General features: G+C 51.5%; 1 protein-coding gene across 2 annotated transcripts; it reads left to right on the top strand.

Annotated features, from left to right (window-relative positions):
- Nucleotides 1-9,870: 9,870 nt before the first annotated feature.
- On the top strand, nt 9,871-37,474 carry LOC139266964 (netrin-G1-like). Of its 2 annotated transcripts, XM_070884604.1 has the most exons (8): nt 9,871-10,569; nt 23,919-24,562; nt 27,570-27,746; nt 28,311-28,322; nt 28,934-28,947; nt 33,166-33,333; nt 35,317-35,451; nt 37,245-37,474. In XM_070884604.1, the coding sequence occupies exons 1-8, from the start codon at nt 10,327-10,329 to the stop codon at nt 37,472-37,474; spliced, it is 1,623 nt and encodes a 540-aa protein (XP_070740705.1). In that variant the 5' UTR covers nt 9,871-10,326. The 2 variants fall into 2 exon arrangements, with proteins under 2 accessions (XP_070740705.1, XP_070740704.1); XM_070884603.1 differs by lacking the exons at nt 28,311-28,322; nt 28,934-28,947 and adding an exon at nt 28,840-28,859.
- Nucleotides 37,475-71,595: the final 34,121 nt, after the last annotated feature.

Consider the following 71,595-nt stretch of genomic DNA (forward strand, 5'->3'; position numbering starts at 1 on the left):
CCGTGCCTTTCAGTTCCGCGCGGAGGGGTTTCCTGTACGGGCTGCTCCTGCACACCCTCAACTTTGCCATCCTCGCCAGCCGTCCGGACACGCCATGGCGTACCATCTTGCCGTCCGGAGGAGGCGGGGGTCCCCGATGGAGGGCACTCTACGCAGGGGTCCTCCCACTATTCATCGGGGACTTGGCCTGGAGGGTGGTGCACGGAGCAGTGCCGTGCAACAAATTTTTAAGCCGGTTCACGGACTCCCAGGCCGCCTGCAATTTCTGCGGTCTGGAGGAGTCCGTGTTCCATGTTTTTATGGAATGCACGAGGTTGCAGCCCCTGTTTTATTATTTGAAGGGGCTGCTCCTGAAATTCTGGCTGCACTTCAGTCCCACTCTCCTGATCTTTGGGCACCCTGTGCGGAGGGGAGCGGGTAGGTCCGAGGGCCTCCTCGTAGGACTGCTCCTGGGCACGGCCAAGGGTGCCATCAGCCGGTCCAGGCAGCGGGCGGTCGAGGGGGTCGTTCAACCTGACTGCCTGCCTCTCTTCCGCTCTTACATCCGGTCCAGGGTGTCCTTGGAGATGGAGCACGCGGTGTCCACCGGTACGCTCGCGGCCTTCCGCGAGAGGTGGGCACCGGAGGGACTGGAGTGCATCATCACGCCCGGCAACCAAATTTTAATTTGATTTTACGTTTTAAAGTTAATTTGTTTTAATTGCCGGTGCTTTTAGTGTCCCCTTCCCTTTTATAGGGGGCACTGGAAAAATTTGATTTTAGCGCCCCAAAAAAAAACCAAAAACCAAAAAAAAAAAGGGGCTTGAAAATGTCTGCTGTGTCACCCAGGTCGGGTGGCACAGTTTAATGTTGTTTATGTTTTGCAGGTAGACTCCTAAAAGAGTTTCATGCACAAGGGACCAATCGTGAAGCAGTAGAGGCGTGTCCTGGTCAGTTGGAGCTGTGAGCAGTGAGGGAAGCTGCTAGCAACTTGAGCTCCTGCCTGGAGAGCCCTGAGACCAGCCCAGGAGGAGAAGGAAGGAAGGGGCTTCAACACCAACTTTACCCAGAGGGAGAGGAGGAGAACAGAAAACTTTGCAACAACTTCATCATTCTGCAAGGAGTTGGAGAGAGGGGGAAAAGACAAACAACATCCAGTGTGGAAGGAGGGAGACTCTACTATCTCTACAGGTGGGTGTGGGTGCATTTCCCCAAACAGACTTTGTTGTATCGGTGGGGGGAGGAAAGAAGACCACTGAGGGCCGGAACATCGCGGGGGGTGTGTGTGTGTGTGGTAGTGTGTGTGGGGGCCTTGCTTACAACTAGGCCCCCCCCCCACAATTGGAACCCCCCCCACCCCCCCCACATTTGCCTAGCCTGGGATAGCTGGAGCTACCAGGCTGAAGATTGTTATTAATCACCCAATTAAAGATCGTTAGGAGTGCCTGGTGGCTCCAGCTACCCCAGGTGAAGACATCTTCTCCCCCCACCTGAAGACCACCTCAAAGACTTTTGTGTTTTGCCATCTGGGGAGTGCACCCACCCACAGCTGCGAGGAGAGACCTGCCCTCGCAGCCCCCCCCCCTTCCCACCCCCCTCTCTCTTTTCTCTGTTACTCTGTTTCTCCCCTCTCTCTCTGAGAGCCCTTCCTTCCAAATTTAATTTAAAAAAAAAAAAAAACAATTTAAGACAACTGAGCAGAGGGAGCAAGGCCCCTCCCCAATTGCCAACTAGGGGAGAGGTGTGCCTCATTAAGGGCTCCTCTGCTCAGTCATTATACAAGAGGCCATTAAAGACCATTAAGGCCTGTGACTTTGGGGTGGGTGTAGCCCTTAAAGGGACCCCGTGATGGCGACCCCATCCACGCCGGTGGCAGGGCCAGCAAGGACGTATGCGCAGGTGGCAACCGCTTCCACAGCACCTCCTGCGCCACCCGCTGCCCTGCCACCATTTACACTTATAACAAGAAAACACGGGGTCAAGAGCTACACTCACCCCACAATGAGCATCGAGGAGTGCGTGCGGGCGATGGCTGGGGTAGTCGGCCCCTCGGCCATTGTCGCAGCCTCCAAGATGTCTGGGAAGGCTGTTTTCTTCCTGGGGTCGGAGCGGGCGGTGTCCCTGGCCCTCGAAAAGGGGCTCACGGTGGGCGGGACGTTCCTGCCGGTGGATCCTCTCGAGGCCACCGCGCAGAGGGTCATCGTGTCGAACGTCCCGCCCTTTGTTCCCGCTGGGCTCCTCCTCCCTCACCTACAACAACTGGGGGAGGTAAGGTCAGGGATCAACCCCATACCGCTCGGCCTCAGGGAGAACAGCCTGCGCCACGTGTTCTCCTTCCGCCGCCAGCTCTTTGTCCGGCTGGCGCGGGAGGACGTGACAGAAGGGCACTTTAATGTGGTGCACGAGGGGACTGCCTACCGCGTCTTCTGGACGTCGGACGGCGTGCGGTGCCATGCCTGCAGGGAGGTGGGGCATGTTCGTAAGAACTGCCCCGCCTCCAAGGCCGCCAAACCACCGAAGGCGGCCAAGGCTGGCGCTGCCGCCACCCCTCCCCCTAGTTGCGTCCGCGTGCCGGGAGCCATGGGTGCGCGGGCATCGTCGGAGGCCTTTGTTTTCAGGGCCTCCGGCGGGGGGGAGGGAGAGCGTCCGAGCGGAAAGAAGGCGCGGAAGAAGGAGAAACATCTAGAGGCGGGTCCCCTCGGTGCGCCGGAAAGTCTGACCACCGCGCTCAGCCCAACCCAGTCACCGGCGAGCGCGGGGTGCCCCGAGCCCGTGCCCGGGCCCTTGAATACCACCACAGAGGGGCCCAGGCGCGGGCAAGAAAAGGAAAAGGGGGGGGCGGAGCGGGAGGCCTCGGCAGACATGGAGGTCTCCCTGACTCCGCGCGCCCCCAGGAACAAAAAGAGGCACCGCCCCAATGAGGCGGAGGGGGAACAACATCCCTCCGCGGAGGAGGCGGTGCCCGCCGCGTGTCCCGCGTCCCCCACCAGCGCCCCCAAATTGCGCTGCAGGCGCGAGGAGTCTTTCCCCGGGGAGGGTGAGACAGTTGAGGCTGCCCAGCCTCTGCCTCCCGGGGATGGAGTGGAAGATCTGCCTGTCGTGGGGGGCGTGGGGACCGCGGAGGAATGCGTAGCCGCCGGGTCGAGCGTCCCGGGGACTGAGGCGGGCGGGGCCGAAAAGGCCGAACCTGAGCCCGCCCAGCTATTACCCAACTTCCCCCGGGAGTTGCTCGACCCGGCAGAAACAAAATATATTGATTTTAATGAAACTGTAGTCGCTGGGCCGGGGGGTGGCAGCGGGGAGGGGGAGGAACACCCACCCTCGCCCCTTACTTTGGAGCTGGAGCACTTGGAAGGCCTGGGGATTTCCTATGGCCGGGTCTCTCCTTGTTCTCCGGTTCCTGGGGCGGAGGGGGAACCCCTTCCGCTGTCATTTCCCGACCCAGCACCATTTTTAAAAGAGCCCAGTGGGGACTCCTCTGCCGACGATCCTGGGGGTGGGATCGGGGCAGTGCCAGGGCCGGTTGGAGCGGCCGGTTCATTTGCCGTACCTTGTGCGGTCGATGGGCCGGCTGCTGGCGGCCACCTCCCGGAGGAGGACGGGGACTCGGTGGGGGACGCGGGTGAAGACCTAGAGACCACCGCCAGTGAGGCGGTGGATCTGCTCGCGGCCGCCGCTGAGGCCCTCCTCGTTCCTGCAAAGGAACTCCGGGACTTTTTGGCCCAGAGCCGGGGTCGCCGCGACCAAGCCCGACTGGCCCTGGAAAAATGGTCCGAGCCGGAGCTGATCAAGGGGTCCGTCCGCGCCGCCGTTAAAACCTTGGCCGCGGGCGGGCCCTTGACAAAGGAGCAGCACCTTGAGCTGCGCGAGCTCGAGGGACTCCTCGCTGGGCTGCGGAGGGAGCGGAGTTCAACAAAAGACTCCGCTCCCTCCCCCACAATAGGTTAAGGTAGAGGTTGCACTATGCTTTTGCCATGAAGATAACCATAGCCAGCCTCAACATCAACGGCGGCAGAGGGGCACGCCGTAGATTTGACAATTTTTCGCTCCTGCGGGAGGGGAAATATGCGGTGTGCTTCCTGCAAGAAACCCACACCGTTCCGGGAGACGAAGCCACGTGGCTCCTGGAATGGCAAGGAGAGGTCCGCATGAGCCACCTCACCGCCATTTCTAGTGGGGTGGCCATCTTGCTGGGCCCGCATTTTCAGCCGGAGATCTTGGGGGTCGAGGAGCCCGTGCCAGGCCGCTTGCTGCACGTAACGGTTCGCCTGGGGGACGTGCCGCTCCATCTCGTGAACGTGTACGCCCCTCATCCCGGCCCGCAGCAAACGCGCTTCTTTGAAGAGGTGTCCGCTCTTCTTGGCTCCGTCGACGTCGGCGACTGCATTGTCCTCGGGGGGGATTTTAACTGCACCCTCGAGGCGAGGGACCGCTCCGGTGCCCCGCAGTGCATGACGGCGATGGAGAAGTTGAGGGACCTGGTCGGGTCCTTCGACTTGGTGGACGTCTGGCGAAATCTCCACCCCGACTCCAGCGCCTTTACTTGGGTGAGGCCTGGAGTTGGATGGTCTAGAGTCGACCGCCTTTACGTGTCTCGGGCGTACGTTTCCTGCGTCCCGGCGGCCTCCATGCGGCCGGTGCCGTGTTCGGACCACCACCTGGTGTGGGCGGAGCTCGCTTCGCTCCGCGCGAGGACGGGGTCCGCGTACTGGCACTTTAACAACCGGCTGCTGGAGGACGTGCGGTTCCAGGACTCGTTCCGTCGATTCTGGTCCGACTGGAGAAGGAAGCAGGGGGGCTTCCCCTCCTTGAGGCTATGGTGGGACGTGGGCAAGGCTCACGTCCGCGTCTTCTGTCAAGAGTACGCGAGGGGGTCGACCAAGAGGCGGGCGGCCAGAGTCGGGCGCCTAGAAAAAGAGGTGCTCGACCTGGAAGCCCGTCTCGGTCAAGTCGTCCAGGACCCGGCCCTGCGGACGGTGTACGAAGCGAAGAAGGCCGCGCTGAAGGACCTGCAGCTCGTCGGGTCCCGAGGCGCGTTCGTGAGGTCGCGGATCCGGTTCCTGCGGGATCTGGACCGCGGCTCCCCCTTCTTCTACTCGCTGGAAAAAAGGCAGAGTGTCCGTAAGCAGCTCTTGACGCTGCTGGCCGACGACGGCTCTCTCGTCTCGGATCCGGAGGGCGTCAACAACAGGGTCCGTGAATATTACGGGGCTCTGTTCTCTCCGGATCCGTCCAGCGAGGAAGCGCGTAGAGTTTTGTGGGAGGACCTGCCGAAGGTCGGCCCGGAGGGCGCCGAAAATCTGGAAGCTCCGCTAAGCCTGGCGGAGCTGACCGGTGCCCTCGCCCGGCTCTCGAGGGGAAAATCCCCGGGGCTGGACGGGCTGACCGTGGAGTTCCACAGGGCGTTCTGGGACGTCCTGGGGAGCGACTACGCGCGGGTCCTGGGGGAAAGTCTGGCGACCGGGGAGATGCCCCTCTCTTGGCGCAGGGCAGTCATCGTCCTGCTGCCTAAGAAGGGCGATCTCCGCCTCCTTAAGAACTGGCGCCCGGTCTCCCTCCTCAGCACGGACTACAAAATTTTCGCCAGGGCGATGTCTGCTCGCCTTGGTGCCGTGCTGGACCACATGATCCACCCCGACCAGTCATACACGGTCCCGGGCCGGACGATCCACGACAACATCCATCTGGTCCGGGACCTCATCCATTGCTCCCAGGAGGCTGGTCTGTCGGTCGCCTTCCTATCCCTCGACCAAGAGAAGGCGTTCGACAGGGTGGATCACGACTATCTGCTCGGAACTCTGCGCGCTTTCGGGTTCGGGACGCATTTCGTCGCCCGGATCCGACTTTTGTACGCCGCCGCGGAGTGTCTGATTAAGGTTAACGGGTCCTTGACGGCGCCCCTTCGCTTTAGGAGAGGGGTGCGCCAGGGATGCCCCATGTCCGGCCAGTTATACGCCGTTTGCGTGGAGCCTTTCCTGCGCCTCTTGCGGACGAGGTTGACGGGACTGGCTCTGCAAGGGCCGGGCGTGGAGGTCGTCCTCTCGGCTTACGCCGATGACGTGCTCCTCGCGGTAGAGGATCCCGCTGACCTGCGGAGGATGCGTGAGTGCCAGGAGATTTACTCGGCCGCGTCCTCCGCCAGGATCAACTGGGAGAAATGTTCCGGACTCCTGGTGGGTCAGTGGCGGGTGGACTCCCTGCCGGAGGAGCTCAGGCCTTTTGCCTGGAGCACGACCCATCTCCTCTATCTGGGAGTCTACCTTAGCCCCGACGAGGGAACCTGGCCGGCGAACTGGCAGGAGCTGGAGGCCAAGGTCGCCGCTCGCCTAGGGCGCTGGACAGGACTGCTCCGAGTGCTGTCCTACAGGGGTCGAGCGCTAGTCATAAACCAGCTGGTGGCCGCAATGCTGTGGTACCGGCTGGTCACTTTGACCCCTCCCCCTGCGTTTGTCGCCAAGATACAGAAGAAGCTGGTGGACTTCTTCTGGAACAACAGGAAGCACTGGGTCTCTGCCGCGGTTTTGAGTCTCCCGCTTGAGGAGGGCGGTCAGTCGTTGGTGTGCGTCAGCGCCCAGCTCGCGACTTTCCGTCTTCAGACCCTGCAGAGATACCTTTACGTCGAGCCCCCTCCTAGGTGGTGCGCTCTGGCGAGGTATTTCTTCCGCCAGCAGCTCGACCTCAATTATGACACGCAGCTCCTGTTTGTGAACTTGGGGGGTGCCAGGACCGCCCTCCGGGAGCTGCCTGTCTTTTACAGGGAACTCATCAGGGTCTGGAACAAAGTCTCCACCAAGCGCAGCTCTCCACCGGCTGGAGTGGCGGCCGTCCTGCAGGAGCCGCTGCTCGGGAATCCGTACCTCCACGGCCGAGGCTTCATGTGGCGGTCGGAAGAGAGGGCTGTGGCTGGTGAGGTGACCAGGGTCAGGGACCTGCTCGATGGCGGAGGAGCGGGCTGGATGGCGCCAGTCACGCTGGCGCGGCGCCTAAATTCTGCCAACGTCCGCCACGCGGCCGATGCCATCGAGTCGCTAAAAACAGCTCTGGGCCCTGACTCGGTTAGGTGTATCGAGGAGGCTCAAGCACGTGGGGAGATCCCGTCCGAACTGACCCCCGTCCGGACGGAATTCCTCATCGGCGCCAAACCCCGGAACCTCCCTCGGGGGCCGGCGCCTCACAACTTGAGCCGCCTCGGGGAAATCCCCTCCGTGCCTTTCAGTTCCGCGCGGAGGGGTTTCCTGTACGGGCTGCTCCTGCACACCCTCAACTTTGCCATCCTCGCCGGCCGTCCGGACACGCCATGGCGTACCATCTTGCCGTCCGGAGGAGGCGGGGGTCCCCGATGGAGGGCACTCTACGCAGGGGTCCTCCCACTATTCATCGGGGACTTGGCCTGGAGGGTGGTGCACGGAGCAGTGCCGTGCAATAAATTTTTAAGCCGGTTCACGGACTCCCAGGCCGCCTGCAATTTCTGCGGTCTGGAGGAGTCCGTGTTCCATGTTTTTATTGAGTGTACGAGGTTGCAGCCCCTGTTCCATTATTTGAAGGGGCTGCTCCTGAAATTCTGGCTGCACTTCAGTCCCACACTCCTGATCTTTGGGCACCCTGAGCGGAGGGGAGCGGGTAGGTCCGAGGGCCTCCTCGTAGGACTGCTCCTGGGCACGGCCAAGGGTGCCATCAGCCGGTCCAGGCAGCGGGCGGTCGAGGGGGTCGTTCAACCTGACTGCCTGCCTCTCTTCCGCTCTTACATCCGGTCCAGGGTGTCCTTGGAGGTGGAGCACGCGGTGTCCACCGGTACGCTCGCGGCCTTCCGCGAGAGGTGGGCACCGGAGGGACTGGAGTGCATCATCACGCCCGGCAACCAAATTTTAATTTGATTTTACGTTTTAAGTTTAATTTGTTTTAATTGCCGGTGCTTTTAGTGTCCCCCTCTCCTTTTATAGGGGGCACAGGAAAAAAGGAAAAATTTGATTTTAGTGCCCAAAAAAAAACCACAAAAAAAAAAAAGGTCCTTGTAAATGTCTTGTGTGTGTCATCCAGGTCGGGTGGCACGGATACATGTTTTATGTTTTCGCAGGTAAACTCAAAAGAGTTTCATGCACAAGGACCCCCAGGTCCCTCTGCACCGCAGCATATTGTCATTTCTCCCCATTCAAATAATATTCCCTTATACTGTTTTTTTTCCCAAGGTGGATGACCTCACACTTTCCGACATTGTATTCCATCTGCCAAACCTTAGCCCATTTGCTTAACCTATCTAAATCTCTTTGCAACCTCTCTGTGTCCTCTACACAGCCCACTTTCCCACTAATCTTAGTGCCATCTGCAAATTTTGTTACACTACACTCTGTCCCCTCTTCCAGGTCATCTATGTATATTTTAAACAGTTGTGGTCCCAACACCGATCCCTGTGGCACACCACTAACCACCGATTTCCAACCCGAAAAGGACCCATTTATCCCGACTCTCTGCTTTCTGTTAGCCAGCCAATTCTCTATCCATGCTAATACATTTCCTCTGACTCCGCGTACCTTTATCTTCTGCAGTAATCTTTTGTGTGGCACCTTATCGAATGCCTTTTGAAAATCTAAATACACCACATCCATCGGTACACCTCTATCCACCATGCTCTTCATATCCTCAAAGAATTCTGGTAAATTAGTTAAACATGATTTCCCCTTCATGAATCCATGCTGCGTCTGCTTGATTGCACTAAGAAGTAGAATAATTTTGCTTTTCCAGTGAGAGCTCTGAGATTGAGGTGCGATAATGGAGGAAGGAGAATAGATTTTGCTGAAGGAGCTGACTCAATCCCACTCCAGAGACTCGAGCCCAGCATCCAGGTTGACACTCCCAGTGCAGTACTGAGAGAGCACTGCACTATCGAAGGGGCAGTACTGAGGGAGTGCTGCACTGTCGGAGGGGCAGTACTGAGAGAGCGCTGCACAATCGAAGGGGCAGTACTGAGGGAGTGCTGCACTGTTGGAGGGGCAGTACTGAGGGAGCGCTGCAATGTCGGAGGGGCAGTACAGAGGGAGTGCACCACTGTTGGAGGGGCAGTACTGAGGGAGTGCACCACTGTTGGAGGGGCAGTACTGAGGGAGTGCTGCACTGTCGGAGGGGCTGTACTGAGGGAGTGCTGCACTGTCGGAGGGGCAGTACTGAGGGAGTGCTGCACTGTCGGAGGGGCAGTACTGAGGGAGTGCACCACTGTTGGAGGGGCAGTACTGAGGGAGTGCTGCAGTATCGGAGGGGCAGTACTGAAGGACTGAAGCAATGTTACAGAGGCAGTACTGAGAGAGTGCTGAACCCTTGGAGGGGCAGTACTGAGGGAGTGTTGCACTTTCGGAGGGACAGTACTGAGGGAATGCTGCACTTTCTGAGGGCAGTCTTGAGGGAGCACTGCACTGTCGAACAAGGCGGTAAATCGAGGCCCCGTCTGCCCTCTCAGCTTCACATCAAAGATCCCCTGGCTTTATTTCAAAGAAGAACAGGGGAGTTCTCCCCAGTATCCTGAGCAATATTTATCCCTCAACCAACATCACTAAAATAGGATAATTGTTCATTTGTCTCATTTGGTATATTAACAAAAGTTAGCCACCTCCTATTTGCTGCAGTGATTCCCAACTGGTGATTATTTCTGTGTAACGCTGCAGCTAATGGGAGGCGGTGTTGGAGGGTGGGGGTCGAAGGTCAGGAGCAGCACCTGTTCCAAAATGCATTGATTTTATTTCTCTCCTCACAGGGAACTGATGGCAGAAGGAAGAGATGATCGATGGGAAACAGACTCTGGTCACGAGACAATCATCACATTGGGTCCCAATACTGACTGACCAGCCTATCAGAGCATCTGTCTGATACAGCGGGCAGCTGGGGGGAAAACAGTTGGGATCCCAACACCTGGAACATCTGTACCAACACTGGGAAAACAGCTGTAATCCCAACACCCAGAACATCTGTACCAGCACTGGGAAAACAGCTGGAATCCCAACACATGGAACATCTGTACCGACACTGGGAAACAGCTGGGATCCCAACACCTGGAACATCTGTACAACACTGGGAAAACAGTTGGAATCCTGACACCTGGAACATCTGCATCAACACCGGGAAAATAGCTGAAAGCTCAACACCTAAAAGATCTTCACCAACACTGGGAAAACAGCTGGAATCCCGATACCTGGAACACCGGCACCAACACTGGGAAAACATCCGCAATCCCAACACCTGTAACATTTGCACGCACCGAGATCGCCCCTCTGTGAGCACGTCCAGTCGGAGCGGGGACTCACTGAATCATCCACAGACGGACCGAGATGGCCCCTCTCTGAGCGTGGTCCAGTCGGAGCAATGCGTCTGTCCGGTTTGTTGCCCCTTCAGGCCCTTTGGGCAGCCCTGTCTCTCGCCGCGCAGCACTTCCCGTCCTGGGGTCACTACGACCTGTGTAAGGCCCAGCTTCACTGGGACCAGGCCATGAGTTGGGATTACATGGCCTGCCAGCCCGAGGTCACCCTGCTCACCAGGTCACTGAAGGTCAGCTTGGATCCCTCCGACAGTACGTGTGGAGAGACCCCCGAGATGTACTGCACGCTGGTGAGTAGAAGCCTTTCTGAAACAGCCTCTGTTGTGTGTCGCGCTGTGAATGGACGCTCACTGAACGGCCTTTATCAAAGTGAATTCCATCCAAACTCCTACATTTGCTTCATTAACAGAGGCATCGAGTGCAAAAGCAAGGGAGTCATGGTGAACCTTTATATATCATTGGTTAGGCCCCAGCTGGAGTATTGTGTCCAATTCTGGGCACCACACTTTAGGAAGGATGACAAGGCCTTGGAGAGGGTGCAGAGGAGATTTACTGGAATGTTTCCAGGGATGAGGGACTTCAGTTATGTGAAGAGACTGGAGAAGCTGGGATTGTTCTCCTCAGAGCAGAGAAGGTTAAGGGGAGATTTGATGAGGTGTTTAAAATCATGAAGGGTTTTGAAAGAGTAAATAAGGAGACACTGTTTCATGTGGCAGGAGAGCCAGTAACCAGAGGACACAGATTTCAGATAATTGGCAAAAAAGCCAAGGAGGGAGATGAGGAGAATGTTTTAATGCAGCGAGTTTTTATGATCAGGAATGTGCTGCCTGAAAGGGAGGTGGAAGGAGATTCAAGAATAACATTCAAAAGGGAATTGGATAAATACTGGGAAAGGAGAAATGTACAGGGCTATGGGGAAGGAGTAGGAGAGTGGGACTAACTGGACAGCTCTGAGCCAGTGGCAGAGACAGACGATATCACGGAGGTGAAAGTAGGCGGGCTTGGTGAAGGAGGAGATATGGGGATGGAATAACAATCTGATAAGTTGCATTTCGTGGAACTGTGAGGAGATGTAAAACTGCTGGGCTGAACAGGAAAGGTCAGGACACGAAAACCACAAAACTCGCTGCTTCCCAGTGACTCACCATAAGGGGTGGCAGTGTTTGTAAAATTAGACACATAATAGATGTGAGGAGGGAGTTCGAATGTTTATAAACACTCCCTGGAGCTCCTGACCCCTGTGTCTGACCCCTGCCCAATATCCCCAGTGGGGAATATGTCCCATTTTGTCTGAGCCCTGCCCAATATCCCCAGTGGGGAATATGTCCCATTGTGTCTGAGCCCTGCCCAATATCCCCAGTGTGGAATATGTCCCATTGTGTCTGAGCCCTGCCCAATATCTCCAGTGTGGAATATGTCCCATTGTGTCTGAGCCCTGCCCAATATCCCCAGTGAGGAATATGTCCTTGAGATGTAAATTCAAGCCTGTTTCTAAATATTAATGATGCTCTTGTTGAGTGAATCATCTCCTCAGGATAATTGGTTCCTACATCATTGTTCGAGGGGAAACGCCTGGTTTAATAATCAGCCGTACGTTTCAGCAATAATTGAAAATGTATAATTTATTGCAGAACATGCAGTTCATCAGAGGGCATTATTCTCCAGCTCAATTAGTAATCTGTTGTAAAAATATTACGAGTCTTTGAGGTAAATCTTCCATCTGTCCCATATCCCACTGTGGGAGCTGTGTGTGAAACAGGGCCCGGACCCAGTGAGACCACACTAGATGTTACTGTCTCAGTTTCACACCTCAGGACGTCCCAAAGTGCTTCACAGACAATGAAGGACTTTTTGAAATCGCAATCATTTTTCTTTCACCGATAAAAACGCGGCTGAATTTATCGGCCGTTATCTCATAGTTTGCATTTTTTAATATGTAACAGTTTTTGACAGGTGTACTCGCTCCTTCTTTCCCGATGTGTCCCGACTCCTGAACTTGTGTTCCCTGATTGTGTGTTGACTGTGAGTGAGACGGAAAGACTCCAGGGTGAGAATGTATTCAGACTGTGGCTGTAACCTTGGTGCAAAGACACGAATTCCTGGTCATAAACTGCTGTGATCGAATGTACCGGGGCACGGTGGTGCAGGGCTTCTGTGATTGGACCAGTAATCCACAGAACCGCACTTCCAATCCCTCCATGGGCTTTGAGACTGGGCAGAGGGAGATACTGCCGGTCCTGCTGGGAGACTCAGTCCCAGGCACATCCTTCAGTTTTTTATTTGTTCCTGGGATGTGGGCGTCGCTGGCAAGGCCGGCATTTATTGCCCATCCCTAATTGCCCTTGCGAAGGTGGTGATGAGCCATCTTCTTGAACCGCTGCAGTCCGTGTGGTGAAGGTACTCCCACAGTGCTGTTAGGAAGGGAGTTCAGGATTTTGACCCAGTGACAATGAAGGAACATTGAATATATTTCCCAATCAGGATGCGGTGTAACTTGGAGGGGAACGTGGAGGTGGTGGTGTTCCCATGGAGGCCATGGGTTTGTGAGGTGCTGCCGAAGAAGTCTTGGTGAGTTGCTGCAGTGCATCTTGTAGATGGTAAACATTGCAGCCACGGTACACCGGTGGTGGAGGGAGTGAATGTTTAAGGTGGTGGATGGGCTGCTTTGTCCGGGATGGTGTGAAGCTTCTTGCGTATTGTTGGAGCTGCAGTCATCCAGGCAATTGGAGAGTATTCCATCACCCACCTGACTTGTGCCTTGTAGGTGGTGGAAAGGCTTTGGGGAGTCAGGAGGTGAGACAGTCGCCGCAGAATACTCGCCTCTGACCTGCTCTTGTACCACAGTATTTATGTGGCTGGTCCAGTTAAGTTTCTGGTCAATGGTGATCCCCAGGATGCTGATAGTGGGGGATCCGACAATGGTAACGCCGTTGAATGTCATGGAGAGGTAGTTGGACTCTGGCTTGTTGGAGATGATTATTGCCTTCCACTTGTGGACCATTGTAGGGGCGAGATGGGACATGGGGCACAGGGACACAGTGTGACCGGGGGTGAGGGGAGAGAGAGATGGGACACGGGACACAGTGACACAGTGTGACCAGGGGTGAGGGGAGAGAGAGATGGGACATGGGGCACAGGGACACAGTGTGACCGGGGGTGAGGGGAGTAAGAAATGGGACACGGGGCACAGTGACACAGTGTGACCAGGGGTGAGGGGGTGAGGGACTGTGTTATGAGGTTAGCTCGAACAGTCGAATTAAAGGGAGAATCGTCACCACTTCTGTAGAAACACAGTCTGTGCCTTGCTCGGGTAAAATTCTGACAGCTAATTATTTCTGAATCCGATCACCAATTCTGGAAATCCCAGCGAGTGGTGACAGCTGGTGAATGTTAACGTGGAGTTTCTGGGTAATTTCTGTAAGCTGAGTTTGAACTGATTGTAAACTGGTGCCTGGAGATTGTGTCTGATCAATGTGATTTTAGTGCCCAAAAAAAAAACAAAAAAAAAGAAAAACACAAAAAAAACCCACAAAAAAGAAAAAAAAGGGCCTTGTAAATGTCTGGTGTGTCATCCAGGTCGGGTGGCACGGTTTAATGTTTTATGTTTTTCAGATAAACTCCAAAAAGAGTTTCCTCTCGGGATTGTTAACATCTGTATCCGTTCCCCTGCCAGCTGTTCACACAATCTCACAGCACAGCAGGATGCTATTGGCCCATCGTGCCTGTGCCGGCTCTTTGAGAGAGCGATCCAATTAGTCCCACTCCCTGCTCTTTCCCCATAGCCTTGCAAATTTATCCTTTTTCTCAAATTTATCAAGTATATTTTTCCCTGTTTTAAGGGAGTTTAGTTGAAGCAGGTTCAAACAGCTCCTCAAAGAGTGGGTACAGGCACGATGGGCCGAATGGCCTTCCGTGCTGTGAGATTCTGTGATATTTCCCCTGTTTTAAGGGAGTTTATTTTCAGCAGATGCGAGCAGCAGATGGGATTTCAGTCAGAACGAGCCAAACATTCTCTTTGTAATATCGCAGTCCATTCTATTGGGTCTGGGACTAAACCTTTATTACTCAGATGGGAAATCGAGGGTTTGGGAGAGGCCTACAGGAAGTGGAATAAACCTGAGGCCATAGACTTTATCCCCATGAATCCTCCGCCTGCCCAATATCTCACTCACTGCCCACTGTCCCCAGTAAACCGGCTGCACATTAAACTTTCCCAGTCTCTTTATTCCTGAATCAGAGCTCCCTCACTGCACTGCTCTCTGACAATGTTCCACTCACTTTAGCAGCTCAGACAGGAGAATGTTTGAAGAATAATTTACTGTTGTTGTGGCACTGACTGACTGACCCCTGACCCTGTCTATAAGAGCCGATCGACACAGGCCGGTCAATAATGTGGGATTACACCACAGCTGGTTGAAGATTTGCTGCAGATTCTCAATCTTTCCCCAGTCTGGTTTCTTTCTCTGAAACCTCCCTCTGGTCTTCTCATTGCTGAAATGTTTAGACACAAACACCAGGTGCAGAGTTCTGGGTTTCATTAACTTGAACAAACATTCATTTCTGCCGGCTCACGTTCTTTATAATTAAATTCCAAAGTGTAGAATCCTATTGAGCTCCCTGGCAAGATGTTGACTTAAAACCGCTGTTCCTTTATTAAATTAATTCTGGGGATTTGGGCATCGCTGATACGGCCGGCATTTATTGCCCATCCCCTGGTGCCCTGAGAAGGTGGGGGTGGGCCGCCTTCTTGATCCTCTGGAAGCGGGTTTGATACAAACTGAGTGTCTCGCTCGGCCACTTCAGAGGGTCATTAATAGTCAACCACGTTGGTGTGGGCCTGGAGTCACATATAGGCCCGGGCAGGTTACAGAGGCAGGTTTCCTTCCCTAAAGGACATTACTGAACCAGTTGGATTTCACGGCAATCTCCCTGAGCTGTGGGCCGTGGGGGGATGGACCCTCTCCCTGACCCACTGTGGGCCGTGGGGAGAGGACCCTCTCCCTGACCCACTGTGGGCCATGGGGAGAGGAACCTCTCCCTGACCCACTGTGGGCTGTGGGGAGAGGAACCTCTCCCTGACCCACTGTGGGCCGTGGGGAGAGGAACCTCTCCCTGACCCACTGTGGGCCGTGGGGAGAGGAACCTCTCCCTGACCCACTGTGGGCTGTGGGGAGAGGAACCTCTCCCTGACCCACTGTGGGCCGTGGGGAGAGGAACCTCTCCCTGACCCACTGTGGGCCGTGGGGAGAGGAACCTCTCCCTGACCCACTGTGGGCCGTGGGGAGAGGAACCTCTCCCTGACCCATTGTGGGCCGTGGGGAGATGGACCCTCTCCCTGACCCACTGTGGGCCGTGGGGAGAGGACCCTCTCCCTGACCCACTGTGTGCCGTGGGGAGAGGACCCTCTCCCTGAGCTGTGGGCCGTGGGGAGAGGACCCTCTCCCTGACCCACTGTGTGCCGTGGGGAGAGGACCCTCTCCCTGACCCACTGTGGGCCGTGGGGAGATGGACCCTCTCCCTGACCCACTGTGGGCCGTGGGGAGATGGACCCTCTCCCTGACCCACTGTGGGCCGTGGGGAGAGGACCCTCTCCCTGACCCACTGTGGGCCGTGGGGAGATGGACCCTCTCCCTGACCCACTGTGGGCCGTGGGGAGATGGACCCTCTCCCTGACCCACTGTGGGCCGTGGGGAGATGGACCCTCTCCCTGACCCACTGTGGGCCGTGGGGAGAGGACCCTCTCCCTGACCCACTGTGGGCCGTGGGGAGATGGACCCTCTCCCTGACCCACTGTGGGCCGTGGGGAGATGGACCCTCTCCCTGACCCACTGTGGGCAGTGGGGAGATGGACCCTCTCCCTGTCCCACTGTGGGCCGTGGGGAGAGGACTCTCTCCCTGACCCACTGTGGGCTGTGGGGAGAGGAACCTCTCCCTGACCCACTGTGGGCCGTGGGGAGAGGAACCTCTCCCTGACCCACTGTGGGCCGTGGAGAGAGGAACCTCTCCCTGACCCACTGTGGGCCGTGGGGAGATGGACCCTCTCCCTGACCCACTGTGGGCCGTGGGGAGATGGACACTCTCCCTGACCCACTGTGGGCTGTGGGAAGAGGAACCTCTCCCTGACCCACTGTGGGCTGTGGGGAGAGGAACCTCTCCCTGACCCACTGTGGGCCGTGGGGAGAGGACCCTCTCCCTGACCCACTGTGGGCCGTGGGGAGATGGACCCTCTCCCTGACCCACTGTGGGCCGTGGGGAGAGGACTCTCTCCCTGACCCACTGTGGGCCGTGGGGAGATGGACCCTCTCCCTGATCCACTGTGGGCCGTGGGGAAAGGACCCTCTCCCTGACCCAATGTGGGCCGTGGGGAGAGGACCCTCTCCCTGACCCACTGTGGGCCGTGGGGAGATGGACCCTCTCCCTGATCCACTGTGGGCCGTGGGGAGAAGACTCTCTCCCTGACCCACTGTGGGCCGTGGGGAGATGGACCCTCTCCCTGACCCACTGTGGGCCGTGGGGAGATGGATGATACCAGAAATGAGAGGGTATACATATTAGGAAAGGATGACCAGGCTGGGTCACTTTTCTCTTGAAAGAAGAATGCTGAGGGGTGATCTAATGAAGATCTTTGAAATTATGCAAGGTTTTGATAGAAACATAGAAACATAGAAAATAGGTGCAGGAGTAGGCTATTCGGCCCTTCGAGCCTGCACCGCCATTCAATGAGTTCATGGCTGAACATGCAACTTCAGTACCCCATTCCTGCCTTCTTGCCATACCCCTTGATCCCCCTAGTAGTAAGGACTTCATCTAACTCCTTTTTGAATATATTTAGTGAATTGGCCTCAACAACTTTCTGTGGTAGAGAATTCCACAGGTTCACCACTCTCTGGGTGAAGAAGTTTCTCCTCATCTCGGTCCTAAATGGCTTACCTCTTATCCTTCGACTGTGACCCCTGGTTCTGGACTTCCCCAACATTGGGAACATTCTTCCTGCATCTAACCTGTCTAAACCCATCAGAATTTTAAACGTTTCTATGAGGTCCCCTCTCATTCTTCTGAACTCCAGTGAATACAAGCCCAGTTGATCCAGTCTTTCTTGATAGGTCAGTCCCCGCCATCCCGGGAATCAGTCTGGTGAACCTTCGCTGCCCTCCCTCAATAGCAAGAATGTCCTTCCTCAAGTTAGGAGACCAAAACTGTGCACAATACTCCAGGTGTGGCCTCACCAAGGCCCTGTACAACTGTAGCAACACCTCCCTGCCCCTGTACTCAAATCTCCTCGCTATGCAGGCCAACATGCCATTTGCTTTCTTATCCGTACCTGCGTACCTGCATGCCAACCTTGATAGAGTTGATACAGAGAAAACCAAGAAATCCAATAGGGAATTCAGAAGAAACGTCTGTACCCAAAGAGTGGTGAGAATGTGGAACATGCTCCAACAGGGAGTGGTTAAAGCGAATAGTGTAGATGCATTAAGAGATGCTAGACAAGCGTATGAGGGAGACGGGAATAGAGGGTTGTGGATAGATTTAGATGAGGAAAGACGGGAGGAGGCTCGAGTGGAGCAGAAACACCGGCATGGACTGGTTGGGCCGAATGGCCTGTTTCCCTGCCGTATATTCTATGTAATCCTATATGTAATCTGACGTAATCTTTCAGCTCAGTACTGGCCCACTAAATGCTGTTAACTGAGCAACTCTGCTCAAACATTAACTCCAACAAAGGGCCTGATTACTGGGTGATGGGAAGTGACAGCAATCTGCGGGATTACACTTTATGGAGCTACTAACTTCTGTGCTCAATAATACACTAATTAACATCATTAACCAGGGGACTGAACCGTGCTGACAGCGAGTGGTTTAGTTAGTGATAACGACAGGCTCTTCGTCACACCACACAGTGTAAATCCGAGACAGCAACACTTAAAGCCTGAAATAAATGTCAAGGAATGAGTGGATTTGTAGAAGGAACAATGATTCATAAGATGCTCCGTTTATGCTCCAGTGTTGCAGGAGCAGTTTCTGTAATACATAATCCTTATATTGAAGTATCTTCCCTTCCTGCGTTGATGCAGCCACACACAGCAGGAGCCCGTTGTATCTCTCTCTCCCTGGGCTGTATGGTGAGGTTTAATTCTTCTCTTCTTCTTAGGCAGTCCCCCGGAGTTGAGGATGACTTGCTTCCACATTAAAATGAGTTGTCAGGTGACTGATGAGACCAATGTGGGATCCACAGTCTCTGTCACAGGTGGGGTAGATGGTGGTTAGAGGGACGGGTGGGTGGGGTGCTTAGGTTGTCGAACGTTCCTTCTGCTGTTTGTACTTGGCTTCCGCATCCTCCCAGCAAAGAGACTCGATGTGTTCGTCGCCTTCTCGGATGCTTCTCCTCCATTTTGAGCGGTCTGGATCCAAAGATCCAAGATACGGCCACTCACAACAACATCGAGCAGACAATAGGGGTGCTCAAGCAGCTTTTCCGAAGCCTGGACCACTCTGGAGGCAGCCTTCAATACTTCCCTCAACAGGTGTCGCTATTCATTGTGGTGTGCTGCATGTTGCACAACTTGGCCATCATGAGGGCCCAGGCCTTACCAGTGGGGAGTGCAGCCCCAACTCAGGAGGAGGAGAAAGAGGAACAGGAGCCTGGCGAGGCCCCGACTGGCCAGCCAGAGGAGGAGGTGCAGCAGCCACGGAGGAGACACCGTGGCACTGCTCCCGATACAAGGGCCACATGTCAGCGGCTCATCATACATCGGTTCTCCAACAACACAACACAACCCCTGACCAGCAACTAATAAACATTTAACAACAGCCCCTTGAAACACCATAACACACAATCAACCTCAACAATATCTGTACACAGGCCCCTGCCATTTGTCATTCCACAACAGTACCCATGTGCCATATTAGGCACATACACTTACAACAATAGCAGGCCTCAAAAACTGCAACCAGATCGTGACAAACATATTTACAGGATGAGGCCATCAGTCCATTGTGGCCAAAGTTTTTATTGAGACTAGCTCTGGCATTTGCTACCCCTTACCTTAACCCCCTCCCACACCTCCTGCTCCTCCTCAATGTTGCCTCAGTGCCTGCAGCAAGGCTGCTTGAGGGCTGCTGTGTGTGTAACAGACACTACAGATGGCCGAGTAGGATACATTGGACCAGCTCTGGGCCTGGAAGGCCCGGCTGCAGACTGCACCACCTCAGCATCGGCGGCAGCAGTCTAGGTTGGCTGGTGTGTAGACCGCAGCAGGTGCAAAGGCAGAGTGGCAGCGGTGGGAGCCAGAATGCTGTCATCTTGTGCAAAGACAACACGTTCCATTTCCCACAGCCCACTGCCACTCCCCCAGGGCGGAGCCTCAACATCTGGAGCAATATGTGGGAGCGCAGATTACTGGCCTGCTTCGGCACCGTTACCTCCCCGTTGGACTGTGGGGAACAGAGAGGATGGCAGCAGTCAGTGTTTGCATGGCATCACTCTGCGAGTGACTCAGGACAGCCTGAGTCTCAAACGCAGCGTTCTGAGAGTTGTTGCCACAATCATTGACAGTATCACATCACAAAGACCTTGCGTGGCTTGGGTCTGTGATGCGATAGCTGCTGCCACATCAACCATGGCACGCGCTCTCCCCTCTGCGACTCCACTGTCACTGGTTGAGTCCATCTCCCTCTGTAAATGGGCAAGGATGGGTTCATTGAACTGCTGAGAGGCAGGGACAATGCTTGAGGCGGTCTCCCCCAACCTCAGGGCAGGTGTATCCATGCTCTGCGGGACCTTCTCTAATACACCCATTGGCTCGCAGTGCATTTGCATGGACTCTCTGGACATAGCCTCCAAGTCCAGGTCCACGTCTGACTGTCTCTGAGCAGGATTGATGGGTCGACTCACTGTCCGGGGAGATGGCCCCCTAGCTTCCCCTCGCTCTGGGCGCTGCTACAGGCTACTGGATTCAGGAGCCTCAGGCTCTTCAAAGCCCAGGAATGTTGGCTCTTCCACCAAGGTGGTGTCCCCACTCGGTGCAACTGATGAGGGTCCCTCATAGGCACCACACTTTCCTCACCTTCCTCATCATCTTCCCCGTCAGTCGAAGTGGACGGCGTTTGCTGTCAAGGGTCAAGGATCTCACAGAAATGCCAAAGGGCATTCACATACCGTCACGGTCCACAGGGGGCACTGCTACTCCGGCCACTACCGCACCAACTGGTGTGCCCATGGGGATGGACACTCGCTCCTCCATGTCACTGAGGGCTTCTATGTCAGGCTCCCCTCCACCGGTGCACTGCTGCTCTCTCCTGTTTGAGCTAGTTTCACCTGCAGTAAGAAGCACAAGAAGGTGTGAGTGAGTGTGCAGCTCATCGTGTGCCACATGTGTCTTCCATAGTTGAATAGTTGCTGCTGTGTGGATGTGTGTAAACGTGCATTTGAATCTGCGTGGCTGCTCACAGTGCATGTGTGAACGGTGGGATGAGGTGAGAAGGACCTCAGATTAGGGATGAGGCTGAAGTCTTGTGAAAGGGTAGTGTGAGGAGGGGTGAGGCTGAGTCGGGAACCAGAAGGTGAGTGAGGTTTGGATGGGCCGGGCATGGCTGGTGACCTGAGCCTGAACATTTATGGTGCCTTCACCAACAAAGACCACGGCCTGGGACACACAGTGACGGAGCAGTCGGAGGTCAGTTGTAGCGCTGGGGCACGGTGCTGTTAATTATGTCCCGAGGACACGGCAATTCAGGAGCACGTCACATCTGCACCGTTCCTTTATTCATTACACAGCTTTAGGATTGTGGTACTAATGTTACCCCATTCCTTCTACATCGAGTATTAAAAATAACCAATCCAATATGCGGCTTTAGTCACTGCCTTTAGTCGATGCTGTGACGGTTGTAGATTCATTAATTTCTATGATCTCTGTATATTGCCGCGCTCTCCATCTTTATCACACACATTAGTTTTATTGATTGCTGCAACAGCCACTTGCTGGGGATGAGGATGTTACAGGTGAGCTGTCTGATTATTTGGAAAAGGATGTCGGGCTGATTCTGTGTTGCCGATGTCAGGTAGAGTCGCAGTGTGTCCGATCCACAGGATGCACTGCAGCAACTCGCCAAGGCTTCTTCAGCAGCACCTCCCAAACCCGCCACCTCCAGCATCTAGAAGGATGAGGGCAGCAGATGCCTGGGAACACCATCACCTCCAAGTTCCCCTCGAGTCACACAGTGTCCCGACTGAGAATCACAGCATCATAGAATGATACAGCACAGAAGGAGTCCATTCGGCCCATCGTGCCTGTGTCGGCTCTTTGAAAGTGTTACCCAATTAACCCCACTCCCCGCTCTTTCCCCACAGCCCTGTAAATCTTACCCCTACAGGTATTTCTCCAATTCCCGATTGAATCTGCTGCCATCGCCCTTTCAGGCAGCGCATTCCAGATCACAACATGTGGAGCTGCCACTGTGTCCATCGCTGCTTCACCGCGGAAGGTCAATGACCTGAAGTGACCCCGAGGGAGCCCTGCCACCTCCGACTGCTCCCTCACAAACCAGCCTGAGGTGAAGCATCATTAGGCCCACAGGCTGGGCGAGGGTCCGACACACAGAGCCCAGGGGTATGGCCTGAGCACAAATAAGGGATTGTTTTAACAATAGACGATAAAAAGACAAGTTCCCGTCAATCATTCCGCTCACAAAACTCTCGTCGTTTCTCTCTCTCTCTCTAACCCAAACAGACAGCTGCAGTGAGACTCATTTCCCATCTCTGAAGGTCGGAGGTTGGAGATTCTTTCACTGAACATGAACTTTGGAAAATCTAAACAAAGAAAACGTCCAAAATGTCGTCATGTCAGAAATCTGTCCAAATATCAGCTCCCTGGTCTCTTTACAGTCCATTTTATTTTGCTCATAACGATTCCCAAGAATGATTGGGGAACTGAGAGGATCTAATTTTGGGGAAAGGCTGAACAGGCTGGGGCTCGTTCCTGGTCCCAGGGATGGGGGTTTCAGTTCCAGGGAGAGACTGGAGAAGCTGGGATTGTTCTCCTTACAGCAGAGAAGGTTAAGGGGAGATTTAATACAGGTGTTCATGGTCATGAGCGGTTTAGACAGAGTAGATAGAGAGAAACTGTTCCCATTGACGGAAGGCTCGAGAACCAGAGGACACATATTTAAGGTGATTGACAAAAGAACCAAAGGCGACATGAGGAAAATTGTTTTTGCGCAGTGAGTGGTTAGGATCTGGAATGCACTGCCTGAAAGGGTGGTGGAGGCAGAGCCCAGCGGGAGAATTGTGTCCAAATTCTGGGCACCACACTTTAGGAAGGATGTCAAGGCCTTGGAGAAGGAGCAGACGAGATTTACTGGAATGGTCCCAGGGATGAGGGACTTCAGTTATGTGGAGACTCTGGAGAAGCTGCGATTTTCTCCTCAGAGCAGAAAAGGTGAAGGGGAGATTTAATACAGGTGTTCAAAATCATGAAGGGTTTTTGATTGAGTCAATAAGGAGACACTGTTTCCAGTGGCAGGAGGGTCGGTAACCAGAGGGCACAGATTGAAGGTGATTGGTGAAAGTACCAGAGGGGAGATGAGGAGATCCCACTTTCTACCTTCTGACATTCTGAATAGCTGCCCTTTACCCCTACTCTCTGCTTTATGTCCTGAAGCCAGCGAGCTATCCATTCTGCTACTGGCTCCCTGACTCTGCATTCTCTGACCTTATTCATTAGTCTATTATGTGGTCCCTTATCGAAGCTCTTTTGGAAATCTGGATAAATTATATCTACTGCATTACCCTTGTCTGCTCTCTCTGTTACCTCTTCAGAGAATGCAATGAGGTTGGTCAAGCAAGACTTTCCCTTTTGAACTCCATGCTGACTATTCATTATTATACTTTTGCTCTCTAAATGTTCTTCTATATTCTCCTTTAGTAAGGATTCCATTATTTCTCCTACCACCGATATTAAGTTGACAGGTTTACAGTTCTCTGGACATGTTCTATCTCCCTTCTTAAATATAAGTATTACGTTAGCTATCTTCCAGTCCTCGGGTATGACACCTTTTTCTAACTAATTAATAAATATGTGCCTCTGCTATTTCTTCCCCAGATTCATTTAAAAAGCACAAAGTGTTCCGTCCAGACCTGTGGTTTTATTTAACCCGTGCTGTACCTATCCTGGGAGTGTTTGATTGGACAGTGTAGAGGGAGCTTTACTCTGTATCTAACCTGTACTGTACCTGCCCTGGGAATGTTTGATGGGACAGTGTAGAGGGAGCTTTACTCTGTATCAAACCTGTACTGTACCTGCCCTGGGAGTGTTTGATGGGACAGTGCAGAGCTTTATTCTGTCTCTAACCCGTGTTGTACCTGCCCTGGGAGTGTTTGATGGGACAGTGTAGAGGGAGCTTTACTCTGTATCTAACCCGTGCTGTACCTGCCCTGGGAGTGTTTGATGGGACAGTGCAGAGCTTTATTCTGTCTCTAACCCGTGTTGTACCTGCCCTGGGAGTGTTTGATGGGACAGTGTAGAGGGAGCTTTACTCTGTATCTAACCCGTGCTGTACCTGCCCTGGGAGTGTTTGATGGGACAGTGTAGAGGGAGCTTTACTCTGTATCTAACCCATGTTGTTCCGTCTCTGTTTCCAGGAGAACCCGTACATGTGCAACAACGAGTGTGATGCTCACACGCGCGAGCTCGCACACCCGCCCGAGCTGATGCTGGATGACGAGGGGCGGATTCCCAACACCTTTTGGCAAAGCGTCTCCTGGAGGAGTTTCCCCGAGCCCCTCCTGATCAACATCACTCTGTCCTGGGGCAAGACCATTGAGCTGACCGAGGACATAGTCATCACCTTCGAGTCGGGCCGGCCGGAGCAGATGGTCCTGGAGAAGTCTCTGGACCACGGCCGGACGTGGCAACCCTACCAGTTCTACGCGGCCGACTGCCTCACCTCCTTCGGGATGGAGCCGAGAAGCGCCCGGGATCTGAGCCCGGCCTCGATGCTGGACATCATCTGCACGGAGGAGTATTCCAGGGGCTACGTGTGGAAGGTGGACAAGATGGTCCGCTTCGAGATCCAGGAGCGTTTTGCCCTGTTCGGGGGGCCCCGTCTCCAGGACATGGCCTCGCTGTACGGCCAGCTGGACACCACCAAGGAGCTGAGGGACTTCTTCACCCTGACCGACCTGCGGGTCAGGCTGCTCCGGCCGGCCACTGGGGCCACCAGTGTTAACCAGCACAACCTCTCCAAATACTTCTACGCCATCTCCAACCTGGACATTCGTGGCCGGTGAGAGCTCCTTGCCCCTTCTGGCCAGAGTCGCAGACCCCACACTTCACACCCGGGGGGTGCCGTGTCAGGCCAACATCTGGGGCACTCACAGGAACAACATCTGGGTCAATAACACGGCCACGTTCTGGGGGCACTCACAGGGACAACATCTGGGGGCACTCACACGGCCAACATCTGGGGTACTCACAGGGACAACATCTGGGGGCACTCACATGGCCAACATCTGGGGCACTCAGGACCAACATCTGGGGGTAACTCACAGGGACTACATCTGGGGTTAACTCATTGGGACAACATCTGGGGGGGCACTTACAGGGCCAACATCTGGGGCATTCATGGTCACCATCTGGGGGTAACTCACGCGACCAACATCTGGGAGGGCACTCACAGGGTCAACATCTGGGGGAGCTCAGTGTCAACATCTGGGGGCACTGTATCAGAACCAACATGTGGGAGCATTCGCAGGGCCACCATCTGGGGGATAGTCTTATCAACTTGGTGATACTCCATCAGGGCAAATATCTGGTGTTCCCTATCAGAGCTTACATCTGGGATACTTTATCAGGGATAACATCTGGCATGGCACTCTTATCAGTTCTCATCTGGAGGGCACTATATCGGAGTTAACATCTGACACACAATCTCAATGAACACCTGAAGTGCAGTCCATCAGGGCCAACATCTAATTACGAGGAGCGATTACACAAACTAGGGTTGTGTTCCCGAGAATTTAGAAGGTGATTTGATTGAAGTTTTCAAGATATGAAGGGGAACTGAAAGGGTAGATAGAGAGAAACTATTTCCCTGGTTGGGGATTCTAGGAGTAGGGAGAAAAGTCTAAAAATTAGAGCCAGATCTTTCAGGAGTCAAATTAGGAAACACTTCTACACACAAAGGGTGGTAGAAGTTTGGAATTCTCTTCCGCAAATCGCAGTTGATGCAAGACCAATTGTTAATTTTAAATCTGAGATTAATAGATTTTATTTGCCAATGGTATTGAGGGATATGGTGCAAAGGCGGGTGAATGGAGTTAGGTCACAGATCAGCCATGATCCCATTGAATGGCGGAGCAGGCTCGAGGGGCTGAATGGCCTCCTCCTGTTCCTATGTGAACGCTGGGTAACTGGGGAGGTTTGACAGCGAAAGATGGGGATCCCTCCCCCGGCCCACTGGGCACCGCCAGCTGCCCCTGTGTTGGGTGTTTGAGCTTCCCTGAATGGCCCTGCGACAGTGGGCACAGACCAGCATTGTGCCAGCTCTCACTGCCCCTGGTGATGGGCCCATTAGCGAGCTTTCACAGTCCTGCTGGCTGGCTGGCGATGAGTCAGCGAGTTCCTGCTCAGTGTTCAGCCAATCGAGCAGCACGGAGCGAGCAGAATCTGTCCCTTTACTCTCAACACTGCCGAGCTCCAGTCTGATCAGGATTCAGAGAGTGAGAGGATCACACAACACAGGGGGAGGCCATTCAGACCATCGGGCCTGTGCCGGTCTTTGAAAGAGATATCCAATTCGTCCCACTCCCCGCTCTTTCCCCATAGCCCTGCAAATCTTGCCCTTGAGTATTTATCCAATTCCCTTCTGAAAGTTACGATTAAATCTGCTCCCACCGCCCTTTCAGGCAGCACATTCCAGATCACAACAACTCGCTGCGTAAATAAACTCTCCTCATCTCCCCTCTGAGTCTTTTACCAATTACCTTCAACCTGTGACCTCTGGTCCCCGACCCTCCTGACACTGGAAACAGTTGCTCCCCATTTACTTGATCCAAGCCCTTCCTGATTTGAGGAATGATTGTGACTGAAGGCTTCCTTCGTGTTGGATCTATATTCAGTCTGGGTTGGTGAGTTCCCATTTTCACATTACACAATCTCCAGGGCTCGGAGCCATTCCCTCATTATTCCACACTCAGCTTCTGGGAGGCTTGATCCAGCTTTTAGCCGAGGACAATCTTCAGACACTAATTGGAGAACAGGAGCAGTAAAATGTTTACACTGCCGTTAATGTGACTCCAAGGAACTGTCTGGGTATCTGCTTAGTTCAGCAAACAGTGCCCAGAACTGACAATTTGCTGAATGTGCAACGTACAATCTGCGGATTGTGAAGCTTCACCCTCGCAGTGAGTTAAACAGCGGCTCGATGCTGTTAGCACAGAGTCACCGAGACCAGCGTTCTCACGCTTCACGGTACAGAGACCATCACAGCACTTTGGGCCTTTCCAAATCGCATTTACTGAACCACAACAACAACAAAATCTCATCCTTGTCTAAAAATCCCTCCATGGCCTCTCCCCCTCCCTATCTCTGTAACCACCTCCCACCCTACAGCCCTCCGAGATCTCTGCTCTCCTCCAACACCAGGAACAGCCCTCCGAGATCTCTGCTCTCCTCCACCACAGGCCTCTTGTCCATCCCCCACTCCCTTCGCCCCACCATTGGTGGCCATGCCTTCAGCTGCCTGGGCCCTGAGCTCTAGAATTCCCTCCCTGAACATCTCCCTCTCTACCTCTCTCTCCTCCTTTAAGACGCTCCTAAAACCGACCTCTTAGACTAAGCTTTTGGTCACCTGTCCAAATATCTCCTTTTGTCGCTCGTGTCAGTTTATCTGATTTATGCTCCTGTGAAGCACCTTGGGACGTTTTACTAGTTAAAGGCGCTTTATAAATGCAAGTTGTTGTTGCAGTTGCAGGTGTTGTTGTAAAGAAATAACTTGTGAGAGGCACTCTATAAATGCAAGCTCTTCCTTTGAGGGGCCTGGAAGGCTGGAGCTGATCAGAAACTCTCTCCTAACGTGTTCTTGTTGCTGCCCAGAATCTGATCGTCAATCAGCGGAAACACACCCAGAAACTGACCCGCCGCCTGGGTTGAAAGGCAATAAGTGGGAGAAAAATGTTGCTGTTTGCAGAGCGAAGCTGGGAAAGGGAGAGCGGACTCGCGGAGCGGCCAGTCCCCAGTCTAACCCGGCTGCTCAGCTTATTTGAAACCAGCCTGCTGTTGTTTTTTGCCAGGTGTAAGTGCAATCTTCACGCCAACAACTGTATCTGGGAGAAAAGGAAGCTGAGTTGCGAGTGTGAGCACAACACGACGGGGCCGGACTGCGGGAGATGCAAGAAAGGCTTTCAAGGCCGAGCGTGGAGAGCGGGCTCGTACCTCCCAATCCCCAAAGGGACGGCCAATGTCTGTGAGTAACCAGAGCTGCTCCGGCCCGGCCCAGTGCCGGCACCAGATTCCCTTCACATTTCATTCTCAGCCCAACTCCCGCAACGTGCCGACTCCAAAATACAACCCACCCATCTTTGTCATTGTGTTCATGTGGGAACAGAGACTCACAGCGGGAGATTGGACAGAGCCAGGGACAGAGATAGGGTCCGTGCCCACAGCTCCACACTGAGAGGGGCGGGGGAGGGGGGGTGGGGAGAGAGAGAGGGAGAGGGGAGAGAGGAAGAGGGGAGAGAGAGAGAGCAGGGCAGAGGGAGGGAGCGAAAAAGGGGGGAGAGAAAGAGAGACGGAGGGAGAGAGAGAGGGGTGTGTAGACAGAGAAAGAGAGAAATTAAGAATGAAAGAGAACAAACAAAAAGTGAGAAAGTGGGAAACAGAGAAATAGAGAATGTGAGAAAGAGGGAGAGAGAGAAGCAGAGTAAGTAACTGAGAATGAGAGATGGAAAGTAAGGGAGAAGAAAAGAGAGAGAAAAGGAAAGTGAGAAAGAGAATGGAAGAAATCTAGAAAAGGAAATAAAAATGAAAGAAAGATTATCCAATTAGTCCCACTCCCCGCTCTTTCCCCATGGACCTGCAAATGTTGCCTTTTCAAGTATTTATCCTACTCCCTTTTGAAAGTTATGATTGAATCTGCTCCCACCGCCCTTTCAGGCAGCGCATTCCAGACCACAACAACTCGCTGCGTAAAAATAATCCTCATCTCCCTCTGGGTCTTTGGCCAATCACCTTCAATCTGTGTCCTTGGGTTCCCCACCCTCCTGCCCCTGCAAACAGTTTCTCCTTATTCACTCCATCAAAACCCTTCCTCATTTTGAAGCCCTCTATCAATGTAATGTCGGGGTCAGTGAGCGAGGAGGATCGCTGGCATTATGTAGAGGGTGAGGTTGTAATAGCAGGGGTTGAATTTGCTGAAACCTCACTCCGGACACCCACACATACAGAGCCAGCAGTGAGGTGCAGACTGATGTGAGAATGGAATGTTCACAGCTGGGTGAACATCTGGGGAACAGCTGGGGAGGGTGAGAGGAGAATAAGCCTCTGTGTAATCAATATCTGAAGCAGATCAGGAAGTGAAGGTTGTGAGGGACATCTGTGGCCTGCTGTGTGTGGAATGTCCCGAGATCAATATCCAGATAGTGAGCTGACTGGGCAGTGGGGGAGGGGTGTGTGTGACCACTGATGGCCTTACGTATTAACCCTGCGTACTTACACACTAATCGCACGTAGTGGGAGCGTCCCCATGTACTACCTTCCGGGAGCACTTTTGCAACTCCACCTGGTCTCACACAGGGCTGGTGTGAGCTCTCAGAGGATGCAGCACGCCAATGCCCCATCAGTTCCTTGTTCGTGAGTTTGACTGACATCGATCTGATGAACACTCCGTGTGATGGGTTGTGTTAATGTGTTTATCGATAAAGATTGTTAATCAGACGTCTCTATAATTCTGTTTCCGTTTCCCTCTCCAGGCCTCCCTGACCCCGTGGCGAGTGGCCGTAAGTAGGACCTATGCTCTCTGACCTGTGACCTGCTGACCCAGAGCCCATTTCTGTATCGGGAATGATCCGCTTCCCTCAAACCTCCCTCATCACTCACTGAGCGAGGAACAGGTGTAGGTGTGAGCAGAGGCCGAGTGTGAGCGGGGGCTGGGTATGAGCAGGGGCTGAGTGTGAGCAGGTGAAGGTGTGAACAGGTGAAGGTGTGAGGAGGTGTATGTGTGAGCAGGGCTGGGATCAGGATTCTGCTTGTCCGTGCATCTATGGAGTAAAGTATAATCTCCTCGAGCGGTGCAGCAGATATGAAGCAGGGAAGATGTAATATATATGACCCACATCTCAGCTGAGATGAAAATGCTTCTTAACACTGTCTCAGTGAGAATGTTCAGTGAGAAGTGGAGGGAAGATTTGTAGAAAGCCATATAGTGGCTGAGGCCGAGATCAATGGGGACCTGTTGTAATCCCGTTATCCCAGATACAGGAATGGGAACTGGGTGAGTGTCTCGGCCTCAATCTGTTCCCCTTTGTTCCTGGATCTTACATCAACTTGTTCCCATTTATTTAACCCTTCGCATGCTGTCCATGTCATTCCAAACCATCCGCCATATCGCAACCCCGAACCAACACCCAGACTGACCGGGAGCAGAGTGACCATAACTCCCCATACTGACTGGGAGTGAACATAACTCCCCACACTGACCGGGAGTGACCATAACTCCCCACACTGACCGGGAGTGACCATAACTCTCCACACTGACCGGGAGTGACCATAACTCCCCACACTGACTGGGAGTGACCATAACTCCCACACTGACCAGGAGCAGAGTGACCATAACACCCCACACTGACCGGGAGCAACCATAACTCCCCACACTGACTGGGAGTGACCATAACTCCCCTTACTGAAAGGGAGTGACCATAACTCTCCACACTGACCGGAAGTGACCATAACCCACCACACTGACCGAGAGTGACCATAACTCCCCACACTGACCGGGTGTGAACATAACTCTCAACATTGACCAAGAGTGACCATAACTCTCCACACTGACCGGGAGTGACCATAACCCATCACACTGACCGGGAGTGACCATAACTCACCACACTGACCGGGAGTGACCATAACCCACCACACTGACCGGGAGTGACCATAACCCACCACACTGACCGGGAGTGACCATAACTCTCCACACTGACCGAGAGTGACCATAACTCTCCACACTGACCAGGAGTGACCATAACCCACCACACTGACCGGGAGTGACCATAACTCTCCACACTGACCGGGAGTGACCATAACTCCCCACACTGACCGGGAGTGACCATAACTCTCCACACTGACCGGGATGACCATAACTCCCCACACTGACCGGGAGTGACCATAACCCACCACACTGACCGGGAGTGACCATAACTTCCCACACTGACCGGGAGTGACCATAACCCACCACACTGACCGGGAGTGACCATAACTCTCCACACTGACCGGGAGTGACCATAACTCTCCACACTGACCGGGAGTGACCATAACCCACCACACTGACCGAGAGTGACCATAACTCTCCACACTGACCGGGAATGACCATAACTCCCCACACTGACCGGGAGTGACCATAACTCTCCATACTGACCTGGAGTGACCATAACTCTCCACACTGACCGGGAGTGACCATAACTCCCCACACTGACCGGGAGTGACCATAACCCACCACACTGACCGGGAGTGACCATAACTCCCCACACTGACCGGGAGTGACCATAACTCCCCACACTGACCAGGAGTGACCATAACCCACCACACTGACCGGGAGTGACCATAACTCTCCACACTGACCGGGAGTGACCATAACTCCCCACACTGACCAGGAGTGACCATAACTCTCCACACTGACCGGGAGTGACCATAACTCTCCACACTGACCGGGAGTGACCATAACCCACCACACTGACCGGGAGTGACCATAACTCCCCACACTGACCGGGAGTGACCATAACTCCCCACACTGACCAAGAGTGACCATAACTCCCCACACTGACCGGGAGTGAGCATAACTCTCCACACTGACCGGGAGTGACCATAACCCACCACACTGACCGAGACTGGGGATCTATGAAACGTTACACTTTGACCCCAAACCTGCTCCTTTCCTGCCCAGGTACAGCCAGAACCGATACTCAAAACCTTAATCACCGACACAAACTGAACTAAAGACAAACTAGTTCCAATGTCTGGCGATGAATCTCCATTTTCTGCTGAATTATTGAGTGAGTTGTGGCTGGATTCAGTTACACTGAATAATAACAGGGAGACTCCATCACATCCGGCATTACACAGTTTGCCTTTCAAACCCTCAACCCACTCGAATGTACCGAAATCCCACAATAACAGCCTGTCACGGCCTCACCCCATTTAATCATCTCTCCGCGGACCAGATTCCCACTAATTATCCATCGATCCACTTCGAGCGACAGCCCGGGCAGTGAGTAGACCCGGGGGAGTGATTGATTGATCCGACATTGGTTCCCGGTCCAGCAACGCCTCCAATTTATAATTCTCATCCTCGCGTTCAAATCCCTCCGTGGCCCCACCCCTTCCTATCTCAGTCAACCCTTCCCACCCTACACCCCTCCCTCTCAGTAAACACTCCCACCCTGCAGCCCTCCCTATCTCAATAAATCCCTCTCACCCTACACCCCTCCCTATCTCTATAACCTCCCTCCAGCCCTACACCCCTCCCTATCTAGTAACCCCCTCCCACCCTACAACCCTCCCTATCTCTATAACCCCCTCCCACCCTACAACCCTCCCTATCTCTGTAACCTCCTCCATCCCTAACGCCTTCCCAAGCCTCCAGCTGCCTGGGCCCGAAGCTCTGGAATTCCCTCCCTAAACCTCTCCACACCATCTCTCTCTGCTCCTTTAAGAATCTCCTTAAAACCTATCACTTTGACCGAGCTTTTGGTCACCTGTCCTAATATCTCCTCCCGAGTCTCGGTGTGAGTTTCTATCTGATTGGCGGTGTAGCGGAGATGGAAATGTCTGTTTTCTTGTCTCTCGGATACTCCTGCCATCCCGGACAGTGTCCACTCGATGTGTGTGCACACAGTACAGATGTTCTCCAGCTGGGATTAATAATTGCTGATTTCTCCTGACACATGCAGCTGACCCAAAGCTCGGTCGCACACGGCCAAGAATCTCATCACTAGAGGTCACGACCCCAGAGCAAGGTAGGAACTCTCAAACACCGCGACTGGCTCAGAGCAGAGGAGAAAGCAAGGATTTGCATTTATATATTGTTCCTTCAGGACTGCCTCTCCGGCAGGGCAGTAATCCCTCAGTACTGCCCCTCAAACAGTGCAGTACTCCCTCAGTTCTGCCCCTCTGGCAGTGCAGCATTCCCTTAGTACAGCCCCCCCCACAGTGCAGCACTCCTTCAGTACTGCCCCTCCAACAGTGCAGTGCTCCCTCGGAACTGCCCCTCCGACACTGCAGCGCTCCCTCAGTACTGCACTGGGAGCGTCAGTCTGGATTATGGGCTCAAATCTCTGGAATGGGACTTGAACCGATGACCTTCGGACTCAGAGGCGTGCGTGCTGCCCACTGAACCACTGTTGAAAGGCCCCTAACTTGGCAGTGCTGTGTAAAACCCGGCACAGACTCTATAAACCTGGGATTGGGACCATCCATTGCCATCTGCCTGATTCAATACAAACCGTAACTAGCCAGGAGTCTGATGTTTTCCCCTCACTGCTAAAAGCCTCCGTGTTCCCTCCCTCCCTCCCTCCCATTCCAGCCATTTCCTCCCCACCTCTCATTCCTGCAGCATGTGACCCTCTCACAGTCTGCAAACTGTCTGTGTCCCGTCTACACTCTCTGTCTTTTCCCTGCAAGCCTGCGAATGCTTCGGCCATTCGAACCGGTGCAGTTACCTCGAGCTGCTCACCACCGCCATTTGCGTGAGCTGTAAGCACAACACTAGAGGCCGACACTGCCAGTTATGTCGGCTGGGCTACCACCGAAACCCTTCAGCACAGCTGGACCACCACAACGTTTGCGTAGGTCAGTTCCTGTTACAATCTCTGCTCTCTCCTTCTTTCACCCTTCTGCTTTCAGCCCAAAACAAGATAAAGAAACAAAGAAAATACCTTCGATAGGGCTGAGCAAAGCGCGTCGGAAATCAGCTCCTCTTTCCCCAGTGACCAGCCTCAATCCAACCTTTCCCCAGTGACTAGACCCCGACCCAACCTTTCCCCAGCGACTAGACCCCGACCCAATCTTTCCCCAGTAACCAGCCTCAATCCAACCTTTCCCCAGCGACCAGGCCCCGACCCAATCTTTCCCCAGTGACTAGACCCCAACCCAACCTTTCCCCAGCGACTAGGCCCCGACCCAACCTTTCCCCAGTGACTAGGCCCCAACCCAACCTTTCCCCAGTGTCTAGGCCCCAACCCAACCTTGCCCCAGCGACTAGGCCCCAACCCAACCTTTCCCCAGTGACTAGACCCCGACCCAATCTTTCCCCAGTGACTAGGCCCCGACCCAACCTTTCCCCAGTGACTAGGCCCCAACCCAACCTTTCCCCAGTGACTAGGCCCCAACCCAACCTTTCCCCAGTGACCAGGCCCCAACCCAACCTTTCCCCAGTGACTAGGCCCCAACCCAACCTTTGCCCAGCGACCAGGCCCCGACCCAACCTTTCTCCAGCGACCAGGCCCCGACCCAACCTTTCTCCAGCGACCAGGCCCCGACCCAACCTTTCCCCAGTGACTAGGCCCCAACCCAACCTTTCCCCAATAACTCGGCCCTGAACCAACCTTTTCCCAGCAACTCGGCCTCAACCCACCCTTTCCCCAGCAATGAGGCCCTGATCCAACCCATCAATGAGGGTTTGGTGTAGGCTTTCCCTCGCGATGAGGCCTGGCCGAGGCTTTCCGTAGCGATGAGGCCTGTCCCAGGCTTTGTTGAGTTATAGCGAAAGCTCTGTGTTTTGACGATATAATCATCGTCTCCCTGTCTCCATTGTTTTTCAGGAATTTGTATGTTGTTTGTACTCTCGGTAAACGACCATCCTGCATTGTAGCAGCGTCGCTTCCCTCTGCTCAATGTTACCCCTCCCCCCCAGTGTCCACCAACAATCCTCTCTCTCCATTTCCTCATCTCCTCCCATTCTCCACACACACAATTACACAGAATGTGCAGCACTGAAACAGGCCATTCGGCTCAACCGCTCCATGCCGGTGTTTATGCTCCACACGAGCCTCCTCCCACCCCTCTTCATCTCACCCAATCAGCATATCCTTCTATTCCTTTTGCCCTCATGTGTTTATCTCGCTTCTCCTTAAATGCATCGACACTATTCGCCTCAATCACTCCCTGTGGTAGTGAGTTCCATTCTCTGGATAAAGAAGTTTCTCCTCCATTCCCTATTGGATTTATTCATGACGATCTTATATTTTTGACCCAAGTTTTTGACTCCCCACAAGTGGAATCATCTTCTCTACGTCCACCCTATCAAACCTCTTCACAATTTTAAAGACCTCGATCAGGTCACCCCTCAGTCTTCTCTTTCCCAGCAAAGAGCCCCAGCCTGGTCAGCCTTTCCTGATAGGTACAACATCTCAGTTCTGGTATCATCCTTGTAAATCTACTTTGTACCTTCTCCAGTGTCTCTATGTCCTTTTTATAATACGGAGACCAGAACTGTGCCCAGTGCTCCAAGTGCGGTCTAACCAAGGTTCGATACAAGTTTAACATCACTTCTGTGCTTGTGCATTCTATCCTCTATTGATGAACCTGGTTTGTTTGTTCTGGCCTTGTTAACCTGCGTGAATTCTGTGCAGTCGCCCCAGGGAGTGGAACACGGGCCGTGTGCAGTCAGTGTGTGGAGGATTGAAGCTGTTTGTAAAGTGTTGGAGACTTGTTTCACCCCCACAGTCTGAGCCTCCCTTGTCCCGGCTCGCACTCATTCCTGTCGCTGAGGTTGTGTCGCTGTGTTTATTGGGAACAGCCGTGTGCAGTGTGTGTGTTGTCTTGTTTCTGCAGACTGTGAGTGTCACCCTGATGGCTCGCTCTACCATCGCTGTAATGACACGGGGTATTGTGACTGTAAGGAGGGGGCGACAGGGCCCAAGTGTGACAGATGCCTGCCCGGATATTACTGGCACAGGGGCTGTCGAGGTAAGTAACCGTTCCAGCACCAGCCCCTCCCCTCACTCCGCCCCGGCTTCTGGGTGTCAGGGTCAGCAGAGTATCCGATAGCAGAGATACCGTGGGGGGAAACACAGAGGCTTTTAGTGAGTGAATCCCCCTGGACTCTCCCATCACCTGCCACACAATTAGTGGCACAGCTCCTCGCAAAGGGAGGCCTGGAGTTCAGTGAGGGCGGGTCATAGAATCAGACAGCGCAGAAGGAGGCCATTCGGCCCATCGGGCCTGTGCTGGCTCTTTGAAAGAGCGATCCAATTAGTCCCACTCCCTGCTCTTTCCCAATAGACCTGCACATCTTTCCTTTTCAAATATTTATCCAATTCCCTTTTGAAAGTTACGATTGAATCTGCTCTCACCGCCCTTTCAGGCAGCGCATTCCAGATCACAACAACTCGCTGCATAAATAAACTCTTCCCATCTCTCCTCTGGTCCTTTGCCAATTACCTTCAACCTGTGACCTCTGGTCCCTGACCCTCCTGCTCCTGGAAACATCTTCTACTTATTTACTCGATCAAAAACCTTTCATAATTGTGAACACCACTATTAAATCTCCCTTTAACCTTCTCTGCTCGAAGGAGAAGAATCCCAGCTTTTCCAGTCTCTCCACATAACTGAAGTCCCACATCCCCAGTATCATTCCTGTAAATCTTCTCTGCTCCCTCTCCAAGGCCTTGACATCCTTCCTAATGTGCCCAGAATTAGACAGAATAATTGGACACAGAATTTAATCCTCAGTCTCTGCCTCAATATTTAATCCCATCCTAACTTGCACCAAGTCCCGTTCACCCATCCCCCCTGTGCTCGCTGATCCTCATTGGCTCCCAGTCTGGCAATGCCTCAAATTTAAAATTATCATGTTTGTGTTCAAATCCTTCCATGGCCTCATACCTACCTATCTCTGTAACCTCCCTCCAGCCCTACACCCCTCCCTATCTCTGTAACCCCCTCCAGCCCGACACCCCTCCCTATCTCTGTAACCTGCTCCAGCCCTACACCCCTCCCTATCTCTGTTACCTCCTCCAGCTCTACACCCCTCCCTATCTCTGTAACCCCCTCCAGCCTTACACCCCTCCCTATCTCTGTAACCCCCTCCAGCCCGACACCCCTCCCTATCTCTGTAACCTGCTCCAGCCCTACACCCCTCCCTATCTCTGTAACCCCCTCCAGCTCTACACCCCTCCCTATCTCTGTTACCTCCTCCAGCTCTACACCCCTCCCTATCTCTGTAACCCCCTCCAGCCCTACACCCCTCCCTATCTCTGTAACCCCCTCCAGCCCTACACCCCTCCCTATCTCTGTAACCCCCTCCAGCCCTACATCCCTCCCTATCTCTGTAACCCCCTCCAGCCTTACACCCCTCCCTATCTCTGTAACCCCCTCCAGCTGCATAACCCTCCACGATCTCTGTGCTCCTCCAGTTCTGGCCTCTTGCATATCCCCAACTCTAATCGCTCAACCATTGGGGGCCGTGCCTTCAGCTGTTGGGCCCGAAGCTCTGGATTTCACTCCCTAAACCTCTCCACCTCTCGCTCCTCCTATAAGACAATCCTTAAACCCAAGCTTTTGGTCCCCTGTCCTAATATCTCCTTTTGTGTCTCGGTGTTAAATTTTGTCTGATAACCTGTGAAGCACCTTGGGACGTTTTAGTACATTTAAGATGCTATATAAATGCAAGTTGTTGTAAAAGTGAGAGAGAGTTGTAACAATCTGTAACGTGGGAGAGTTTCTATGACCTGACCTTTCTTTTCTCTGACCTCTTGCAGCGGGCGTGTGCGATAACTTTCTGACGCGGTGTGAGAACGGAGGAGTGTGTGAGGACAATGGGAGGTGTGTGTGCCCCGCTCCCTACACCGGGCTCCTGTGTGAGAAAGGCCAGTGTGGGGAGGAAGTGGGAGGGTGTGTCTCCCAATCCCCGCGGGACCCCACCTTACACCGGGTGCTGCTGTCGCTGACTGCGCTGCTAACCACCGCTAACGGCCGCCCGCCGCTCTGACCGGCTTCCAGCGCCATGGCCGCTCACGGGAAGGTGCGAAGAGCGCAGGAGAATCCAGCGTTTACTGCGTCGCCGGTAAAACACGCTCCCCTCACCCGCTCCCACCCCTGGGAAAGGCAAAGTGGAACCGAGGCCGGAGCCCACCCAGCCCGACTGGATGTGAGAGGCCGGACGGAATTGGCAGTCAGTGGGGACTGGACTCTCGGACTCCCCGCGGGGCCCAGGCAGCTGCTAATATTCATTCTGCAATCGCCAGCCGCTCGGCCCATGTCCAGCTTTGGGACAAAGAAAGAAAGAAAGGACTTGCATTTCTACATCGCCTTTCGCCCCCTCAGGACGGCCCAAAGCACCTCACAGACAATGAAGGACTTTCTCAACAAACAGCAATGTGATAATGACCAGACAACCTGTTTTCGTGATGTTGGTCAAGGGATAAATATTGGCCAGGACACCGGGGATAATTCCCCCGCTCTTCTTCGAAATCTTGAAATGGGATCTTTTACACCCACCTGAGAGGGCAGACGGAGCCTCAGTTTAACGTTTCATCCTAAAGATGGTACCTCCGATAGTGCAGCACTCACTCACACTTGTTAATGTTTTGTCTATAATGCACTTATAAATGACTCCACAAGGCAATGTGTTGTACTCAAACTGTAGTGACCTTGGTCCTTTATTTGTAACTCCAGAGTCAGGCACAAGCTTGGTGGGCAGCCTTTTATACTGGGCCCTGCACACCTATGCAGGTGACCCTCAGTTCTCCCACCGCAGTGCCCTCTGGTGGACAGCCTCTGCCACAGGAGCAGGAAACCCCGGTCTCCACCAGTTGCACCCTCTAGTGGCGCCAGCATAGTTTATACACAGTATAAACCTTATTGCTGGTACATCAGTTAACAAGTCTCCATCTTATGTAACTATACAGTGACTACACAGAGAGTATATCTATGGTCTGCATATATAACAGTTACACTCCATCACTCTCAGTCCATCCACTCCCTCCTTTCCTCACTCCCTCCCTCACTCCATTTGGCAGTGCAGCACTCCCTCAGTACTTCCCCCTCTGACAGTGCATGGATGAGATGACATCACTCACTCGGTACTGCACTGGGAGTATCTGCCTGGATTATGGGCTCAATTCTTTTGGGGCCAACTTGAACCCACGACCTTCTGACTCAGAGGTGAAGTGCTGCCACTGAACCGCAGCTCATACCTAAAGTTCAACTTTCCTTTAAAAAAAACTCTGAAATTTCTCCGAACCTGTTTCTCATCGACTGTCAGGAAGAAACCTGAGCAAACAATGATATCAACAGACTTCCTCAATGAAATATTTACTGCCTCTGTTGACAGGATGTCGAATGAGAGTTAAAACAAGTTGAAATATACAGGTTGGAAAGATCAATAATTCAAAGATGTGTTTCTTATTTCTGACTGAAGTCAGCTGAAATATAAATCTCAGGCACGGACACACGGGACAGGGAGAGTCTGTGGAAAGTATTTGGGTTTCTGTATGTTCACTTTCCAGCGACCTTTTTATCAGTGTCGATGTTTATTTGTAAACTTCTCACTTCTTCCTCCTTCATTGTTACAACCATTCCATCTTCCCTTTCCCTCCCTCTCACTGCCCAACATTGACTGGATGGGAGGGTGGGCTTGTAACTCCCTCCCAGGTCTCTGACACAGCTGCTGCAACATCTGGGGAAGGACCTTAGACTCAAACAACAACATCCTTTAAAGAAAGACCTTGCCTTGATATAAATGGTGCTCAGGAGATAGAAAGTCCTTGAATATAGAAATATTTCTCAAACCTCCAATTGGGATTTAAACTAATGGAGGGTGGATGGGAGATTTCAGGAAAGAGTAAATTTAAAAGCAGCAAGAGAAATGTCAAGGCACTGGAGCAGAATAGAGTTTTGGGTAAAAATAAGCAGACTGGGTCAGGAAGAGACGGAGAAAGTAACAAAGTTAATAAGGCATTAGTGACTAAGGTGACATCAGGGAAGAATATAAATAAGTCAAAGCTAAAAGCACTATATCTGAATGCGTGAAGCATTCACCATAAAATAGATGAATTAATAGCGCAGATAGAAATTAATAGTTTTGAACTAATAGCCATTCCAGAGACGTGGTTGCAAAGTGGCGAAGGTTGGGAACTAAATATTACAGGATACTTACCTTTTAAAAGAGATAGGCAACATGGAAAAGGTGGAGGGGTAGCCCTGATAATAAAGGATGGGATAAAGACAGTCGAGAGAAAGGACCTTAGCTCCGAAAATCCAGAAATAGAATCAGTTTGATTGGAGCTAAGAAATAGCATGGGGCTGAAAACTTTGGTGGGAGTTGTTTTTTGGCCCCCGAACAGGAGTTGTAATGTAGGGCAGAGTATAAATCATGAGAATTTGGAAGCACATGTAATAAGGGTAATACAGTAATCATGGGGAACTTTAATCTACATATAGACTGGGCAAACCAAATTTTCAGTAATAGTGTAGAGGACAAATTCATGGAATGTATACAAAATATGTTGAGGAACCTACTGGAGAACAGGCTATTTTAGATCTAGTATTGTGCAATGAGGAAAGATTCATTAATAAGCTGTAGTAAAGGGGCCTTTAGGGAAGAGTGACCCTAATATGATAGAATTTTACATAAGTTTGAAAGTGATTTAGTTAAATCCGAAACTAGGGTCTTAAATCTAAATAAAGCAAACTACGTAGGTGTGTGGGGTGAATTGGCTAAGTTGGAAATTACATTAAAAGGTATGATGGTGGACAGGCAATGGATAGCATTTAAAGAATTAATACATCATTTATAACAAAAATACATTCCTTTAAGGTACCAAAACCCCACAGGAAATATGGTTCAACCGTGGCTAATGAGAATAGTAAAAATAGTATTAGATCAAAGGAAGAGGCTTATAATGTTGCCATAAAAAGTAGCAAGCCAGAGGATTGGGAGGATTTTAGAATTCAGCAAAGGAGGACCAAGAAATTGATAAAGAAAGAGAAATTAGAATATGAGAGTACAAACAGACTAAAAGCTTCTATAGATATGTAAAATGGTATAGGTATAGAAACAGGAAAAAATTAGTGAAAGTAAATGTGACTCCCTGACAGGCTGAAATAGGAGATATTATAATGTGGAATATGGAAATAGCAGAGAAATTAAACAGATATTTTGTGTTTGTCTGTCTTCACCGAAGAAGACGCAAACAACTTAGCAGAAATAGTAGAGAACCAAGTGTCTGGAGAGAATGAGGAACTGAAAGAAATTAATATTAGTCAAAAAATGGTACTGGAGAAATTAATGGCACTGAAAGCCTATAAATCCCCTGGACCTGATGGCCTACATCCTTGGGTTTTGAAAGAGGTGGCTATAGAAATAGTGGATGCATTGGTTATCATCTTCCAAAATTCTATAGATTATAGGATGGTTCCCGCAGATTGGAAGATAGCAAATGTAACCCCACTATTTAAGAAAGGAGGGAGAGAGAAAACTGGGAACTACAGTCCAGTTAGCCTGGCGTCAGTTGCAGGGAGAATTCTAGAATCTATTATTAAGGGCACATAGAAAATAATAATAAGATTGGATTTATGAAAGGGCAATCTGTCTGTCTGTACAATACAAGGGACATAGGTTGAGAATACTAATCCTCAAATAATTAAATCTTGTTCACTCTTGTTAACTATCTATCATTTCTTGCAAATTAACGTAATTCCTTATGAAAATGACTGATCCAATCCCCCTCCAATATCTAATCCTTTCTGATATCACCATTATAAAAACCTGATCCTCTTTCCACAAATATGAAATCTCAGTAATAGGTTCAGTCTCGAAGGCCGCAATCTTTACTCTTTTGTCTCCTGTCTGGGCTCAGATGCTGCAATGTGGTTTCTGTTTCATTTCTCCTGGTATTTCTCAAAGAAAGATTTCTCCCCTCACTAAACTAATGATGTGCCTGAGATCAGACAGCTCCAGCATTCAAACCCAGCGACCTTTCCCCATATCCACCTCACATCACAGCGGCTCCCACACTTTCTCATTTTACTCCTTGGGTTTTGCAGCTTGTGACCTCCTTCCACCAATCTCCCGTCATTAGAAAATGGTTACATTGATTTCTGTAACTGCAGGGAGCAGAGTTCAGGATTCCGCCCCTCTCTAAATGTAAAAAGAAATCAGATTCTAATCGTGGGTTCAGTATCCAGGGTCAGTGTGAGCAAAGTATAAATCAGGACATTGCTGGCACAGGATAATAAGCAGCAATCATCCAAATCCCAACCCCAACCAGACCCCAAACCCCAATAATAATATAATATAATCCCTGAAAAGTCCACACCCATTAGTTCAAGGGTCAATCTGATGGTCACCACTCGGTCCAAGGGTCAGTCTGAGGTCACACTCGGTCCAAGGGTCAGTCTGACAGACACCACTCGGTCCAGGGATCAAGGGTCAGTCTGATGGACATCACTTGGCTCAGGGGTCAAGGGTCTGTGATGGACCCCAGGGTCAATCAAGTTGATTGGACCGGGAATTGTTGAAAGGAAAGTTGCTGTTATATCACAGTTTAATAACGGGAGTGAAATAAAATTGAAATCCAGAGACTAGAAGCAGGATGAGAATCTCAATAACCCATCAGATTGCAAACACTGAAATCTCTGCTCCTTTGTGTGTAGGAAGCACTTTATAGAATAATCCCAGGGTTTACAGAAATTAAACGGACATGATCCCTCCTCGGCCACATTTCTTTCTTCAATCTCCACACTGACCTCGTTTCCTCATTCGATGCATCAGTGAAAAAACAATTTCAACCAACAGCTCAGTGTCAGACGTGGCTCAGTGGGCAGCACTCTCGCCTCTGGGTCAGAAGGTCGTGGGTTCAAATCTCACTCCAGAGACTCAAGCACAGAATCCAGGCTGACACTCCCAGTGCAGTACTGAGGGAGCGCTGCACTGTTGGAGGGTCAATACTGAGGGAGTGCTGCAATGTTGGAGGTGCAGTACTGAGGGAGTGCTGCACTGTCAGAGGTTCAGTACTGAGGGAGCGCTGCACTGTTGGAGGGTCAATACTGAGGGAGTGCTGCAATGTTGGAGGTGCAGTACTGAGGGAGTGCTGCACTGTCAGAGGTTCAGTACTGAGGGAGCGCTGCACTGTTGGAGGGTCAATACTGAGGGAGTGCTGCAGTGTCGGAGGCACAGTACTGAGGGAGTTTTGCATGGTTTATATCGCTCATTATACAGCACAGTGTGTGGGATATGCTGTAATTGGGAATAATTGTCTAGTACTTGGGATAATATAAATGAAAGATTTGTCATGGAATTCTGGGAAACAGTGAGGATTATCCGATGGTTAATGATTGTAATAAATCGAGGCCAACACACACTATAACTGAACGTTACTGCTGGAAATTCTCGATCTGCACCAGGCCATTACTGCGAGAGATGGGACTAGACCACTCAGTGAGAGCATTGAGCGAGACTTAACCTTGTCTTAATCCAGTAATTCTCTGTAATTTTATTGCCTGTGTAATGTTACTGATGTTCTCAGTATTGATATTGTGTTAACACAATCTGTAAGGGTTATGGGTCAGGTTATTGATACTATTAGCGCTCCCAGTAATACCAGGAGATCTGAGTATCAATATAATCACAGGAAGAGTCACAGAGAGCCCGCCCTCAACACACTGCCTCAATCCACGAGGCCAGGAGGCACTCACTGATTCCTGGAGAGTTTGGGCTCAATTCAGGCCATCGTTAATTAACTCTGCGCTCTCTCACAATTAATTCTTCATTCATCACTATGGTAACAGTATCATGGGATGTATCAGAGGGGTACGGTTGGTGTAGTGGCCATCCTATAACATCATCAATTTGCATTTATATAGCACCTTTAATGTAGTAAAACGTCTCAAGGCACTTCACAGGAGCGTAAATCTGACAAAATATGACACCGAGCCACATAACGATATATTAGGGCAGGTGACCAAAAGCTTGGTCAAAGAGGTAGGTTTTAAGGAGCATCTTAAAGGAGGAGAGAGATAGAGAGATGGATTGGTTTCGGGAGGGAATTCCAGAGCTTAGGGCCCAGGCAGCTGAAGGCACGGCCACCAATGGCAGGGTGATATAATTTAGAGATTCACAAGAGGCCAGAATTGGAGGAACACAGAGAGCTCAGAGGGTTGGAGGGTGGGAGGAGCTAACAGAAATAGGGAGGGGCAATGCCATGGAGGGATGTGAAAATAAGGATGAGAAGTTAACATTGAGGTGTTGCCAATGTAAGTCAGCGAGCATAGGTGTGATGGATGAACGGGACTTGGTGCGAGTTAGGGCTCGGGCAGCAGAGTTTTTGATGAGCTGTAGTTTACGGAGGGTGAAAGATGGAAGGCCGACCAGGGGAGCTTTGGAATAGTGGAGTCCAGAGATAACAAAGGCAAGGATGAGGGTTTCAGCAGCAGATGAGCTGAGTCAGGTGCGGAGACGGGTGATGTTACGGGGATGGATATAGACGGTCTTGGTGGGAAGGATTTGGGGTGGGAAGCTCAGCTCACGGTTAAACAGGATTCCAAGGGTGTGGACGGTCTGGTTCAGCCTCAGACAGTGGTCAGCGATGGGGTCGGTGGTCAGGGAATTGAGTTTGTGGTGGGGACTGAAGACAATGGCTCTGGGCTTCTCAATATGTAAAGGTCTTGTTTCAGTGTAAATTCTGTTCTCCAACAACGGACCTGGTGCTGGGATATTTACCACTCACACAAAATAACAATCGGAAAAATCCCAATGGATATTCAACAGAAATTATCCTTCACAAACCTTGTGAATATTTGCCGGTACTCTGCCAGTTTCTGAGCTAGACCTTTAACTCTTTCCCAGTTCACAGTGGGAATCCCGAGACAGACGGTCCCTGGGCTGTGAGTCTGTTCCAGCAAATTATCACATTGTTCACAATAATGATCCATGTACATCCCAACCTTGTTTCTGAAATGAACAAATGTGTGAAGCACAAAAAACAAAAGTAATATGTCCTTACTATACAGTATAAATGCACATGAGGCCCATACTTGAGAGAAGGTCACTCTGTGAACAGTAACTTTTATTAGCCAGCACTGACGTGATGAAGGTGGGTGGAGCTTCCCCTTTTGTACCTGAAAGTCCAGGTTAGGAGTGTTTCCCACAGGTTCACCACCTAGTGGTCAATGTTCTCACGGTGTACAACTTGGGTCAGTTTATCCATGGGTTACAATGGCAGTTGAATACATGACATCACCTCCCCCAAAGTCTTATTGGGATCACAGGTTAAGTCTCTCTTGTGGTTTATGCTCCCTTGCAGAGCACCTGAGTTGGGGCTCTGGTTGTTGGGCGCTGAACTGAGTGTCTGCTGTTTGTGGTGCCTCAGCCTGTTCAGTCACCGGTGGTGGAGTGAAGTCTACATCGTGTTCTTCCTCTGCTTCTTCTTTGGTATTGCTGAACCTCCTTTTTGTTTGATCCACGTGTTTGCGGCAGATTTGTCCATTGGTAAGTTTAATTACTAGAATCCTATTCCCCTCTTTGGCAATCACAGTGCCTGTGAGCCATTTGGGCCCTGCAGCGTAGTTGAGGAGAAAGACAGGGTCATTGACATCAATACATCGCACCCGTGCATCCTGTCATGGTAGTCACATTGTGGCTGGTGCCTGCTCTCAACAATTTCTTTCATGCTGGTGTGTATAAGGGATAACCCAGTTTTGAGTATCCTTTTCATTAGCAGCTCTGCGGGTGGAACCCCTGTGAGCGAGAGTGGTCGGGATCTATTGGCCAACAGGAGGCGTGATAAGCGGCTTTGTAGGGAACCCACTTGGATTCTGAGCATCCCCGTTTGATTATCTGCACTGCTCATTCCGCCTGGCCTTTGAGTTCTGACATGGTTGATACCATTGCCTGCCATGAAGTCCTGGAATTCAATGCTTGTAAAGCACGGGCCATTGTCACTGACCAAGACATCCAGTAGACCATGGGCGGTAAACGTTGCCCGTAGACTTTTTACCGTGGCAGAGGATGTGCTTGAATTTAGAATGTCACACTTGATCCATTTGGAGTAGGCGTCTACTACAACCAAAAACATTTTTTCATGAAAGAACCTGCATAGTCCACATGGATGCGTGACCATGGCTTGACGGGCCAGGACCAGGGGCTAAGGGGGGCTTCCCTGGGCGCATTGCCCAGCTGGGCACACGTGTTGCACCTGCGAACACAAAGTTCCACGTCTGCATCTATCCCTGGCCACCAAACGTGTGACTTGGCAATTGCCATCATCATGACAATGCCCGGGTGCTCATTGTGGAGTTCTCTGATGAACACCTCTCTGCCCATCTGGGGCATGACTACTCGGTTTTCCCATAGTAGGCAATCGGCCTGAATCGAGAGTTCATCCTTGTGCCTGTGAAATGGTTTAAATTCCTCAGGGCATGCTCCGTACGTGGCTGCCCAGTCCCCATTGAGGACACATTTCTTGACTAAAGATAGTAGCGGGTCTCTATTTATCCAGACTTTGATCTGACGGGCTGTCACGGGTGAGCCTTCGCTTTCAAAAGCTTCAACAGCCATGAGCATCTCAGCAGCATGCTCAGTTGGTGGCTAGTGGGAGCCTGCTGAGTGCATCGGCGCAGTTTTCTGTGCCGAATGGTATAGTCATAGGCGGCTACCGTAAGTGCCCACCTCTGTATGCGGGCCGATGCATTAGCATTTATGGCCTTGTTGTTGGCCAAAAGGGACGTGAGGAGTTTGTGATCTGTTTCCAGCTCAAATTTCCTGCCAAACAGGTAATGGTGCATTTTTTTTTTACTGCATATATACATGCAAGCGCTACCTTTTCTACCATCCCGTAGCCCCTTTCTGCCTGGGACAGACTTCTGGAGGCATAAGCTACTGGCTGTAACTGACCCTTGGCATTAACATGCTGCAACACACACCCGACCCCATAGGACGACGCATCGCACGTTAAAACAAGTTTCTTACATGGATCATATAGCGTTAACAGATTGTTGGAACATAATAAATTGCGTACTCTATCAAAAGCCCTTTCCTGGCTATCCCCCCAGACCCAATCGCGACCTTTGCATAGGAGCACGTGTAGCGGCTCTAACAGCGTGTTCAATTTTGGAAGAAAGTTACCAAAATAGTTCAGGAACCCCAGGAATGAACGCAGCTCCATCTTGTTGCAGGGTCTGGGTGCTCTCTGGATCACTTCCGTTTTGAACGCAGTAGATCTGATCCCATCTGCTGCTACCCTCACCCCCAGGAATTCTAACTCTGGAGCTAGGAAGACACACTTCGCCTTTTTCAGTCGCAGCCCTACCCGGTCCAGTCTGCGCAGCACCTCCTCCAGGTTGTGGAGGTGTTCTTCAGTGTTGCAACCTGTGATGAGGATGTCGTCTTGAAAAACCACCGTCCTTGGAATTGACTTGAGGAGGCTTTCCCTATTTCGCTGATAGATCGCGGCGGTCGAGCGAATCCCGAACGGACATCTGTTGTACTCAAACAACCCCTTGTGTGTCATGATGGTGGTCAGCTTCTTTGACTCACTCGCCAGCTCCTGGGTCATGTAAGCTGAGGTCAGGTCCAATTTTGAAAAAAATTTGCCAACGGATAGCGTCGCAAAGAGGTCCTCCACTCTCGGTAGCAGGTACTGGTCTCGGAGTGACACACGATTGATGGTGGCCTTGTAATCACCACATATCCTGACCGACCCATCCTTCTTGAGCACCGGCACAATCGGGCTTGCCCAGTCACTGAATTCGACTGGTGAGATGATGCCTTCCCTCAACAGGCGGTCCAATTCGCCTTCTATCTTTTCCCGCATCACGTACGGCACCGTTCTGGCCTTGTGGTGTACTGGCCTGGCATCCGGGTTTATGTGAATCACTACTTTTGTCCCCATGAAAGTGCCAATGCCGGGTTGAAAGAATGAGTTAAATTTGTCCAGGACCTGTGAGCATGATACTCACTGCACAGAAGAAATTGCATTGACATCGCCCCATTTCCAGTTCATGACAGCGAGCCAACTCCTCCCCTGTAGTGCGGGACCGTCCCCGGGGACAATCCAGAGTGGCAATCTGTTCTCCGAACCTTTGTAGGTGATGACTACCGTGGCGCTGCCTAGCACCGGAATCATCTCCTTTGTATATGTCCGTATCTGTGCGTCAATGGGCAATAATTTTGGCCTCCTGGCGTTGGACGACCAAAACTTGTCGAACTGTTTGATACTCATCAGGGACTGGCTGGCCCCTGTGTCTAGCTCCATTGATACTGGTATGACATTGAAGAGCACTTTCATCATTATTGGTAGCGTCCTGGTGTATGAACTGTATATGTGCTACACATGAACTCGCTGAACTTCAGCTTCCAGCGATTTCCCCCAGTGTTCATCTGGCCTCATCGGGCTTACATCGGGCCCATCCACCTTGTACTTCAACCTGGCTACAGGCTTCGTGCACATACGTGCCAAGTGACCGGAGATGTTGCCGTTTCTGCAGGTATATTGCTGATACCTGCAAGCTCCATGAGCCGTTGTTGGAAACAAAAGATTCATTACCAGTCGATCGTCTCCGACTGTCTCTGTAACTGTTCTTAAGCACACCATTGACAGGTGTTCATGGCCCCATTCGTGGCCGCATTGTCCCTTGCGATGGCATGAATCGCCGTTCAGCTAGCCATTGTCTCTGTTGAATTCCCCCTTTGGATTCGCCTACATGCTGGGGCATGTCTGATTACCACTGCCTGCCTGGAGAACTGTGTCCCATGTTAACAATGTTGACTCCCTATCCATTTGCTGCAATTAAACCAAGATTTTTTCAAACATCATTCTGGTCTCTTCCTCCGCTGAGATAAATGTCTGGGCTATCAGAGCCACCGCTTCCAAGGTCAAGTCTTTGGTCTCAATCAGTTTCCTGAAAACCCCAGCGTACCCGATGCCTTCAATAAAAACGTCTCGCAGCATTGCCGCTCTGCATGCATCTGTGAACTTACATAGGCTCGCCGGTCGCCGGAGGTCTGCCACGAAGTCTGGAACGATTTGACCTTCTCGCCGCCAGTGCGTGTAAACCCGATATCTTGCCATGTGCATGCTGCTTGCCGGTTTAAAGTGTTCCCTGATCAACTTACTGAGCTCTTCAAAAGTTTTGACTGCCGGCTTCTCTGGCGCTAGAAGGTCCTTCATCAGGGAGTACGTCCCGGATCCACAAACTGTCAGGAGATGAGTCCAGTGTTTGTCGGCCGAATCCTGTCCCAACCATTCCTTGGTGACGAAACTTTGCTGGAGTCTCTCAATAAAATCATCCCAATCATCACCAACACAGTACCTCTGGTCTGTGCTGCTAGTGGCCATGCTCACGTGGTTTAAATCCCAGTTTCTCGTCGCCAATAATATGTCCTTACTATACAGTATAAATGCACACGAGGCCCATACTTGAGAGAAGTCACTCTGTGACCAGTAACCTTTATTAGCCAGCACTGAAGAGATGAAGGTGGGTGGAGCTTCCCCTTTTGTACCTGCAAGAACAGGTTAGGAGTGTCTCCCACAGGTTCACCACCTAGTGGTCAATGTTCTCACAGTGTACAACCTGGGTCAGTTTATACATGGGTTACAATGGCAGTTGAATACATGACAAAAAGGATCATCAGGAGATAAAGCAATCTTATTTCAAGTAAAGCTGGTCATTGATAATGGGAATGGTTGGAATGTCTCCCAGGCTGGTTGTCCCCTCTCAGAATCTGGGTCCTGTTCAGGGTTATGGTTACACAGGGAGGGGCAGTGGGCCCAGACACTTCCTTTGGGATTCTGGGGGAGAGATTTTCTGGAAGGAGGATGTGGTAGAATTAATTAGAAATGGGATTGGCACCAACACTCTGAGCCGTGACTCTCCCTCTGGGAATGAGCAGTGAAGTTTAAAGCTTGGGGAGGAGGGCTGATGGGAGCGAATTGAGGACTGAATCTCCGTCTTTAAAGAGTCTCGGGAGAGACAGTCTGAAGATGAAGTTATAAAGCACAGAATAGGGAGAGATTCCTCGGAGGAGCAGTTTCAGTTCAATGAGACTCTGACTGAGATCCTGGAGTAATATGGGAGTAAAGGGCGATGTAAAACAGGACACAGGCTCAGGCTCCCAGTGCAGGCAGTGTGGGAATACTGGAGTAATATGGGAGTAAAGGCCGATGTAAAACAGGACACAGGGACAGGCTCCCAGTGCAGGCACAGTGTGGGAATACTGGAGACAAATATGGGAGTAAAGGCCAATGTAAAACAGGACACAGGGTCAGGCTCCCAGTGCAGGCACAGTGTGGGAACACTGGAGTAATATGGGAGTAAAGGCCGATGTAAAACAGGATACAGGGACAGGCTCCCAGTGCAGGTACAGTGTGGGAACACTGGAGTAATATGGGAGTAAAGGCCGATGTAAAACAGGACACAAGGACAGGCTCCCAGTGCAGGCACAGTGTGGGAACACTGGAGCCTTGTCTCAATTTAAAGGGTTGGGATTTACTGGCGACCAGAATCTACCTGCTCTAGGATTCCAATCCCAAGGAGATTGGGAAGAAGTGAGAAGAATTATATTTTTAAATGAACTTAAAACTTGTGACAGAGATTTGCAAAATTCACAGGAGGATATGTCACAGTCATCAGGAACTGCTGCACTATTAGAGGGGCCATACTGATGGAGTGCTGCACTGTCAGAAGAGCAGTACTGAGCGAGTGCTGCACAATCGGAGGGGCAGTACTGAGGGAGCACTGCACTGTCAGAGGGGCAGTACTGAGGGAGTGCTGCACTGTCGGAGGGGCAGTACTGAGGGTGCGCTGCACTGTTGGAGGGGCAATACTGAGGGAGCGCTGCACTGTCAGAGGGGCAGTACTGAGGGAGTGCTGCACTGTCAGGGGGACAGTACTGCGGGAGCTGTTAGGGACGGTGTTGCAGGATTTTGACTCAGCGACGATGAAGGAATGGCCGATATATTTCCAAGTCAGGATGATGTATGTGACTCAAAGGAGAACTTGCAGGTGGTGATGTCCCATGGGCCCGCTGCCCTTGTCCTTCTAGATGGTGGAGTTGGTGGGTTGGGAGGTCCTGTTGAAGAAACCTTGGCGAGTTGCTGCAGTGCATCCTGTGGATGGTACACACTGCAGCCACGGTGCGGTGCGGGTGGAGGGAGTGGGTTTGGGAGGTGCTGTTGAAGAAGCTTTGACGAGTTGCTGCAGACACTAAGGTAGAGAAGAGCAGCAGTGAGGAGCCGGCTGCAGAGAGATCGGGGGTTAAATACGTTCACCCCCATTTCTGGTCACGATGCGATCTACTGCTCCCGCTGTATCTGCCCCTCCAGTGAAATGAAACGCCCCGTGTTCACCAGCTGATATATCACAGCTCCCACACACTTCAATGTTATTAGATTGTTTCATCTGACACCCGCTGAGCCTCAATAATCTGTTTAAAGATTCTGGTTAAACACAACAACACTGAACATCTGAACATTGTCTTTAAGTGCGATCTTTCACAAAGATTTCTGCCTCTGGCAGCGAATGAAAGCTGACCTCCCAAACAGCCCATAATCCGGGGGCTCCGCTCTCTCGTTTTGATGCTCAGTTCTGATTCTGGGCCACATTTGACTAATAGTGATCTGTTCATCGCTCTAATTAATGTCTCATTATGTTAACCCGGGTCCCACAGTCCATGGGATTTAGTGCAACACTCGCTCATATCTCCGATCCTCAAACACAGCTCAGTGTGTGAACGGGAACATCTGAGAGAACATTTAACTGCACAGAAATCCAACCCCCTATTACTGCCTCCTTCTGGCCTTCTCCCTCCGCCTGATATTTCTGGTGATCAATCGATGTGATTAACACCAGGGCAGGTCAGGAGACTAAGGACACAATTGGGGCCAACAATCTATCAATCAGCCTCGCTAATTGATATCAAACGGCTCACTGTTAGAATAGAATAGAAGTGAATAGTAAAAATATTGATATATCACTCCCCCTCCCCACCTCAGAGTAAACACACTGACATATCACTCCCCCTCCGCACCTCAGAGTACAAACATTGATATATCGGATCTCACAGCTCTCTGTATAATTATTACCTCAGGGGTATAATCAAGCCTGAAGGCTCTGTGCCTCAATGCGAGGAGTATTCGGAATAAAGTGGATGAATTAACTGCGTAGATAGCAGTTAACGGATATGATGTGATTGGCATCACAGAGACATGGCTTCAGGGAGACCAAGGCTGGGAACTCAACATCCAAGGGTAGTCAGCATTTAGGAAGGACAGACAGAAAGGAAAAGGAGGCAGGGTGGTGTTGCTGGTTAAAGATGAAATCAGTGCAATTGTAAGGAAGGACATTAGCCTGGATGATGTGGAATCGGTATGGGTGGAGCTACTTAATTCCAAAGGGCAGAAAACGCTAGTGGGAGTTGTGTACAGACCACCAAATAGTAGTAGTGAGGTCGGGGACAGCATCTAACATGAAATAAGGGATGTGTGCAATAAAGGTACAGCAGTAATAATGGGCGACTTTAATCTTCACATTGATTGGGCTAACCTTACTGGTAGCAATGCGGTGGAGGAGGATTTCCTGGAGTGTATTAGGGATGGTTTTCTAGACCAATACGTAGAGGAACCAACCAGGGAGCTGGCCATCCTAGACTGGGTATTGTGTAATGAGAAGGGACTAATTAGCAATCTTGTTGTGTGAGGCCCCTTGGGGAAAAGTGACCATAACATGGTAGAATTCCTTATTAAGATGGAGAGTGACAAAGTTAATTCGGAAACTAGGGTCCTGAACTTAAGGAAAGGTAACTTCGACGGTATGAGGCGTGAATTGGTTAGAATAGACTGGCAAATGATACTCAAAGGGTTGACGGTGGATAAGCAATGGCAAACATTTAAAGATCACATGGATGAACTTCAGCAAATGTGCATCCCTGTCTGGAGTAAAAATAAAACTGGGAAGGTGGCTCAACCATGGCTAACAAAGGAAATTAAGGATAGTGTTAAAGCCAAGGAAGAGGCATATAAATTGGCTAGAAAAAGCAACAAACCTGAGGACTGGGAGAATTTTAGGATTCAACAGAGGAGGACGAAGGGTTTAATTAAGAGGAGGAAAATAGAGTATGAGACGGGGCTTGCAGGAAATATAAAAACTGACTGCAAAAGCTTTTATAAATATGTGAAGAGAAAAAGATTAGTAAAGACAAACGTAGGTCCCTTGCAGTCGGACTCAGGTGAATTTATAATGGGGAACAAAGAAATGGCAGAACAATTGAACAAATACTTTGGTTCTGTCTTCACGAAGGAAGATACAAATAACCTTCTGAAGGTATTAGTTGACAGTGGGTCTCGTGAGAAGGAGGAACTGAAGGATATCCTTATTAGGCGGGAAATTGTGTTCGGGAAATTGATGGGATTGAAGGCCGATAAATCCCCGGGGCCTGATAGCACAAGGAAGTGGCCCTAGAAATAGTGGATGCATTGGTGATCATTTTCCAAAAGTCTATCGACTCTGGATCAGTTCCCATGGACTGGAGGGTAGCTAATGTAACACCACTTTTTTAAAAAGGAGGGAGAGATAAAACGGGTAATTATAGACCGGTTAGCCTGACATCGGTAGGGGGAAAAAGTTGGAATCGATCATGAAGGATGAAATAGCAGCGCATTTGGAAAGCGGTGACAGGATCGGACCAAGTCAGTGTGGATTTATGAAAGGGAAATCATGCTTGACGAATCTTCTGAAATTTTTTGAGGATGTAACTAGCAGAGTGGACAAGGGAGAACCAGTGGATGTGATGTATTTGGATTTTCAGAAGGCTTTTGACAAGGTCCCGCACAAGACATTGTTGTGCAAAATCAAAGCACATGGTATTGGGGGTAATATACGTGGATAGGGAACTGGTTGGCAGACAGGAAGCAGAGAGTCGGGATAAACGGGTCCTTTTCAGAATGGCAGACAGTGACTAGTGGAGTGCCGCAGAGCTCAGTGCTGGGACCCCAGCTCTTTACAATATACATTAACGATTTGGATGAAGGGATAGAGTGTAATATCTCCAAGTTTGCAGATGACACTAAACTGGGTGGTGGTGTGAGCTGTGAGGAGGACGCTAAGAGGCTGCAGGGTGACTTGGACAGGTTTGGTGAGTGGGTAAATGCATGGAAGATGCAGTATAATGTGGATAATTGTGAGGTTATCCATTTTGGGGGAAAATACACAAAGGCAGAATATTATCTGAATGGCGGCAGACTAGCAAAAGGGGAGGTGCAACAAGACCGAGGTGTCATGGTTCATCAATCACTGCAGGTACAGCAGGTGGTAAAGAAGGCAAATGGTATGTTGGTCTTCATAGCTAGGAAATTTGAATATAGAAATAGGGAGGTCTTACTGCAGTTGTACAGGGCCTTAGTGAGGCCTCACCTGGAATATTGTGTTCAGTTTTGGTCTCCTAGTCTGAGGAAAGACGTTCTTGCTATTGAGGGAGTGCAGCGAAGGTTCACCAGACTGATTCCAGAGATGGCTGGACTGCCATATGAGGAGAGACTGGATCAACTGGGCCTTTATTCACTGGAGTTGAGAAGGATGTGAGGGGATCTCATAGAAACGTACAAGATTCTGACGGGACTGGACAGGTTAGGTGCGGGAAGAATGTTCCCGATGTTGGAGAAGTCCAGAACCAGGGGACATAGTCTTAGGATAAGGGGTAGGCCATTTCGGACTGAGATTAGGAGAAACTTCTTCACTCAGAGAGTTGTTAACCTGTGGAATTCCCTGCCGCAGAGTGTTGTTGATGCCAGTTGGCTGGATATATTCAAGAGAGCGTTAGATATGGCTCTTGCGGTTAAGGGGATCAAGGGGTATGGAGAGAAAGCAGGAATGGGGTACTGAAGGAATGATCAGCCATGATCTTATTGAATGGTGGTGCAGGCTTGAAGGGCTGAATGGCCTACTCCTGCACCTATTTTCCATGTTTCTATGTTTCTATGCCACGACATAGCTATTTGTACTACAAAATGCTCTGATTGGCTCTCCTTGATCACATGGCCTGATTGTTGATTGGTCCCCTTGCAGTGTAAGACACACCCAGACGTTTCTCTGGAATGTGTAATTGGAACTGCCCAGCCCAAGTTCTGAGTGAATTTGAAAAATGTAATTCAAACCATTCTGACTTCAGAGCCCAGACAGGATAAAGCTCCCCATCCCAGCCCAAATTCCCGCTCCATCCAAGCCCAAGTTCCTGCCCCATCCTAGCCCAAGTTTCCGCTCCATCCCAGTCCAATTTCCTGCCCCATCCCAGCCCAAGGTCCTTCCCCATCCCAGCCCAAGTTCCTGCCCCATCCCCACCATAGATGTGGCATTGTGTGTATGTAGTATATAACCATCATGCAACAGTAACCTTCATGTAACTGGACACTTTATGCAACTCCTCTACACTGTACTTATACCCTAGAAATGCACACCCTGACCACAGGGGGTGAACTTGTGGGAGACACTCCTCATCTGGGTTTCCAGGTATAAAAGGGGAGGTCCCACCCAGGTTTAAAACTCCTTGGTCCTGGGAATAAAGATTAAGGTCACGCAGTGACTGTGTCTGCAGTACATGCCTCGTGTGATTTTGTAGCAAGGTGCAGGGACACCACATTGGGCAACGAGAAACGGGAATCACCGAACCACGAGGATGACCACTGGTAGCACAGGAATGCTACTGTGTAGCTGAGGACTGGGACGACTTCATGGAGAGACTCCAGCAGAGCATTGTCACGAAGGACTGGCTGGGAGCGGCAGTGGTTGACAAGCGGAGGGCGCATCTACTGACCAGCTGCGGACCACAGACGTATGTGCTGATGAAAGACCTGCTCGCACCCCAAAAGCCAGCGGACAAGTCCTTCAAAGAGCTCAGCCAGCTGATCAGTGAGCATCTCAAGCCGGCGAGTAGCATACACATGGCCCGGGACCGGTTGTACACACACCGGCATCAGGAAGGGCAAAACATCTCGGACTTCGTTGCGGACCTGCGGCGCTTGGCCTGTCTCTGTAAGTCCACAGATGCTTGCAGAGGGGAGGTGTTAAAGGATTTCTTCATTGAGGGCATTAATCATGCCGGGATTTTCGGGAAGCTCATAAATACCAAGGACTTGACTTTAGAATGGACCGCGTTGATAGCTCAGTCCTTCATGGCAGGGGAAGAGGAGACCAAGCTAATTTACGCGCGCAGCCCTGGTCCCAACGTGGCAACGGACCAGGGAGTTAACATGGTGAATGCGGCTCGGGACCCCGCAGGCAGGCAAGGGCATTTTGAAACCGCCCAGGCAGCAACAGACTCTAGGGTGGGCCCGCAACAGGGACAATGGAAAGGGGATCAGAAATTCACGCCATCTCGAGGAACAATGCGTCCCGCGATGGGACCATTAACACCCACCATCAGAGTGCTTAGAAACAACCAAATGGGCAATCAGAGAGGAATGCCTAGTAACAGTCCTTTTGTTAACAACAATCTCAGCTCATGCTGGAGGTGCGGGGGTAGACATACTGCGAAAAGCTGCAGGTTTCAGCAATATACCTGTAGGATTTGTAATGTCAGTGGACACTTGGCCAGGATGTGCAAAAAGGCTGTAGCGAGGCTAATCTGTGAGACAGAGGAACCAGATGAGGGGTCTGCAATGCAAATGATGCCTGGGGAAAAACCATCGATGCTGAAGTTCAGCGGGTTCATGTGACTGACATCCACAGCCCATACATTAAAACGCCACCCATGATGATTAAAGTTTTATTGAATGACATTCCGGTTCACATGGAGCTGGATACTGGAGCTAGCCAGTCACTTATCAGCGCCCAACAATTTGAGAGACTATGGCCACACAGAGCTAGCAGGCCCAAACTGGAACGCATTGACACGCAGCTACGGACGTACACCAAAGAGATCATCCAAGTGCTAGGCAGTGCAAACTTGGTGTCAACACATAATGGATCACAGAACCGGCTGCCATTCTGGATCATCCCGGGAAATGGCCCCGCGTTTTTGTGGAGGAGTTGGCTAGCTGAGATGAATTGGAAATGGGGGCATGTGCACGCCATTTCATCTGTGGAGCGAAGTTCATACTCACAGGTCCTTCAAAAATTCAGGTCACTGTTTCAACCCGGTGTCGGAACTTTGAAGGGCACCAAAGTAGTGATACATATCACCCCGGACGCCAGACCAGTGCACCACAAAGCCAGAGCGGTGCCGTATGTGATGCAGGAGAAAATTGAAAGTGAATTGGACAGGCTACTCAGAGAGGGCATCATTTCGCCCGTGGAATTCAGTGACTGGGCAAGTCCCATCGTTCCTGTCCTTAAAGCAGATGGCTTGGTCAGGATTTGTGGCGACGACAAAGCCACCATCAACCAAGTGCCGCTGCAAGACCAATACCCGCTCCCAAGAGCGGAGGACCTTTTTGCCACGCTGGCAGGTGGCAAGCTGTTCATGAAGTTGGATCTCACTTCGGCCTACATGACTCAGGAACTGGCTGAAGAATCCAAGCTTCTGACCACCATCATGACGCACAAGGGATTATTTATCTACAACAGGTGTCCGTTTGGCTTTCGTTCGGCAGCAGCTATCTTTCAGAGAAACATGGAAAGCTTGCTCAAATCCATTCCTGGAACAATCGTATTCCAAGACGACATTCTCATAACGAGTAGAGACACCGAAGAACACCTCCATAACCTGGAGGAGGTGCTACGCCGACTGGATCGGGTAGGCTTGCAGCTTAAAAAGACCAAGTGTGTGTTTTTGGCCCCAGAGGTCGAGTTTTTGGGCAGGAGGGTTGCCGCAGACGGGATCCGGCCCACTGGATCAAAAGCAGAGGCGATCTGCCGGGCACCCAGGCCCGGCAAAACATAGGAGCTGTGATCATTCCTGGGACTTTTGAACTATTTCGGGAACTTACTGCCGAACCTAAGCACATTGTTGGAGCCGCGACGCATGCTCCTGCGTAAAGGTTGTGAATGGCTTTGAGGGGACTGTCAAGAACGGGCTTTCAATAAGGCGAGGAATCTGCTGTGTTGTAACAAACTGTTGACTTTGTATGACCCCTGTAAAAAACTGGTCTTAACATGCGATGCATCATCCTGCGGGGTTGGGTGTGTGTTGCAGCAGGGCAATGATGATGGCCAACTCCAACCGGTGGCTTATGCCTCCAGGTCACTCTCCCAGGCAGAGCATGGATACGGCATGGTCGAAAAGGAAGCACTCGCTTGTGTTTACGGTGTGAAAAAGATGCATCAGTACCTTTTCGGTAGACGGTTCGAGCTAGAAACGGACCACAAGCCATTAACATCCCTGTTGTCTGACAGCAAGGCTGTCAATGCCAATGCGTCAGTTCGCATACAGCGATGGGCTCTCACGCTGGCTGCGTATGATTACATCATAGGGCACCAACCAGGCACCGAAAATTGCGTTGACGCGCTCAGCAGGCTCCCACTGGTCACCACTGAGGGTCCGTCGGAGCAAAGCGCTGAGATGGTCATGGCCATTGAGGCTTTTGACACCGCAGGCTCCCCCATCACAGCTCACCAGATCAAACTCTGGACCAACAGAGACACCGTCCTATCCAGGATAAAGTAATGTGTTCTGACTGGGGATTGGGTGCCCGCACACGGGGCGTGCCCTGAGGAGGTCAGACTGTTTCAGAGACGGATGGATGAGCTCTCCATCCAAGCCAACTGCCTGCTATGGGGCAGCTGGGTAGTCATGCACAAGAAAGGAGGGGAAGCGTTCATCAGGGAACTCCACAGCGAGCACCCTAGCATCGTGTTAATGAAGGCCATTGCTCGGTCACATGTATGGTGGCCAGGGATTGACTCAGACCTGGAACACTGGGTTCGCAGGTGCACGACGTGTGTCCAGCTGGGCAATGCCCCCAGGGAGGCCCCACTCAGCCCGTGGCCCTTGCCCACCAGACCATGGTCACGTATTCACGTAGACTATGCGGGCCCGTTCATGAGGAAAATGTACCTGATCGTTGTCGATGCATAGTCGAAATGGATCGGGTACATCATATTAAACTTGTGCACGACATCCATCACCGCGGAGAGTCTGCGTATGGTTTTTGCGACCCACGGCTTGCCGAACATCCTGGTCAGCAACAATGGCCCGTGTTTCACCAGCCATGAATTCCAGGAGTTTACGTCAGGCAATGGTATCAAACACGTCCGGACAGCGCTGTTCAACCCGGCTTTCAATGGCCAGGTGGAACGTGCGGTCCAAGTCATAAAACAGGGCATGCTACGCATCCAAGGACCCTCCCTTCAGTACCACCTATTGCGCCTCCTGCTGGCCTACAGGTCCCGCCCGCACTCGCTCACGGGAGTCCCACCAGCGGAACTCCTCATGAAACGCACACTTAAAACGCGGCTGTCCCACATTCACCCAGCCCTGGCAAACATTGTTGAGGGCAAGCGCCAGTCCAAAACCGAGCTCCATGATCGAAACTCAAGTAGGAGGTGTATAGAAATGGATGACCCGGTATTTGTTCTTAACCATGCTTTGGGACCCAAGTGGCTTGAGGGCACAGTAATTGGCAAAGAAGGGAATAGGATCATAGTGGTCAGACTAAACAATGGGCAGATATGCCGCAAACATTTGGACCAAGTAAAGAAAAGGTTCAGCATAGACACGGAGTAACCTGAAGAAGAGCATAAGTTGTCACCCACACCACTGCCAGTGGACGAGCAATAAGGACAGTCCACAGCATGCACAGTCCCCGCGGCCAGCCTGGACGGGCCGGAATCACTTCAGGTGACAGAGACGCATGCCAAGGTTCAGGTCACACAGTGACTGTGTCTGCAGTACATGCTTCATGTGATTTTGTAGTAAGGTGCAGGGACACCACAGATCACATGGCCTAATTGCTGATTGGTCCCTTTGGAGGATAATACACACCCAGACGTTTCTCTGGAATGTGTAATTGGAACTGCCCAGCCCAAGTTCTGAGTGACTTTGAAAAATGTAATTCAAGCCATTCTGACTTCAGAACCCAGACAGGATAAAGCTCCCCCATCCCAGACCAAGTTCCTGCCCCATCCCAACCCAAGTTGCTGCCCCATCCCAGCCCAAGTTCCTGCCCCATCCCAACCCAAGTTCCTGCCCCATCCCAGACCAAGTTCCTGCCCCATCCCAACCCAAGTTGCTGCCCCATCCCAGCCCAAGTTCCTGCCCCATCCCAACCCAAGTTCCTGCCCCATTCCCACCATAGATGGGTATTGTACGTGGGTCACTGATTGTTAACAGGTTTATTGGGTATGAAGTGAATAGTGACAGTGTCGTGACTCCGCATTTTATCCGCTCCAATGATGTCCCTAGTCACACACGCACTGAGCATTCTGAGAAATAGGGTGTGGGTGTAAAATTGGATGGAAGAACGTGATCCGTCTTCCCTGAGTACCCACTCTCCCCTGCGATCCAGTCTCCCGCTTTCCCTCTCTCTCCCCCAGTCTCTGTCTCTCTACCCCCCAGTCTCTCTCCTACGTCAGGCTCTCACTCCCTCCCCCCACCCAGTCTTTCTCTCACTTCCCCCACTCCCAGTCTCCCTCTCTCTCTCCACCAGTATATCTCTCTCACCTCCCCAGTCTCTCTCTCTCCCACCCCCAGTCTCTCTCTCCCACCCCCAGTGTCTCTCTCTCTCCCACCCCCAGTCTCTCTCTCCCACCCCCAGTCTCTCTCTCTCTCCCACCCCCAGTCTCTCTCTCTCTCCCAGCCCCAGTCTCTCTCTCTCCCACCCCCAGTCTCTCTCTCTCCCACCCCCAGTCTCTTTCTCTCCCACCCCCAGTCTCTCTCTCTCTCCAACCCCCAGTCTCTCTCTCCCACCCCCAGTCTCTCTCTCTCTCCCACTCCCACCCCCAGTCTCTCTCTTTCTCTCCCCGTTTCCCTCTCCCTCCCCCAGTCTCCCTCTCCCTCCCCCAGTCTCCCTCTCCCTCCCCCAGTCTATCTCTCTCTCTCCCTCTCCCTTCCCAGTCTCTCTCTCTCTCTCTTTCCCTCCCCAGTCTCTCTCTCTCTCCCTCCCCAGTCTCTATCTCCCCCTCCCCAATCGTTCTCTTCCCCCCTTCCTCAGTCTCTCTCTCTCTCTATCTCCCTCTCCCTCCCCAGTCTCTCTCGCTCTCTCTCTCCCCAGTGTCTTTCTCTCCCCCTCCCCAGCCTCTCTCTCTCTCTCCCTCCCCAGACTCTCTCTCTCTCTCCCTCCCCAGTCTCTCTCTCTCTCTCTCCCTCCCCAGTCTCTCTCTCTCTCGCTCACTCCCCAGTCTCTCTCTCTCTCTCTCCCTCCCCAGTCTCTCTCTCTCTCCCTCCCCAGTCTCTCTCTCTCTCTCTCCCTCCCCAGTCTCTCTCTCTCTCTCTCCCTCCCCAGTCTCTCTCTCTCTCTCTCCCTCCCCAGTCTCTCTCTCTCTCTCTCTCCCTCCCCAGTCTCTCTCTCTCTCTCTCCCTCCCCAGTCTCTCTCTCTCTCTCCCTCCCTCCCCAGTCTCTCCCTCTCTCTCCCTCCCTCCCCAGTCTGTCTCTCTCTCCCTCCCTCCCCAGTCTCTCTCTCTCCCTCCCTCCCCAGTCTCTCTCTCTCCCTCCCTCCCCAGTCTCTCGCTCTCTCCCTCCCTCACCAGTCTCTCTTTCTCTCCCTCCCCAGTCTCTCTCTCTCTCCCCCTCCCCAGTCTCTCTCTCTCTCTGCCACTGCTCCGATGTTTTCTCTCCCACAAAAGGCTGCGAAAATGTTCCAAATAATCCAAAAGCTAGAAGCAGCTCCAGCTCCAGCTCCAGTGGCTGTCTCTCTGTCTCGCGCCCCACTTCCGACTTCCTCATATGTCGTACTGCGCATGCACGCCCGAGTCGAGGGCCCATGCTCAAAAAGCGAGCGGAGTCCAATGCGCATGCTCAGAAGGACACTGAAAAACCGAGTGCAAATAGTCACTCTGAGGATGTAACCCGCACTCCCATAGTTCCCAAGGCAATGGCACCCTCTAGTGTTGGATTGTTGAATATAGAAATCAATCCAATAACCAGACATTAACCACAGGTTGTATTAATCATTCTGCTACTTGTGCCCTGACTCCACATTCTCTGGCCTTGTTCATCAGTCTATTATGGGCTACCTTATCGAAGGCCTTTTGAAAATCCAGATAAATTACATTTATTGTATTACTATTGTCTACTCACTCTGTTACCTCTTCAAAAAATTCAATGAAGTTGGTCAAGTAAGACTTTCCCTTTTGAAATCCATGCTGACTATTCATTATTATATTTTTGGTTTCTAGATGTTCTTCTATTTTCTCCTTTAATAGGGGTTCCATTACTTTTCCAACCACCAATGTTAAGTGACTGGTCTAAAATTCCCTGGACATGTTCTATCCCCCTTAAATATAGGTATTATGCTTAGATGGAGGGTAGAATTTTTTACACAGAAAAAGAATGTAAAAAGTTATATATAGAGACAGGACATGGAATTGGGATTAGAGTAGATTACTCCAGTTTAATCGCTAAATATGTTGAAGGAAAGGCTTCTATCTGTGCTGCAATTTCTTTGATTCTATAAAGGCAAACAAACTATAAATGAATCTTCAATTGTTACATCATTCTTTCAATGTACTTGCAAGCCACACATGGAAACAAGTTGAAACACTACCCAGTTTTTCTGTGTGGAAATGGTATGTGAATGAATGCACCATTGAAATAAATCTCTTCCTGTAAATGGAGGAGGTGGCGATATAATTGAGAGAGGGACCATTTAAAGAAAGAAGAAAAACATTAATGAATGTACAATCATAAAATGAAACTTTCTTCAAATAGTGATGAAAGTCATATTTGGAGACAATTATAACATTCTCCCGTTACTCAATCTGGAAAATGAAAAATGTCTGAATGGATTTGTGGCAGATGCTACCAAAACTACTGGGCAGCCAACCAATAGAATGGGTACAAGAGCCGTTTATTAGGTTTCCAATAATTTGTCCCTATTTCTGATCTGACAGGTATGTTCATTCTCATAATCTGTTCATACTTGGAGGTAGTCCCTAACCACATACAAATCCATTTACGAGCAATATAATATGCAAAGAGTGTCTGCTTATATACTGATTATATCCCATCTGCTGGAGGAGAACCAAACATCTTTCAGATGACAGCAGAAGAGGAGCGAGGTCGGGGCGAAGGAGCGGCAAGGTCGGGGTGAAGGAGCGGTGAGGTCGGGGCGAAGGAGCAGTGAGGTCGGGGTGAAGGAGCGGCAAGGTCAGGGCGAGGTCAGGGCGAAGGAGCGGCAAGGTCGGGGTGAAGGAGCGGTGAAGTCGGGGTGAAGGAGCGGCAAGGTCGGGGCGAGGTCGGGTCGAAGGAGCGGCGAGGTCGGGGCGAAGGAGCGGCAAGGTCGGGGTGAAGGAGCGGTGAGGTCGGGGCGAAGGAGCAGTGAGGTCGGGGTGAAGGAGCGGCAAGGTCAGGGCGAGGTCAGGGCGAAGGAGCAGTGAGGTCGGGGTGAAGGAGCGGCAAGGTCAGGGCGAGGTCAGGGCGAAGGAGCGGCAAGGTCGGGGTGAAGGAGCGGCGAGGTCGGGGTGAAGGAGCGGCAAGGTCGGGGCGAGGTCGGGGCGAAGGAGCGGCAAGGTCGGGGTGAAGGAGCGGCAAGGTCGGGGCGAGGTCGGGGTGAAGGAGCGGCGAGGTCGGGGCGAGGTCGGGGCGAAGGAGCGGCAAGGTCGGGGTGAAGGAGCGGTGAAGTCGGGGTGAAGGAGCGGCAAGGTCGGGGCGAGGTCGGGGCGAAGGAGCGGCAAGGTCGGGGTGAAGGAGCGGTGAAGTCGGGGTGAAGGAGCGGCAAGGTCGGGGCGAGGTCGGGGCGAAGGAGCGGCAAGGTCGGGGTGAAGGAGCGGTGAGGTCGGGGCGAAGGAGCAGTGAGGTCGGGGTGAAGGAGCGGCAAGGTCAGGGCGAGGTCAGGGCGAAGGAGCAGTAAGGTCGGGGTGAAGGAGCGGCAAGGTCGGGGCGAGGTCGGGGTGAAGGAGCGGCGAGGTCGGGGCGAGGTCGGGGCGAAGGAGCGGCAAGGTCGGGGCGAAGGAGCGGCAAGGTCGGGGCGAGGTCGGGGTGAAGGAGCGGCGAGGTCGGGGCGAGGTCGGGGCGAAGGAGCGGCAAGGTCGGGGCGAAGGAGCGGCGAGGTCGGGGCGAGGTCAGGGTGAAGGAGCGGCGATGTCGGGGCGAAGCAACGGCGATGTCGGGGCGAAGGAGCGGTGAGTTCAGGGCGAGTTCGGGGCGAAGGAGCGGCGAGGTCAGGGTGAAGGAGCGGCGAGGTCGGGGCGAAGGTCGGGGCGAAGGAGCGGAGAGGTCGAGGCAAAGGAGCGGCGAGGTCGGGGCAAGTTCGGGGGGAAGGAGCGGTAAGAGATCATTGAGGGACATGATCGGGCCCAGGAGAGGCGACAGTTCGGGGCCCAGAAGAGGCAAGGGCCCAGGGGCAGCACGGACCAGCCCACACTGCGATATGTGTGCGCACTAGATCCATGCAGCAGAACTGGTCACCAGTCGTCTTGGTTAATCCTTGCCAGTGGACCAAGACCTAGCTCTGTCAAGCCCGTGTGGTGGCTGGTGTTCAACGGCCACCACACGTTAAAAAAATCCACGCAAAGGCATCTTCCACCCTTCAAGATGTAGTTCGGGACCTGGAATATTAGATTCTTTATTGAAACTCCTGGGTACTCATCCCTTTTTGGCGTGGAAGCAAGTCATCTTCGTTTTGAGGCACCACCTATGATGATGATGATGATAATCATGCTCAGAAACCAGAAACCCCGATATACAGCAAGTCTATTCATGAATAAGTTAAGAGCACAAGCCTGAGACGTTTGATGGTGCATTTCACCCAACCAATACCAACAGTAATAATAACAATGAAATATTGTTAAAAAGTGCGAGTTGTCATTGGGGTCTGCAAGCCCCGGTGATATTACATTCTCAAACATTCCCACATCACAGGATCACAGGATCGATGCTAAATGTCATTGTCAATGGGTCATCTCACACATAGCTTCAGAGAAGGTTCACTCGGTTGATTCTGGAGATGAGGGGATTGACTTATGAAGATAGGTTGAGTAGTTTGGGCTGAGACACACTGGACTTCAGAAGAATGAGAGGTGATCTTATCGAAACATGTAAGATAATAAGGGGGCTCGACAAGGTGGACGCAGAGAGGATATTTCCACTCATTGGGGAAACTAAAACTAGGGGACATAGTCTCAGAATAAGGAGCCGCCCATTTAAAACTGAGATGAGGAGGAATTTCTTCTCTCAGAGGGTTGTAAATCTGTGGAATTCTCTGCCCCAGAGAGCTGTGGAGATTGGGTCATTGAATATATTTAAGGTGGAGATAGTCAGATTTTTGGTCAATAAGGGAATAAAGGGTTATGGGGAACAGGCAGTGAAGTGGAGCTGAGTCCATGATCAGATCAGCCATGATCTTATTAAATGGTGGAGCAGTCTCGAGGGGCCAGGTGGTCTACTCCTGCTCCAATTTCTGATGTTCTTATGTTCTTATATAGAATGCTGAACTATTTGGCCAAAACAATACAGTAAATCGGAGGATGTGGTGCTGCACTGTTTCCGTGCTGGGGCCACGCCATATCTTGAGCACTGGGCCCTGTTCTGGTCAGCAAGGCAACATGGGAGATTTTCAGTACCATGATGCACTGCACGCGACTGATCCCTGGGGAAAGGGACTGAATTATCAGCAAACACAGCAGAAACCTGGGCTTTCTCGCTGGGAAAGGAAGTATTTAGAATAGTAAATGGTCTAGAAAAGATAAATCCGGAAAACTAAAGTGTGCGGGTTGAGTAAGTGAGGGAAATGGGGTCTCTGGGTCAAAGTGGAAAAGGGCAAATTAACTTTCATGTCAGGAAGTTTGTTATTAGAAAAAGAATGTTGCTTCTAACCGTAGATGTTAAAGGGCAGAGTTCGGAGTCCGAGTCCATGGTGGGGAATATAACCTGTGCAAGCTCGGGTAGAAAATGGTCATCAGCGGGCTCGCCATTCGCTCATCCTCACTCACACCCCGGGCAACAAACAAGCCTCAGTCAGGACCCAGCATTCCAGTGGTAGCCAGTACACCGAGAGACATGAAGTGTATCGGCCAACACAAGGGTGCACCTGGACTCCGACAGTGGGCTCCAGGCCTAGTCTATAGCACCAAAGACAACTCAAGGGTGGATTGGAGCCATGGCTGGTCTTGGGGTTGGGGGCATGAGCTTCACATCCCAACCCCCCCATGTGTGGGCAGCCTCTCCAGATTCTGGGCACACAAGACCTGTGCGCACCAAAGAAGTAGCCCATGTGGCACTTTAGCCCACCAGCAACATGTGAATGAGGAGCCCTCCCACTGATCTCACAAACTGGACCTAATAGAGGTCCTTAAAATTATGAAAAGTTTTGATAGAACGGATATTGAGAAAGAAGAGGCCTGGTCCCTGCAGGAGGAGGAGAGGCCCAGTCCGCGCAGGTGAAGGAGAGGCTCAGTTCCCGCAGGAGGAGGAGAGGCCCGGTCCCCGCAGGAGGAGGAGAGGCCCAGTCCCCGCAGGAGGAGGAGAGGCCCAGTCCCCGCAGGAGGAGGAGAGGCCCAGTCCCCGCAGGAGGAGGAGAGGCCCAGTCCCCGCAGGAGGAGGAGAGGCCCAGTCCCCGCAGGAGGAGGAGAGGCCCAGTCCCCGCAGGAGGAGGAGAGGCCCAGTTCCCGCAGGAGGAGGAGAGGCCCAGTCCCCGCAGGAGGAAGAGAGGCCCAGTCCCCGCAGGAGGAGGAGAGGCCCAGTCCCCGCAGGAGGAGGAGAGGCCCAGTCCCCGCAGGAGGAGAAGAGGCCCGGTCCCCACAGGAGGAGGAGAGGCCCAGTCCCTGCAGGAGGAGGAGAGTCCCAGTCCCCGCAGGAGGAGGAGAGGCCCAGGTTGTCGATGGAGGAGGAGAGGCCCAGGTTGTCGATGGAGGAGGAGAGGCCCAGGTTGTCGATGGAGGAGGGGAGGCCCAGGTTGTTGATGGAGGAGGAGAGGCCCAGGTTGTCGATGGAGGGGGAGAGGCCCAGGTTGTCGAGGGAGGAGGAGAGGCCCAGGTTGTCGATGGAGGAGGGGAGGCCCAGGTTGTTGATGGAGGAGGAGAGGCCCAGGTTGTCGATGGAGGAGGGGAGGCCCAGGTTGTCGATGGAGGAGGAGAGGCCCAGGTTGTCGATGGAGGAGGAGAGGCCCAGGTTGTCGATGGAGGAGGGGAGGCCCAGGTTGTGGATGGAGGAGGAGAGGCCCAGGTTGTCGATGGAGGAGGGGAGGCCCAGGTTGTCGATGGAGGAGGAGAGGCCCAGGTTGTCGATGGAGGAGGAGAGGCCCAGGTTGTCGATGGAGGAGGGGAGGCCCAGGTTGTTGATGGAGGAGGAGAGGCCCAGGTTGTCGATGGAGGAGGGGAGGCCCAGGTTGTCGATGGAGGAGGGGAGGCCCAGGTTGTCGATGGAGGAGGGGAGGCCCAGGTTGTCACAGGTAATTTACTTCCACACATCGATGGAAACGCAGGCCTAATCAGCACAGCTCTAATTGGTTGAATAATTAAAGCTCCCGTTAAATCACTGGGCTAAAAATTTGAAAGCACCCAAAAACGCAGGTGGGGGTTCGCATTAACCAGCACCCGTTTAAATTAATTCAGGCAGCACGCAAACTTTGTGCTGCTTACTATTTTAAATGATGGTGGCAACAGCCCAGTGCTAAATGCGCTGTTAACATTTGTGGGGAAGCGCGTAACTATAGGCCATCAATATAAGATCGGCACCAAGAAACCGAACAGGGAATTCAGAAGAAACTTCTTTCCCCAAAGAGTGGTGAGAATGTGGAACCCACTACCACACGGAGTGGTTGAAGCGAACAATACAGATTCATTTACGGGGGTGGGGCTAGACAAGCAAATGGGGGAGAAGGGAATAGAGGGTGATGCTGATAGATTTAGATGAGGAAAGACAGGAGGAGGCTCCAGTGGTGTAAAAACGCCGGCATAGACTGGTTGGGCAGAATGGCCAGTTTCTGCGCTGTATATTCGATGTAATCCGATGTAAAAACTTTATCTGGGTCAGTTATGGAGAGCACAATGGGCACAATCCTGGCACAACCGTTGAGATTGACAATGGTGAAATTATTTGACCAGTGTGTCTCTTTATACAGGTTCAAATGTGACGGGTCAAACAGTGAAAGTTTGTTTTATATGCCGTTGTTACATTGAAGGAACAAATAATTCACCCGGAGCATTTGAAAAATGTGCAAGTTTCAAAAGATTGTCCAGGCCAGTCGTTACTGCAATCTTCATATCCATTCCATTAACTTCCCTTTCCATCCAACTGAAGGCTGGATATTCTATCACTTCATAATTCTCAGGTAACAAGTTAAATGATATTGCAACACGGCACATCTGTACAGTTACTGACACACATCTGTGTTGAGGGGACTGTCCTAGGTGGCCAGGTGTGGTGACAGTATTCATGTCCTGGACTGGGATTTGAAGAAAGTTAGGAGGTTTTGATGGGACTCTTAGCATCAGCACTTTCTGGTTCATCTTCCTTTCTCTCTCATGTTTTCACCCTTGGTGGTGTCCTGCACTATGGGCCTTTGTTCTTCCCCTTGAGTTTTCAATAAAAAATATGGAGAACATTAATAAAAGCCTCCCGCACTGAATGAACCCTATGACCCCATGACCAGGTACCGTGTTTCTCTGTGAGTCCTGTACCACGTTATCAAAACAGAGGAATTTCAAATGGGTAGAATTTGGTCCTCGTTGTTTCCGGGCAAGTAATTGGGACAAAAAGGACAAATTCAGGAGCACATCCCGCACCAGATCAGCGCCTGTTTTAAGGGCTCTGCCATATTAATAAAGGCGGCTTTGCTGTCATCCCGAGCAGCGTCTAAAACAGGCGTAAGGCCTCTTGCGATGTAATTGAGGGATCTATTACTTGTTTTCTGCCTCCTTGCAGAATTGTCTGGGATTGAACAGAGTCAGGAGAAGCAGGAGTGTTCCCCGACTCCACAGTCCCTGCGATCGCTCCCATGTCACCGCTCCAACACCCCTTCCAGGTCTTCGATTCAGGCCGCTGTCGGTGAGACAAGATTCCCGATATCCCTCTCACTAAAATGTGCCACTGCCTGTAGAAACCAAACAGACGATGGCAGCTCATGTATAAAATGTTAATGAGGACCGAGGACCAATTTCGGGCCGGCCTCAGGCTTTGGCGCACCGCTGGTTATGGACCCAAAATAGGCCGTAAATAATTCCCACCCCAATATTTCTGAGCATCAGCCTCTGGGGACCAGTGTTGAAGCTTTGACTTGCCTGAGACGAGTGAGTTCAGCTGTGGAACGAGTGGTAAAGTGGTCAGCAAACTATCCTTTCCTCTCAAAGGATGGCTCTAACTGTTCACACATTGATAATGTGACTCAGGGTGGGGAAAGATCAAGTGGTGAGGGAAATGGAAGTGTCCCACTGGTGGAGGAGTGATTTACTCTCTGCCTCGATTTATAAAGCCAAGGATCCCTTTGATTTTCCAGCAGTCTGATTAACTTGTTCGGCCACCTACAAAGATTTTTGTTCATAAACCCTCAGGTCTCTCTGCACCTGAACTCCCTTTTCCAATTGCACCATTGAGTTTATATTGCCTCACCTCATTCTTCCTTCCACAATATATCACTTCACACGTCTCTACTTTAACACCTGCCGTGTGTCGGCCCACTTCACCTGTCTGTGTCATTCCTCCTGATGTCTGCTGCTGTTTTATTTGTTCCGGGATGTGGAAGGCCAGCATTTATTGCCCATCGTAATCGCCCTTGCGAAGGTGGTGGTGAGTCGCCTTCTTTAACCGCTGCAGTCCTTGTGTCGATGGAACTCCCTCAGTGCTGTTAGGGAGGGAGTTCCTCCTCAGTGTACAGGAGTTTGATGTCATCTGCACAATATGAAAGTATACCCTTTATATCCAATTTCAGGTCCTTGATATCTATCAAAATGAGCAGTGGTCTGAATACTGACCCCTGGGGACATCACTGGAAAACACCCGTTCACCACTGCTCTCTGCTTTCTGTCCCGCAGCCAATTTTATATCCACACTGCCGCTGGCTCTTGAATCCCAGGGCCTTATATGTTATGTTCACAGAACTGATTCATATACTTCCCACAACACATTTATATATCCAACACACATTTATATATCCAGCACACAATAATATATTCCGCGCACATTCATGCACCCAGACCAGATTAATCTACCTGGAACACACCATGTATTTCCCAGAACAGATTCCTACACTCCCCAGATATACAGGGTGTTCACAGACACAAAGTTTTGAAGGTGGCAGACAAGGTTAATAAAGCTGTTATAAAAGTGTACAGGATCCTTGGTTTTATAAACAGTGGCATAGTGTACAATGTTATGCTAAACCTCAATAAATCAACGTTTGGACCTCAGCGAGAGTATTGTTCACAAATCTGGGCAGCACGGTGTAGAAAGGGGTCAAGGCCTTGGAGAGGGTCCGGAGGAGATTAACGTGAATGGTTCCAGGGATGAGGGGTTTCAGTAACCTGGATAGACTGGAGAAGCTGGGATTGTTCTTCTTAGATAAGAGAATGTTAAATGGAGATTAAATGAAGGTTTTTATGAGGGGATTTGATAGAATAGAGAGGACAAAACTGTTTTCACTGGTCGGACAGACAGGAGCCAAAGAACACAGGTTTTAAATAATCGTCAAAAAAAGCCTGGAGAGATGGGGAGAATTATTTTTACTCTGAGAGTTGTTATGATCTGGAATGCATTGCCTGAAAGGTGGTGAAGCAGATTCAATAGTAACTTTTAAATTGGATACAGGATCTCAAGTTAAAAAGGAAACATTTGCTGGGCTATGGGCACAGAGCGGAGAGTGGTACTAATTGGTAGATTTTTCAGAGGCTGCACCGGCTCGATGGGCCAGCTGGCCTCTGTAGGGTGTTTTGTGTGCCCTGTATCTCTAGACTCTTCCTTGAGTTGACCCGTGCTTTAAAACTCCCCAGTTCATGTTGTTTCCCTTTGGACAGCAGGAGCTTTTGCCAATAGTTCCTGCCTAGCCCGTTGATTAGCGGGTAATCCCACACAGAGAGAGACCAAGGTCAGATAGGTCTTCTCCTATGTCCGATACGCAGCATCCCCAGCGGGATTACTGTGTAACCCGGCCGTGAGCGGATGCCACCCGGTTGGTCTTCCGAATTATACCGCGAACCACAAGCCCCACAACCCCCAAGTTTGGACCCAAGGAGTTACTATGGATAGATTATAATTGACTCAGACAAAATGAAACAGTTCAGGTTGGTCAAAGATCGATTCCTTTTAATACACTCACAAAACGACAATCCCCTACTCCTCTCGCTTACGGCTTAAAGAGCAGGTGACTGTGGACACTAGCTTAAAACCTTGAACTAAACACCCAGCCTGTCGGTTATGCCGAACCAACCCTCTTCCTAGAATTTAAGTCTAGATAATAGAAACCCTTCTAACTAAAGCCCTCTCCCGGTTTGGTCAGGACCCACACTTGGAAGCCTCCTCACACACACACACACAAGTGTTAGCCTGCATCTTGGACACTTGCAGTTCCTCAGCATCTAAACACGCTGGTTGTCTTGGGGAATTCCAGAGGTGTATGCTGGATATAATTACCAGCCCTTATCATTGATTCATGTGGTCCCGGGTCCATTCGACTATAAAGACAAAACCGTGCCTAACAGAGGCATGCGATGAGGACTAGAGAGGTACGGCGAGGCACTCACTTCGGGCGTTCCTGGAGAGTTGACAGATGCGTAGCTACGCGGGGAAAAGTAAGCACTGAATCCCCCAAAGTTCAGTATCTTTATACCCCGTATAATACACAAAACTGACTGGGCAGTTCCTGGTTACCATGGTCGCAGAGATGCTAGTTGGTCTTCCTGGTGACGTCTCTGTCCTGGATTGGTCAACTTGATGAAAACAATGGTAGGCCATTTCTGTAGATGAGCAGTTCTCGAAGTGCTAACTGTTTGTTGAGTTCTTGACTGCTCCTTCATTGAAAGAGTCCAGAGGTATTACATTTGGCCTGCAAACCTCATTGTCCATCCAGACATACCGGCCCCGTGGACAAAAGGTG

The sequence above is a fragment of the Pristiophorus japonicus genome, chromosome 7 (assembly GCF_044704955.1).
Source record: "Pristiophorus japonicus isolate sPriJap1 chromosome 7, sPriJap1.hap1, whole genome shotgun sequence".
NCBI classification, from domain to species: domain Eukaryota; kingdom Metazoa; phylum Chordata; class Chondrichthyes; family Pristiophoridae; genus Pristiophorus; species Pristiophorus japonicus.

Bases quoted from the DNA above. Each gene is read 5' to 3' on its own strand.
- LOC139266964 (XM_070884604.1), top strand. From the start codon at position 10,327: ATGCGTCTGTCCGGTTTGTTGCCCCTTCAGGCCCTTTGGGCAGCCCTG. The intron at 33,334-35,316 runs GTCAGTTCCTGT...TTGTTTCTGCAG, and splicing joins CCACCACAACGTTTGCGTAG to ACTGTGAGTGTCACCCTGAT. The intron at 35,452-37,244 runs GTAAGTAACCGT...GACCTCTTGCAG, and splicing joins CTGGCACAGGGGCTGTCGAG to CGGGCGTGTGCGATAACTTT.